The sequence below is a fragment of the Canis lupus genome, chromosome 21, assembly GCF_048164855.1.
Source record: "Canis lupus baileyi chromosome 21, mCanLup2.hap1, whole genome shotgun sequence".
In the NCBI taxonomy this organism is placed as follows: Eukaryota; Metazoa; Chordata; class Mammalia; order Carnivora; family Canidae; genus Canis; species Canis lupus.
In genome coordinates, this window is record NC_132858.1 from 7,371,719 (window position 1) to 7,443,185 (window position 71,467).

The window sequence follows — 71,467 nt, forward strand, 5'->3', positions numbered from 1 at the left end:
GGGTTGGAGGGGGAAGGGGTTTCCTCTGGGAAGTGGGGGTGTACAGCACTCTGATCCCTCCTCTCTCTGAGTGTATGGGCTGGGAGTTTGAGGGGGTGACAGGACGAGGGCAGCCAGAGGGGGTCAGACAGGGTCAGGACTTCGTCGTGCCAGCAGCCGGAAACCACGGGAAAGTGACTTGGTGGGGGGCTTGCAGGCTCAAGCTGTCAGGGCCCTTGAGCCGGCCCAGGGGAGGTGAGAGCTTTCCTAGCAGTTCCACAGCCCACACGAGGCATCTGGGGTTAATCCTGGATTTTGGCACCAGGCTGGGGAAGTGGGGTGGGGGAGCTGCCACATTTGTCTCTACCCAGGGTGACCCCTCAGGTGATCTGGCCCAGGGGCATCGAGAGGTTTGGCAAGGGGACCTGCAGTCATTTTGGGATCTTCTGGGTCTTAACAGCACAGACTTTGTTCACCAGATTCCAGCTGCTTGAACCCACACCCAGAGCACAGGAAGATCTCCCCACACTGGTGGTTTATCATGAGCGCCAGCTCCAGAGCCCCCACTGTGCTCACACCGTCATGCATATTTCTTTGTATTTGAAAAAGTGAGTTTTTTAAAAAAAGATTTATTAATTTATTTTAGAGAGAGAGAGAGCGTGCATGAGCAGGGAGAAGACAGAGGAGAGGGAGAGAGAGAATCTCAAGCAGACTCCCTGTTGAGCATGGAATCTGACAAAGGGCTTGATCCCAGGACCCTGAGATCATGACCTAAGCTGAAAATGAGAGTCAGTTGCTTAACTGACTGAGCTGCCCAGGCGCCCCCACAAAAGTGAGATTAAAAAATTTTTTTTTAAAAAATTTATGTATTCATGAGAGTCACAGAGAGAGGCAGAGACATAGGCAGAGGAAGAAGCAGGCTCCCTGCGGGGAGTCCCATGTGGGAATCCATCCCAGGACCTGGGGATTGTGACCTGAGCTGAAGGCAGATGCTCAACCACTGAGCCGCCCAGATGCCCCCAAAGTGAGATGTTTTAATGGCAGTAGGTACAGCTGCTGTGCCTTCTCTCTCTGACTTGCCCTTGTGTTGGGTCCAGGTGAGGGACAGTGGGTTTGGTGGGATGTATTTGTGTGCTTCCAGTCACTTTCCTAGACAGCCACTTTCCACTGGCTGCAGGCTCAGGTTGGCTTCCAGGGATCCACCTGTGCCCACTTGGGCGATCGCCTGGGATGGGGCCGACGCTGCACTGAGGTGTCAGCCCTTCTTATGGCCCCCGGCCCCGGGTACGTGCGTGGGCAGGAGAAATGAAGTTCGACATTCATGGAGCCAGAAACTAGTCTCCGAGAAATGTGTCCAATCATCATATCAGTCACGTTGTGAGTGGAGGATTCAGTTCCTATCAGATCCAGTAAAAACGAAAAGTTTCCCTTTTAAGAATTTATGTGGTAATGGAGGGCATATGATTACAAATAGACCACCATATATGTATTTTGTACTTCTTCTTCTTCTTTTTTGAATGGGAATCCTGGCAAAATAAAGCACAGCAGGATCCTAGATTTGCAGGGCACAGCAAACAAGCAGCTGAGCACCTCTGTGTGATTGAGACACACCTTATGCACCTCGAGGTTTCAGATTGCTTGTTAGAGCTCAAGAAACATCTTGTTCTGACAAAATCTGGTGCTTCTCGATAGTGGGGGACAGGAGGTGCCCAAGCACAGCACAGTGGCCTGAAGACACTGGGACATGTGGCCATTAATAACGCATCGTGCAGAGGAGTGAGTGGGTGTTGGAACTGTGTAGCTCAGTGCAATGTAGCAACAAGTGAAAAGTGCATTTGGACCATCAGGGAAATGTAAATCAAAACCCTCTGCCATTGGCTCAGGTTGCAGTCCCGGAGTCCTGGGATCGAGTCTCGCATCGTGGTCCCTGCAGGGAGCCTGCTTCTCCCTCTGCCTGTGTCTCTGCCTCTCTCTCTGTGTCTCTCACAAATAAATAAATAAATAAAATCTTAAAAAAAAAAAAAAAGAAAAAACCAACATCCATACCGGTTAGGAAGACCGCAGTCAAGAAAAGAGAAAATTGACAAGAATTGGCGAGGATGTGGCAGGAATGCAACTCAGCGCAGCTGCTATGGGAAACGGTACGGGGGTCCCTTGAAATTTTAAACAGAAGCACCATATGACCTAGCAATTCTACGTCTGGGTCTAGACCCAAAATAATTGAAAGCAGGTCTTGAAGAGCTATTTGCACACCCATGTTCACAGTAGCATTAGTCACAACAGCCAAGAGGTGGAAGCCACCTAAATGTCCACTGATGGGCGAACGGACAAGCAAAATGTGGTCCATCCACACAATGGAGTATTACCCAGCCTTCAAAAGGAAGGACGTTCTGACACCTGCTACAACATGGATGGACCTGGAGGACACAACGCTGAGCAAAATAAACCAGACACACAAGGATAAATGCTGTGGGATTGCTCGGTATTTATAGGAGGTACCGAAGTCATCAGACAAGACGGAAGGTAGAATGGTGGTGGGGGGCTGGGGGAAGGGACTGGGAAGCTGATGTTTCATAGGGATGGAGTTTCAGTTTTAGAAGCTGAGGAGGCTCTGGATGTGGATGGGGGTGGTGGCAGCACAGCAAGGTGAGTGGATTTAGCACCACTTGAACCGGACACGTGACAATGGTTCAGAGAGTAGATTTTATGTTCTGGGTATTTTACTGCAATAAAAAAAGGCATAAACATTCATTTGAATTCCTTTTGCATCCACCTTCATTTCACGTCATGTCTATTATTTTCGGAGTTATTGATTATTCTAAAATTAAGTGTGATGGGAGGGACGATCTTCGCAGAAGCCTAAAACAAGCTGGACGAGAGCAGGCTGGCAAAGACTGCAACCTACCCAACCCCCCTGCCTGCATCACAACAGAAACAAAAACTCTGATGGTTAGAATCACGAAAGAAACACACGAACTCCAATTCCCTGTGCTACGGCAGGACCTAGTCATCTTTCTAGTCTTTTTTTTCTTTCTTTTTTTTTTTTTTTTAAATTCTTTCTTTTTTTTTTATTTATTTATGATAGTCACACACACAGAGAGAGAGAGAGGCAGAGACACAGGCAGAGGGAGAAGCAGGCTCCATGCACCGGGAGCCTGATGTGGGATTCGATCCTGGGTCTCCAAGATCGCGCCCTGGGCCAAAGGCAGGTGCTAAACCGCTGCGCCACCCAGGGATCCCTTTCTAGTCTTTTTATAGAAAAAATAATAGGATTGCAGAAGCACAGTCGTGTTGAGGTGCGATGAAACTGGTGTGCAGCCCAAAATACAGAAAAACTGCATCACAGACGTGGGCCGGGCAGCTCAGAAGGAAAAGCGTGGGCACTCTGCTATGTGTTGTGGTGTTTACAATCTTTGTGAGCTTTGTGATGTTTGAATTGTGAGTTCCTTCCTCATCCTAATTCATAGTCGTGAGCAGATCGAGTTTTGCGTTTGCCGTTCTGTGGGAATTTTCTCCTTGGCGTCTGACTTCACCCCTCCTCTGTGTCCCCACCAGGTTGCTGCTTTATGGGAGGGGAGTGGTGGGAGGTGTTCCTATGTCCTCCCACGGGATGGGGTGGCATCCTCCTCGGCCCTCTGGGTCTCCCCCAGATAGGTCTGCCCCTCTCTCACACCCATTCTTGAAGTGCCAGGCATCACCCTTTGCACACACGCCCTCATTTTATCCCCTCATCAACCGGCTGGCTGGGGTGGTGGCCACGTTAGGTGAGGGATCTGAGGCAGGAGATGTGAAATCACTTGCCCAAGTTTCCCTGCCAGTAAGTGGTGGATCTGGGATTCAGACCCGGGGAACTGGACCAGAGACCCCATCGGCATGCCAAAGCTACGTTACTCTCCCTGTTTGTCCTAAGGATGTTAGCAACCCCATCAGTTGGAACAGGCACCATGTATTAATCTCCTCTTCTGTGCCTCGTATCAGCCCACATTTCAGCCTCGCGGACGTGCTGAAAGGTAAACTCACTCCATTTCACGGGTGTGGAGATTGAGGCTCAGAGTGGCCACTTAATACACTTAGGGCAGCACAGCTTGGAGGTAGGAAGAGCTGGGTTTTGATCTCAGAACTGCGGTCCCCTTTGGTGGCCCCTGGGCTAACTCCGGGCCCTGGCAGCGGCCCTCTGGGGCCACCAGCCTCCAGCTGACCTTCCTGAGCATGCCGCCTTACTAGCAGCGCTAGCCCTTTCTGTGTCCTGGATGTGACTTGGGGCAGGGCCACTGTCACAGATGTGCAGCCAGTGCACAGCTTGCAGTAGCACCCAGCCTGCTCCTGGGAGGGCCCCATGCTTGGCGTAATACTCTGTGGCTGTCATGAAATTCTCTAGTTTTTGAACAAGGGGTTCGACCATTTTTACTTTGTACCGGGCTCCGCAAATGACCATCTCCCCCTCCCCCCCACCTTGCTCAGCCATCTTCCTTGAATCTATTTGTAAAATGAATTACTACAATACAGGAGGAACGAGAAGGTTCTTTATCTCCACTTGGGCAAATCCATTAGGATTAGCGGCCCCTCTGAAGCCCCTCCGAGGGGGTGACGTAAGCCTGTCTTTGGTGATTTGTGGAGTGGCTGCGTGATAAGGAGTCCGGGCCCGTTTTAGTGACAGGGGCATCCTTCCCCTGCGGTGCCCGAGAATTAGTGGGCCTATCTCTCCATTTATCAAAGCCCTTTGGGGGCTGAGGCAATGGGGTGGAGAGGCACTGATGCCGTGCTGTCGCCCAGCCTGTGGGGGCCTGCTCCTCCTGCCGGCCCGCCTGGATGCCTGGGGTCTGAGCTATGTGGCCGGCCACCAGCTGGGCATGCTGAGGCTCTTGCCCTCAAGTAGTGTGGGGCTGAGAAGGACCCGACTGGGCTTGGGGAATAGTCTGGGATGGTGGGGAAGAAGGCATTTCCTGGAGGGGGAGCCAGCTGTGCCACCTGCCCTGGTGGTGCAGGCCAACACTGTCCCTTTGAGGGGGTGACCCCCTGCCCTGCCTGGCAGAGAGCTCTCCCTGAGATGCGGTGCTCAGGGACTCCCCAGCCTGGGTCAGAACAGGCAATGTGGCTCCGACGTGGCTCTCTGTCTTGGGCTGTCCCTGGGAACACACCCTATGTGATGCGAGGAAACCCAAACCACCCGGAGGGGCCCCCTGTGATTCTGGCCCACAGCCCCGCAAGCCCCCAGCTGACACAAGCCCCAACCGGCAGACATGGGAGGGAATGAACCTCAGATGATTGCACCTCCGGCTTCTGAGCTCCCAGTTGAGCCCCTGGCATCATGGAGCAGAGAGTGACCATCCCCACTGTGCCTGCCTGAACCCCTGGCCCACAGAAACCACGAGAAATAATAACTGGTGATTGCTGTTTTGAGCCAGTTTGTTATGCAAAAGAATAACCAGAACAGATGGAATTCACTAGTAAGAGGAAATGTCTGCATGAAGGGACATTAGAGTCGGTAGCTGGCCTCTGAAGCCCCTCACTCCTCTCCAGAGAGACCAAGAGACTTAGTTTTTGGAGACTTAGGGGCTCCAGGCCCTCTCTCTTGGGGAGCTGTCCACGGAGAGCATGTGTCTGCTCTTCTTTCTGCCTCGTGTCTGGTGGGCCTGCCCTGTGGGCAGCAGGGCTGGTTTCTCAGAATGACCTTGACTGGGTAGGCGGGCCCTCTTGAGATCTGGGACCTGGTCCCTCACATCTATGAGTTAGGGGATCTGAATCCAGCCTTTTCAGTGATGGAGGCGATAGTTCAGTTTTTGCTGGTGGAGGTCATCCATCTCTTAAAGGGTTCAGAACTCCAGCAGGGAAAATATTTGGCTCCCAGTGAATTGTGCCCCCAAAGATAGGTCCAACTCCTAAAGATATATCCAAGTCCCCACAGAAAATGGTCTTTATGGGTGTAATTAAGTGATGAGTCTTGAGATGAAATCATCCTTGACTCACTGGGTAGGCCCTAAATCTGGTGACAAGCGTCCTTGTCAGAAGACGAGAGACCCAGACAGAGGAGAGGGGCTGTGTGATCCTGAGGCAGAGGCTGGAGTGTTGCAGCCAAGAGCCAGAAGCACCCAGGGTCCCAGGAGCTGGAAGGGGTGGGGGGTCCCCCCTCAGAGCCTCTGGAGGAAGCACGGCCCTGCTGACACCTTGGTTTCAGACCCTGGCCCCCAGAACCAGAGAGAGCACGTTGCTGTTGTTTAAGCCCCTGCCTGTGGTCATTTGTTACGGCCGCACCATAGAGACCCTGAAACCCCAGCCAGGCCTCAGACGGGGTGAGCCTGTCACTCTTTACTGGGCTACATTTGCAAGTTTGTAAGTTAACAGTAGTTTGCAAATGTGAACAAAAATAATAATTAAAATTGATATAGAAACTGTTTGTTGGAGTCTTTTCCAGAACACTGTTTAAGGAAACAGACAGAAACTGGGCACTCCGGCTGAGCTGGGGGGGACCCGGGCCTCTTCCCGTGCACACAGTGGCTGGAACGAGGCTCTCGGCTGAGTCTCAACCCTGACCAGCCACGTGGCCCCGGGAGGGTGACACTATCCCTCTGTGTCTCAGTTTCTCCATCTGCAAAGAAAGAGGGGTGCAGCGCTCTCGGTTAGCCTCACGATGCTGCCCCGGGCGGGGTGCGGGGAACACCCGGAACCCCGGCTGTCAGGAGGGCTGGCTCCTCCAGGGAGCCTCCTGCCATCTCCCGTGTCCCTCTGGGTCTGCCCATGCCACCCCCGCAGGTCGGGATGTCTGGGGGTGCAGGACTCCTCCCTGCCGCCGCCTGTGCTGTGCTGGGCAACACGGAGCCCTCCGGCCGGGGGCAGGACGACTTCACGGCCGCATCTCTACCTCCTGTCTGTCTCCCCCCCCCCACCGCCCGGAAGGATTCGGGGCCCTGCAGCTGGGCAGAACCTGCATCGGACTGTGGGCACGACCGCTTTGTCGCTTCACGGCCGAGCCTCGGTCCTCCCATCTGTAAAACGGGCGTGGGCGTGCGTGGAGAGGCCGCGGCTGGCGTCGGTCATTCCTCCACAGAGCGGCTGGGGCAGCGCGGTGAGCGGGGGGGCTGGCTGGGGGCCACGTGCGGGCCGGTTGCGAGGCCAGCGAGGCATTCAGGGCGACTGGGGCGAGGGGCGCGTGAGACAGGGCTGGAGTGCCGTTGGGGGTTCGGGAGGCCGGGCTGGAGCACGGGAGGGCTTGTCGTGTAGCCACAGGAAATGAGACCCAGAAAGGGCAGGCTACTTGGCCAACGTCGCACAGCGCTTCAGTGGCCAAACGGGAGAACGGGCATCCCGTTTCTCTACCCAGGCGTCCCGCTGGCTCAGGTACCGAGGGGCCGGCCTGCCCGACGGCTTCCAGTCTGAGCTGTGGCCTCGGAGGTGACGTCCCAGGCCACCAGCCCCGCCGGCAGTGCCCTTGGCCTGTGCGTGGGTGGGGGCGCCGTTTCCGCGCTATCTTTAATTTGCCTTGAAATCGGGCACAAGTCCTTTGCAAAACAGGAAGCAGTCTCTTTGGGCCTGACATGAAATAGTATTGCTGTCACCTTGAATTAGAGGGTTAGACATGTCTCAAAGGGGTGGCACATTGAAATAGCTGGTGGGGTCGGCCCAGCCCCGCGAAGGCTTTGATAGCACAGCTGATAACAGACCCTCGGCTATAAATACCCAGAATCAATCAGCGCGCGCTGCTGACAGCCGCCGTGTTCACATATCACAGCAGATGGGAAGGAGGCAGGGATGGCGATTTGTCTTGCCTTTCAGATGGATTTCCTGTTTTTTAGGGAGCGGGAGAGGGCCCATCTGGTAATCAGATCGTGGGCCGAGATAGCCATCTCCGGGTCACGGCCCCCCACTCGACGTGTCCCCTCAGCCACGCGGCCCCAGCGTCGCGGCGGCTCCAGTGGCCTGGCCTCCACAAATGGGAGCCATCAGGAGGCCTCCCGCCCCACGGAAGCTTCCGGAAGGCGGGGTGGGGGGCTGCTCCTGCCTTTCATCTTCCCTCTGCTTCCTTTCCAGGCACCTGGCTTTGCTCTTTGTCATCCTATTACTTTGTTTCTTCAAAGGCTCTTCCCAGCTAGTACATGTATGTGCAAATGCACACAGACACTTGCACATGTGTGTACACACACATGTGCCCCCCTAGCCTTCTTCATCGGCCTGTCTGGGATGCTTCTCTGCCAGCTTGCTGCATCCAGACCCCTCTGGGCTGCTCAGCGGGTGCAGGCTGGAGGCTGGTGGGCTGATGGAGGGCCTGGGAGCCTCCTCTTCCCCTTCACACCCGGCCCCCCTCCTGCTAGCCTGTGTCCTTGATCAGTGGGCTCAGGTGCCCTGGACCTGTTTCCCCATCTGTGTTATGGCCTCTCCCCCTCCAGGTTTTGTGCAGCCACATAAAGCATCTAGAGCTCTGTGTACGGTGAGCTCGGCACAGTGTTGTCGTTCTGGTTGTGGCCTTACTCTTCTCACTCCTGAACTGGGGCTCCCAATGTCCCCCAAGGCAGGTCTTGGGAGCTCTCTCCCACATGCTCTCTGATCCCTCCATTGTGATGCTGTCCGTGACCCTCCTTTCCCCTCCCTTCCCCCAGCCTCCAGTTTCTGGCCCCAGCTCCTCAAGGACTGCGTGCTTCCAGGAGACCCTGTGCTGGGGCTGGGACACGTGGCTTCTCTTCCTTTCCGGGGATCTTGCGGGGGATGCTTCTGCTATGATCGCATCTCATGTGCACTCCCTCCCCTGCCTTATGAGATCTCCTGTCCCCCAAATTACATCCAGACAGCGGCAGTAGCAGGCATCTCCCCTCCTGCCCAGGGGCCCACCAGCCGGCCAAATGGGGCGTTTAATTGGCAAGAGAAGCTGGCGGTCTGCCCGGAAATCCTGAAGAAAGGCCCCAGAATGGACCTGTTTTTAAAACTGCGCCACACACCTTCACCATATACTTCTGTTTCAAATACTTGAAGGGGTTCTCGAGAGCATTTGAGAATGAAAACCCCAACCCGAAGCCATACAGGGCAGACTTCAGCCCCCTGGGGTGGGTGCGTGCTGTGCAGTGGTGGAACCTGACCACTTTGTTCAGGTGTGGAAACAGAGGCAGCCCAGAGGTGGGGAGAGAACGCAGATCGGTTTAGGACGGGTCTCCAGATGTTAACTGAGATCCGCTCCCCCAAATTCTGAAGCCACAGCCTCCTTCAGGACATCATCCAGAGTTCCCGCTGGGTGGCTCCTGAGTTGCAGAAGGTGGGCATCGGCTGTACGCGGTGGGATAGAAGCAAATGGGGGAATGATGGTTCATGGGGAGGCTCACTCTCAGAGGCCCCACAGGTTTATGTGTCCAGTGGGCAAGGGCCCTTCCTGCAGAGAGAAGTCAGGGTCCATCAGGGCTGGGGATAGACCATGGAATGCAGAGTCAGGGCCGTGTGTGCGTGGGACAGATTGAGGATGAGGGAAGGCCTGGGGTGTAGAAGGGTGGCCTGGGGCAGCTGGGCAGTGGGTTCGGGCTCTGAGCCCCAGGTGGTCAGCTGACTACTGTCTGTTGAAACCACGGGGTCCCAGATCTCATCACTGGGGGTGGCGGGGCCAATGGAAGTCATGCAACTTGATGACTGTGGGGAATCAACCAGACCTCCACTTGCGCCATTTTCTTCCTCTGTAGAATAGGCACCACTAGAGTTCTTTTGTCAGTTTCTGCAAGACAAAATGAAGCACGAGGGCATACGGCTGCCCTCACATCACCAGAGGCTGCTCCATAAACCCAGGGGCCTTCTCTGTCAGTTCAAGGCCATCCAGCTCTGTTCTTTGTGACTTGTCTGACTCTGGGCAAGCTTCTAAAGCCCTGTGCCTCAGTATATCCTCACCTGTGAAACGGGACAGTAACAGTCCTATTTCATAGGGCTGGGGGTGCAATGGGTTAACCCATGTAGAGCACATGCAAGTTTCTGGCTGACACTCAATGTAGGTTAACTGTTACTGGTACTATTATGGTGGTCGTGGTGATGATGATGGAGATGGTGGTGATGGTGATGATGATGGTGGTGATGGTGATGATGATGATGGTATTGATGGTAGTGGTGGTGATGATGGTGATGGTGATGATGGTGGTGATGATGGTGATGGTGATAATGGTGATGCACTGAGCACTTGTTATATGCTAAACTTTGTTTTAGGCACAGACATACTGCAGTGAGCAAGATAAACATGATCCCTGCTGTCCTAGGAATTAGCCCTGGTGAGGATGAAGCCAGTGAATAAGCAAATGGCTAACTATAAAAAATCATGCCACACAGGGAAGAGCTAGAGTGCCATGTGATGTGCAAGATACCCCAGGAGGCCCCTTGGAGGAGGTGACATTTGGAGAGATACGTGTTTAGGACAGCTCTCTCCCACTTTCTCCTCTATCACTCCTGACTGAGTCTTGAATTTCAGTTGGGAACGTGAATCCACGACATCCTTTGTGGCTTACTAAATTTGTGGTCTCACACTGGTTGAGTCCCCTCTCCGGGACCTGGTGCTCCCATCGGTGCAGAGTGTGTATAGGATGCAGTCAGACATTCCTTTGGCCCCTTCCATCACTGGGATCCCAAGCGTCTTGGGCCTGTGCTCACGGCCTTGATCCACCGTGGAGTAATTGGCAGTAAACGGTCGGCACGAGGGGCCCTCTCTGGGTCAGGGCCCTCGGGAGGGTTGAACAGTTCACTTCGCGGCAGTTCCCTGTGGCTTACCTGAGACGGAGCTGGCTCCAGGAGCAATTTCCCCTGGATGAAACAATCTCTAGAATCTACCGTATATCATTCGCCATGACGTCTTCTGTTTAAACAGCGGCAGCCGGTGGAGGGTGTGCTCTGAGGCTGAGTGTCTAGGGGGGCTCGCGTCCCAGCCCCCTGCCCCAACCCCCGTGGAAGGCCCCGCTTGGGGGGAAAGTCAGGCATATGGAACCCATTTGGGAAATTCTTTCTACATAAACCACTTTTTCCAGGTAAGACACACGTCCGTATTGACTATGAAAGATGAAATAGCTCTCTCGCTTTGCCGGTTACGTTTTTATGGATCTTAATTAAACACATGCCCTCCCCGGGTTGGGAAATTGAACCCTCTTTTAGTGGTGCTGGCCCAGGGGAGGGCCAATTATAACCTCCCGTCCTCGCCACCTCCCAGGACCTCCCAGGCCCTCCAAGCGCTTGGAAAATGTGTGCTCGACAGAGGGGCTTTGATTCCGCACGCCTGGAGAGCGTTAGGCCTGTTTCCAGGCCTAAGGCAAGTGGCGGTCAGAGTCCCAGGCCGTCGGCGGGAAGGCCTTGGGGACTGAGGCTTTCAAACTTCATTGAGCATCAGAGCTCCCCTTCACGCCCAATCACACGCAGACCCCCGATAGAAACCAGATGAAGCTGCTCTGGCGGTGGGAGCGGGGGGAGTGCCCATGCAGCCCCTTGCTCACCCCGTGGGCAGCCTTGGCGCTAGCCGTGGGGTGCCGCCAACAATTACAGCTGCTGCCCGGACGCTCAGGGAGCTTGAAATGTGTGCTGGTTTTGTTATGTTCCTTATCTCATTTACAGTCACAAAAACCACATGAAATAGGTGCCACTGCCATTTCATATGCGGGCGACCTAGGCACAGAGTAGCAGAGTGACCTGTCCAGGGGCACCCAGCCAGGCCAGGAGGAGTGGCGTCTGAGTCCCGGAAACTTGTGTGCTTGGCCACCTCTCTGGAAAGCTGCTGATGGGCCCAGGCTCTCTTTCGGTCATGCTCCTGGCCCGGCAGTGCATAGCCTTCTCGAGTTGTGGTCCCTGTCCATTGGGGGGTCTCCACAGCGTGGGCCCCCAGGTCCACTTCTTCCAGAGATACAGCCTCTGCGACCAGCAGCATCGGCTGGAGGGGTGGGGATGTCTTTCAGCCCACGGCTAGCATGCCAGTTCCGGGAGACCCCAAGATTTCCCAGGAGTGCCTTTGGGTTTCTGCTAACGGTTGATTTCAAGGAACAGATTCACTGGCCAAAAACAGTTTTCAGACCTCAGGGTTCATCCTTCACAAATGGGGAGAGGGCCTGGCTCTTTATAGAACTGTGCTAGTCCTGCCTCCAGGACCCCCAACCAGGCAAAGGGAGGCACTTTCCCCACTTTTGCTGTAAAGTCATTGCAGTCATGGTGCAATCTGCCTATAGAATTCCTTCTTTCTAAGATACAGTTCAGCATATTTTTGACTAACGTACATAGGGCTATAGCCACCACATTACCGAAATATAGAGTAAAGCCCCCGAGAGGTCCCTCCCACCCCAGTCCCTGCTCTCTCTGATCTGTTTCCTGTCTCTGTAATTTTGCCTTTCCCAGGATGTCATGTCAAAAAAAAAGCACACAATACGCAGTCTCCTGAGTCTGGCTTCTTTCACTTTGCATTATGTCTTTCTAATCCAGCCATTTACAGGGATATTATTTGTACCTTTGTCAGTTGGGTGGTTTCAGGGAAGACCGAGCTGGACTCCCCAGTGGGGATCCTGGAGCAGCTGAGTGCGCGCAGATGGAGAGCTTCTCCCAATCTTCGCGTCTGCGTGAGCGTGGGTGTGGTGCTGCTGTCTCTGTGGGGTGATGGGAGAAATGTCGTGTAGAGAGGTCGTGGCTGCAGGTACCAGAGACCTGACCAAGGGGAATTCAACGCGAATCTGCAGGAAGATGGCTCCAGGGCTGGCTAACCTGAGAGCTCCGCGATGTTGAGATCTGGTTGCCTCCCCTAGTTGCAGGATGGTGGTGGCTCTGGCTGGCAGCACGTCCCTACATGACAATGTCCGAAGTGGGGAAGGGGCACCTCCCCGTGGTGCTTTCCTCTGGGAGCACACCCCAGGCCCAAAAGCCTTCCCTGCGTCCCGTTGGGCAGGGCCATGTCACATGCCATGTCTCATGCCAGGCAGGTTGAGGCTGATGGGCTCTTCAGCTGGGGAGAGGCCCGTGGGATGCTGAGCAGCCAACACCTGGACAGATTGGGGCTTCTCTGGCAAGGAAGAGAGGGGGCACCTGTGGGGCAGGCTGCCGGCGGAGTCTGCTGGATGGGGTGGGTGAGGGCGCCAGGGCGGTGTGATTGTTCGGGAGTTCTTGCTACTAGAGGATCTGGGGAGGACCAGGCCATCGGGACAAGGGTCACCACCATGGCCAGCCGGCTGCTGCGGGCCCTTCCCAGAGCTTCAGATGCGCCAGGCTTCTCTTTGGATGTTCCTCAAAGGAGGGGGCACAAATGAGCAATGTGTGAGCTCTGCATGGTGCCATCCATCCCTCCAGCCTTCTTCCCTTTCCTCCCTCAACTGTCCATCCCTCATCCCTCCATCCCTCATCCCTGCATCCCTCTATCCCTCATTCCTCCATCCCTAATCCTTCCATCCCTCCATCCCTCCATCCCTCTATCCCTTATACCTCCATCCTTCATCCCTCCATCCCTCCATCCCTGCATCCTTCCATCTCTCCATCCTTCTATACCTCCAACCTTGCATCTCTGCATCTCTCCATTCCCACATTTCTCCTTTCCTCAACTTCTCCATCCCCTCTTGCAGGTAACAATGGGGCACTAAGAATGGCATGGATCTGGATCCTGGGGAGAATGCTGGATCCTGGGGAGAAGGGGAGGGGCTAGGCCCTGTTCCCGAAAACCCCACTGAGGGAACTTCACGGTCAGGATGTGGCAGTGTGGTCCCTCCAAGACCTTTCCCTGTAATCACGATGTAAATTTGCAGGTGAAGAGTTGCCTTTTATTCCTTAAGGTTCAAGGAGCACAGATTTCTCCTACAACCCTTGCGTCAACAAAGTCCTGTGTTCAATCAGCCAACTTTTGTATCTCCACTTGCTGTGTTTAATTAAGATCCATTTGAGTCGGATTTGGAGGAATAAAGCCATCTAGGCATCCCTGGCCTTTGTCCTGGGGCTTCTTTTCTCTAGTCTATGATGATGCAGGCCACAGAGGCCCACCTGGGAGGCGGGTAGGAAAACCCCATGTTGGCTTTTCTTGCTGGCAGACTTTTTGGATGGCTCTGAAACACCAGACTAGGTCTGTGGCCAAAAGCCTCAAGCCTTGGCCCACAGCTGTCTAGGCTGATATCATTTGAGGATTATGGAGGCTAAATTATATGCTTGATTGGCTAATCTCCTTGGTAGCAGCATTTGTGAAAAATGAATTTTTTTTTGGCTGCAGTGGAATTTTTAAGACTTATAGGGAAAAAACCTTTGCTGTTCCCATTATAGGACCTTTCAACCCAACAAGAGGTGTCGTCAGCAGCTGCGTCCCCATGGATGATTGGGAGAGGCAGGAAGTTGTCTGAACAGGATGCCATGTGAGGTCCTGTGTGGACACGTGGGCAAGTCTCCACGGTGTCTCTGTTCAAGCATATTTAGCTTTAGCAAGTTCCCGCTCAGAAGTCGGAACACTGTCAACAGGACCTGTGAAGGGCTTAGGAGATGTGGATTTTCATTTTCAAGTTTTAAAAAGGGACACGGTGTGGAGGGACCCAGAACTGCCATGTGCCGGGAAGCAGGGGTGCCGGTCTGCCCCTCTCACCGAGGCTTCCCGGCTGTGCTGGGGCAGTTCCCCTTTTCTTGGAGAATATTAGGGAGGCAGGAGTGTGGCAGATTGCCTCGGGACAATGGGCCCCTCTCCCGTCGGGTGGGCTGCTCAGCCCCAAACAATAGGCCTGGGCCAGCCCCTCTCCTGCTGCCCAGGGCCTGAGCCAGATGCCCAGGAGCCCCCTGCGAGCGCCCTGGAGGTGACCTCTGGGGCTGCCCTGTCACTCCGTGGAGGAGCCCCGGAGAGGGAGGAAGGCAAACAATGAGGGCCTCATGCCGGGCGCCCGGCCTCCGGCACGGGCCAGGGGCTCCCTGGGGAGAGCGTGGCCTGCCAGGTGCTGCTTTTGTCTCCGGGCACAGGGGCCTTCCACGGGGGTCTTCCAGCTCGGCGGCGGGAGAGGCTGGGGGCTGGAGGCCCTCTTGTTGTTCTCTGGGGAGGACCCACGGAGCTGATTTTGCTGGCCCCGTTCAGGTCTGACAGCCCAGCCCAGCCCTGCACTTGGCCTCTGAAAATGCCATTCAGGAGAACAAGTCACGTGGATTGGCCTCAACCACCACCAGGACTTTGCACGTCAGATTTTATGACCAGACCCGTCCTAGGAAATGCCCGACTTCGACACCACGTTCTTTCTTGAACTGGGGCACAGGAGGAGATTTCTGGAGAAATGTCAGCTTAGGGGGCTGAGGGCAAGCCTGGAGGGTTCTTTCTCTGCTGAAAGACTTGCCTGCGTGTGTGCATGAGTATGTGCTTGTATGTGTGCATGCATGTGTGTGCTTGCTTGCACGTGTGTGCATGTGCTTATATGTATGCATGCATGCATGTGTGCATGTGCATGCCTATATGTGTGCACGTGCATGTGTGCATGCACACGTGTATGTGTGTACATGCATACACACAGGCATGTGCACACACATCCATGTGTGGGCACACAGACTCTGCACCAAGCACACTCCTGGGGATTTTTGCCCCTACGAGGATTTGCAGATTTATTTGTAATAGCTCCAAACTGGAAACAACCAAAATGCCCCAGAGTAAGTGAGTGGGTACATAAAATGTGGCCCGCGCAGATCACAAAACACGGCTCAGCAACATGAAGGAATGAATGATTTGTGCACACCACCTGGGTGGATCTCGTATTAACCTGCTCAAGCTGCCAGCACAAAATACCACAGAGGGCAGCTAGACAATGGGAATTCATCTTCTCCCAGCCCTGGAGGCCAGACATCAGCAGGGTAGATGTCCTCTGAGGGTCTCTCTGGCCTGCTGGTGGCCGGCCCGCACCTCGTCCTAATGGTCTCTGCATGTGTGTCCTGGGGGCTCCGTGTGTGTCCAAATTCCCTTTACTTTCAATGATACAAGTCGGACTGGGCAAGGGCCCACTGGACAGCCTGTTGTAAACCAGTCACCTCCTTAAAGACCCTCTCTCCAAACACAGCCAGATGACGATGTACTGGGGGTTAGGACTCCATCGTGTGAACCCTGGAGGGGACACTGATTGGCCCATGACACATCTCAGAGGTGGTAGGCTGAGTGAGTAAAACCCATCTCAAAGGCTTCTACACTATAGGATTCCATTTATGGAACTTTCTGGAAGACAAAATTATAGAAATGGAAAGCAGAATGGTGTCCCAGGGAGGATGGATGGTGGGTGCAGGTGGGTGTGACTGGAAGGAGAAGAATCAGGCAGGTCCTAGTGGTGACGATTCTGTGTCTTGACTGTGACGGATACATTCAGTCGCGTGATCTGTACAGGAGCCTTCTGGAGAAAGGCACCATCCTGGGACTTTGTAGAAGCCTCTAGAAGGCACGTTACTTAGGCAAAATCCTCAAACCCCCAGTGAGATCCATCAGAATTCACAGTCATGTCCTCCCCTGTCAGCTAACCCAAAGGCCACGCCTTCCTCATCTGGCTGGCTCCATGATCCCAGTATGTGACTCAGCCCTGCAACTGTATACCGCCAGGGTCCCTACAGCTGGGTGGTCTGCGTGGAGGAGGCCCCACGGTCAGCACCTGTGACAAGGAATTGTGAATGTGGCCTCATTCACGTGGCAGCTCCCCTGGAGGGCACTGAGCATGGCTCTCCCTCATGTACCTCTGATGTTTGGCTTTGAGATGCCCTGTGCTGTTTTGGGCTGTGGGTCCAAGCCCCTTGCTGAGATCTCTAGGCCTTTTGAGGGAGACCAACCCAAGGACCTGGGGCACGATGGGGCTTACTCACAGAATAAGTTAGAGCAGAACTAGGTGGCCCCCCAAACCCATGAGCATGACCCTAGTCAGCAACAAGCAGCCTCTTTGGAGTCCTGGTAGGTTTGGATACTGGAAAATGGAATTTTAAAGCTGGAGATTCTGTTAGAAAGGGTCCCTGTGCACAGACACGGAGGCCCAGAGAGAAGGGGCTTGTCAGGGGGTCTGGGAGTGGGGGAGGGAGCTGCACCCAGAATGTGGATATGGACACTGGGCCTGGGGGTGGGGCGGGATGCAGGCCTTTGCTCTTGGGTGCTCTGGGGTCAGCTTCAGGGATGGACGGCACCTGGGAACACTTGATGATTTTCCAGAGACTTCGGTGCCCCACAGGGTGGGCAGCACAGGGCATTCAGCTGTTTTGCAGACAGTGACGCAGGAGCCTTGCTGCACATAGCCAGGGACGGAGCTGGAGCAGAGGGGCGTCTAGGACCTCTGCCCTTGGCTTGGGCTGGCTGGGCAGTGGATGGCCCTGAGAGGATCTCTGGTGGGAGCGTGGTGCTGGGCGACACCGCCCCGCAGAGGAGCCGGTCAGGAACTTGGATGTGCCCAGCCCCAGCTCTGCATTTGGCCCCGTAGGCGCCCCAGAGCTCAGTTTGCACAGGGCGAGCTCGTGCTGGGAAAGCTTTCCTGCCTGTGCCCGGTGCTGGCTCGGGACCCGTGTCAACTCTTCTCTGTGGAATGGTGTGACCGTGTTGCTGGGGATGCTGGGCCTGTCTGCTCGGGGAAGTTACCTTGAGTGGGTGGGAGAGGGTCCTGAGGTGGCAGTGGCAGCCTGGGGGTGCCGTGATGCACAGTGATGTCCTTGGGGAAGCGGTGGCGCGGGTCGGCTCCCCCCTCCCCCGGAGGAAGACACCCAATTTAGGCCTGGTGGACGGAGTGCTTGGTGAGGACGGGCTGGCTGGGGTGCCACTCCCCGCCACGCAGAAGGACGCCACCCCGAGCCTGGGTGCCGTGTGGCCCAGTGACAAAGATCCCTGCCGCTCCTGGCGCAGTTTCCTCCTGCTCAGCCGGGAGCCCCGATGTGACCTCCCCCAGCAACCTTCGGCTCTGGTCGCCGGGCCCGTGATGCAGCTCCATGACCCCCAGCTTCCAGTGGGGCTGGCCTCCCCGCGGGCCAAGGAAAGGCCTGGAAAGGGCGGCCAGATCGCCGAGTGGCCGAGGCCGGGTGGCGGGTCCGCACGCCTTCCAGTCTGTCCAAGCTGGCCGGGGCCCACAAGCAGGCCTTGGAGGAGCGGGCGCCTTGGCGGCAGTCCTCCTGCTCCGCTCCCGCCCCTGGCGGCCTATGACAAGCGGCTTTCAGTAGATATGACAGCCACGGGTGGGGGGTCCCTGGCCCCAGTCCACGTCTCCACACTTGACTTGCTCAGAGTTCACTGGCCCGAAATAATGTCCCCAATGCAAGTCGGCGGACGGAACGTTCGCGGTGGACGGTTTGGTGGGTTTTTTTTTTTCCCTCCTTTTTTTTAATACATTAAACATGCATTACTGGATTTCTACCCGGTTCCTCTGACAGCTGTGGAAAAATAAAGAAAATTCAGTTTGAACTTAAAAAGCTGGAGCTTAATTTATGTCCCGCACCTTTGTCTGCCTGGTTCTTTTTCCTCTTCCGATGGAAAGGCCCCAGGGAGCGGGAGACAGAGGCCCTGCCACCCCACGTGGCCCCGTGGTGCCCGGACCTTAATAGGGGCGCCCAGTGGCCAACACGGAGGGGAGTTTTCAGATGGAAATGCGACGAAACAATGCAATCATCTGTCTCCCAATCTGTTTTGAAGGGGGGAAGAGGGAGCCGCCGGGAGGAGAGAGTCGGTTTCTGCTGGGGAGCTTTCATTCAGAGCGTTTTATAGGGAAAGACAGATGTCATGAATACTGATGTGGACGGCCTGGCTCTGGTAGAGGTTTTTAATTTTCTGAGTTGTAAAGACAAAGTGTTTTAATAATACAGGGAAACACATGTTCATGGGAGGGCCTTTTAGCTCATTCTGGTTTCCTGAACTCTCTCCCTCTCTCCTTCCTTCCTTCCTTCTCTCCTCCCTTCTCCTTTTCTGCATCGCTCTCTTTGAAAGGGTCCTTTCTCTGTGCCGAGGAGAAGGGGAAGGAGGCCCGGTGACCACCAACCACGTTAGCATCTGGAAACGCAGCCCAAAGAGGGTGCCGTTCCCTTCTGGCCCTTTGCGGGCGCCGGGGGCACGCGAACCATTCCCTTTGTGCCCCTTCTCGGCTCACCCAGTGGAGGGAAGGGACGTGCTTCTCTGCAACGCTGGGCTTCCGCCTAAACTTCACGGCGTTTTTGGGTCAGGGGTGGAACAGTTCGGCCAAAAGGGGCATTTGTTGTGCAACCAGCATTTATTAAGTACCTACTGTATGCCAGGGACTGGGAAAACGGAGGTGAGTCAGACATGCTACCTGTTCTTAAGGAGCTGCTGGTCTGAGGGAAGAAGCAGAAGCTCAGCCCACAAATGTGAGGTCACAACCTGCTGGGCAAGGTCCCTGCCTTGAGTTGTCGTGGAATCGGGGGGCTGCACCCCCAAGGGAGGTGCTGGGCCTGGTCTTGGAGCTTTTCGATCAAAGGCAGCAGTGTGTCCGGTACCTCCCGACTCCCCTAGGAGTTGTGGGGACAGACGCTAGGTGTCCCGTGTGATGGACAAAGAGACTGAGGCCCAGAGACACAGAGCCACGGGTTGAGGGGGTGTGGTCAGGACTGCGCCTCGGCCCCCGGCGCCTAGACCCAGGGCATCTGGGCTGCAGGAGGTCCCCTGGAGCCATCAGATGAGACGCTCAGCATGTACCTGTTCAGGGGACGTCAGCGCCGCGGTCGTGCTCACACTAAGCACAGGACACGGGGATGTGGGGAAAGTCGTGCACGGCCGCCCAGCTCACACCTGGCAGAAGGAGGCCCGTTTGAGTCCACGCTGTTTCTGTTTATTTGCTTTTACACTGTGGCTAAATCCAACATGACCTAATGTTTCTCACTTTAGTTGTAAGTGTAAGCCCAGGGCCGTCAAAACCTGTGTGACCATCATCGGCATCTATACCAAACCTTTTTCACCACCCCCAGCAAAAACTCTGAACCCACAAAGCAAGGGCCGTCCCTGGCTCTGGGAGCCCCTGAGATGCTCCCTGTCTCTAGGGAATCTGGTGACCCTCAAGACAGAGTCATAGGGTTTATCCTTGGAGGCTGGCATCTTTCAGGCTGCATAGTGTCCTTGGGTTCCGGGTGATGCGGGCTGTGCAAGACTCGCCATCCTGGGTAATATCTCTTGCAAGGATGGACCGCAGTTAACTTATTCATCTGTTGATGGCAGAGTCCTCTTCCCTGGATGCGTGTCCAGGCGGGCAGTGTCCCAGCTGGACCCCGGGTGGAGCTGCGGGAGGGAGAGGTCCCTCCTGCACAGCCAAGCACTGAGATGCTGCAGAAGTAAGTCCCTGTGGGCCCCACTGTACGTCGGAGGCTCTGGCTGGACGTGGCTCCCTTCACAGGGACTCAGTGGGCAGGGCACAGCGTGGGCGCCTCCTGTTCACAGGCCCTGTGCGAGGTGCTGGCTGGGGATTCAGAGGCATGTAAACCACCATCCCTTTATGGTGGGGAAGGGAAGATGCACCCAACACTCTTATTCATTTGACAAGTAGGTATTGAGTGCCTTCTGCATACACCAGCACTAGCACCCAGGGCTGGTGCTGGTGGCCTGGGCTTTGGGTCTGACTTCCACCCCATGACCTGAGCCCATTTGCTCCTTGACCTCCTCTGTTGAGGGAGGGTCAGGGGGCAAGCCCCTTCTTTGAACTGCTGCCCTCAGTTTACCCATCTGTCCACCAGCGTGTTCCCTGTGGGATGTTCTCGGTGCACTCTCTGAGTTCATTGCTCCAGGCATGGGGCAACTCTGGGGTTGGCTGGGTGGGGCTGCTGCAGTGTCTGGGAAGGAGTCCGCTCTGGGGGAGGCTGTGTGGAGGAGCAGTTGCAGTGCTTGAGGGAAACCCCGGCCCCTTTCTGTTCATTTGCCCCCAGCGAGTAGGCTTATTGCTTCTGCAGGCAGGTCCTCACTGCCTGGGCTTGCTTCCTGACCTCCAGCTGGTTTGCTCCCTGTGGCTCCCACCCACTGCTTCCAGGACGCATCTTTGCAGCCGCAACACCAGCAGCGCACACTCCCTCCCAGACAGGCACACAGCCACGACTTCCTGAGGCCTGTGCTGAGGCTGGCGACCATGGGAGCAGCCGTTCTCGATCTGTGGGCACTTTAGATAAGGCTTAGTGCCTGGGCCCTTGGAGCCAACCCTCTGTGCCTGTCTTTGAATTCCTAGAAGTGAGTTGGATCAGAGAGCATGCCTGGGTCTGGGCTGGAGAGGCATTAGGTGCCACCGCTGTGCCTCTGCTCTCCAGATCTCACCAGCCTCTTCTGCATCTTTGCTAGTTTGGTCGTAGCAAAATGGTACTGTAGTTGTCTCTGCTGTAAGTTCCATCTCTCTGATTTTTGGTAAAATTCAGTGTTTTCTTACCTGTATTTATGGACCATATTTTCCTTTTATGAATTACTCAATTGTATCTTGAGCCCATTTTTCCATTATTGTGTTTTTCTTTCTTATTGATTTATAAAAGCTCTTTGTATATTATGGTTATGAAGATGATCAGACTTTACTCATGGATGACATTTCTCTTTCCTAGGGAGAGTAAATAGAATTATTACCTCTTTCTCAAAGTCAGCTGATGTTTGAAATTCTTATTGCCTTTTTTTCCCTCCTACTCAGCTTTCTACTTTTCTTTACATTTCACAGCTGTCTGGACACAGCTGCCCCTCCAGGAGCTACATAAAGCCTCAAGGAGAGCTTGATTTTGGAGCAAAAGGCCCCAGTGTAATAGCCTTTGTGGGTCCTAATGTGCAAGAAAGGATGTCTGAGTTTATGTTCTCTGGGTGCTTTCTCTGGCCAGCAGATGATAGGGAAAGGCCGAATCACAACCATCCCCTCCCTAACACGCACAGCCCCGGGCCCCGATGAAACACGCAGTCACTTCTTTGGGGACAAGCAGATTTTTCAAACAAAGTTTGCCAAATAAGCACATTTTGTTTTGTTTTGTTTTGTTTTTTTTCCTCCAGGGCAGATGCAAACGGTCTTTTCAAATCGGTTTGGAGGAAAATAAATGAGCCCACGCTGGGGCTTCAATAAATCTTTGCGTAGCTACAAGGGTGAGTTTTGGGCCCGATGAAGGGCCCAGTGTGTGGCTTATGAATGATGCCCAGTGATGGCTCCCCACCCCCGCCTTCCCTCTTCCCCTCCCCCGTCCCCCGACCCAATTTAAAATTGGACATTAATGTTTTAAGACAAAGGGAGCTTTGGGCATTTCTCCCCCTCCTGGAGGGTCTCCCGGTGAAATATTTGTCGTGGCTGTGCTCCGCGTGTGACTGGGATCCGTGTCTCTGAGCCAGGACCTGTCTCCAGGAGATGATCCATGTGCCCACCTTCTGCCCAGCGGCTCAAGGACCCCCACTCCGGCTGCAGACGACTCTGGTCCCCCAATGAGGACGATCTCTCCCCGCCTCCCTGATGGATACTGGACAGTGCTGGCAGCAACATGGCCTGGCTCATGCAGTGTTGCCTCCTGACGGGTCTCCCTGTGCCATTCACATCCACCCGCCAAGCAGTGGCCGGCCAACGGATGGCGTAAGCAACTCAGAATCTTCCAGCATCAGGCCCAAACCCTCTACCCTGTACCTGGCTGCTGTCCCCACTCTCGTCTCCCACCCTTTCCCTGACACACACACTGCATCCAGTGTGCCAGCCCCCAGCACGTTGCCCAGGTGGCTTGGCACCTGGAGTGACCTTTGCCCACCAGGCCCACCAGAGGAACCCTGTTCTTCCTTAGGGGTTGACCCCAAGGCTCCCCAACGCTGTGATGCTCACCTTGATTTTCCTTCGATGCCTGGCAGCGGAGCACCACTCCCACTAGGCAGAAGGTGCATAGCGGGCACTTGCCCCATCCTGCCATTTCCACCCTGGACCTCTCTGGTTCTTCCCTGTGTTTCTTCCCTCCGGGTCTGTCCGACTCCTTTCTTGGAGAGATGTTGGGAATAACAGGCCGTGGTGAGAGAGGCGCATGTGCATTCCATGGGCCATGGGGAACCATGGAGCTGGAGATGACGACGGCGGCCCGGGTGGGCCCGGAAGGGGGCTTCATCTCCCAGCAGGAGGGGAGGGTCCCTCCTTGGCTCCGTGACACACCCTGTGGACCACTGGTCCATCCCTGCCTGCCTCTCTGTACTGGGTTAGTTGTGTCCCCCCAGGTTCATATCGATCGTGCCTCACATTGTGAACTTACTTGGAAGTAGTCTTTGCAAATGTAATTAAAATAAAGATGTTGAGATGAGACCGTCCTGGATTAGTGAGGGTCCTAAATCCAATGAGGGCCTATTTAAAAGAAAGAGGAGAAGACAAATACACAAAGAGACCATGCGAAGTCAGGGCAGAGACGGGCGTGATGTGGCCACAGCCCAGGGATGTCTGGAGCACCCCCAGTGTCGGAAGATCCAGGAAGGACCCTCCCCAGGAGCCTCTGGAGGATGTGGCATCCTGCCCACACTCTATTTCTGACTTCTGGCTCCAGACTCAAAGACTCAATTTCCATTGTTTGAAGCTACCAAGTGTGTGGCTACTTGTTATAGCAGCCCCGGGACACTCATATGGTGTCCATTGCCAACCTTTTGGCCCGTTGGCAATCCTTTTTGAAGGAAACTGGTGGAAGTTCCCCCATCTGCAGGGCTCCCTCTTTGAGGGAGAAGGTCTGGCCTCTGGCCACTGCTGTCCAGAGCACTGTGCTGGCTGAGGCCTGGGAGCTGCAGGCTCCACCTCCTCCAACTCCACGGCCACTCTAAAGGCCTCTTCTACGGGCGGGGAAACTGAGGCTCACAGAGGCTGGAGATGAGCCACTGCTACAGAGCTTGACTACTGGGCTGGCTCCAGCTTGTGGCCTCTGCCCTCAGGACTTCCTCTAGGCCCTGGAGCGACACAGGATCCAGAGCCAACTACCCTACCATTTGGTTCCACGGCTCCGAACAGTGGTTGTGCCTGTGAGGCCCTCAGCTGGGAGCTCATGAACTTTCCCGCTACCAGAATATTTGCTCAGGGAGCAGTAAGGATTCACTGAATGAAGACACACCTGCCCGTAAAGACACGAACTGATGGGGCAAGCCAGCCTGGCACACCCCAGGAATAATAATCACTTGCAACACGGGCTCATTTTTTCTTGCGGTTTCTGCACATGGATATACTTTTGAAAAACAAGCACAAAATCGAGACCAAAGTGTGCACGGTGTATATAGTTCAATATGCTGCTGGTTTGTTGTTTTTTTTTTTTTTTTCCTGGTAAGAATGGCGTGATTACCACGTCCCCACTATCCTGACCTATTCCCTTAAATATGACTCTTGATGGATGTAGTTTGTTCTGTAAGAAGGACTTGGACACGTGGCGATAGAAAGGAGGACACCAGGGTTGGGGCAGCATGAGTGAGGTCTGACTGAGGAGTAGGGCTATAATAGGGGTGGCAGGTGAGGGGTTTGGGGGACTTGATTTTAGGAAGATTTGAATGTCTAAAGGAAGTACTTAGATTTTGTTTTGTGAACACAGTTGGGTCACTGAAGGTTTGAGTGAGACAGTGATGTGATTCAATCTGGCCCAGGGGAGGATGAACCTAAAGGCAGGATATTGGAAGTGGGACCTCAGGTAGGGATTTTTCATTGCCCAGGTGTTGGTGCAAAGGCTGCAAGCTTGTAATTCACTAAGTTACTGCTAATGGACCAACCAACCAATCAACCAGCCAACTCCTCCTTCTCTTCCCCACTCCCTCCCTCTCTACCAGGAGGCATGGATCTTATTCCCCCTGCTTACTCCTTTGGCATATTCCATTTGGGGAGTGGACAGTTCACCCCATTTTCTGAGAACACCCCTGGATTGTGGCCTTTGGTGATGTGGACACCTTCTATCCACAGGTGGTCAACATCTAGAAGTGTTTTCACAATACAGGGTGAGCCAAGTCTTGGATTAATTAGGCTTTGGGGTCCTCCTATAGAATCCCTGTGCGTCTTGGAGCAGATCGCATCGTATCAAGAGCCACAGCAGGGGCTCCCAATTCCACTGCCCTGCTCATTCTGTTGCCTAATCCACCACTATGATGAGAAGTTTCAGCCCTGGCTAGGAACTTGGAGAACTTTCTCCACTTGGGGGTTTCTTTATCCAAAGAAGGAGCTTCCAGTTTTACTACACGATGACACTATTGCGGCAGAAATGGCCAAGGGTGGGAACTCTGACTCTCATTTACATATAGGAAAGTCAAGACAAGAGGAATTCAGTGACTTGCACGAGGTCATTCAGCCCTAAAAGGAAGGGAGCCAGGATTCAAACATTGGCCCATGTACTCCAGAGCTGGGAGGCTTTCCTGCCAGGCCATCAGGAGACAGCTTGTGTCTCCTGGCTGGGAGCCATCTCCCACCTCCCACAGCCTCCCCAGTCCATCTGACACAAAGGCTTCTCTTAGGGTGTCTGGCTGGTTTTCTAGCTCTGAACTGGCTCGGGATCCCATCTTGTTTGTTGGACCCATTGCCAGTGCAGAGGTGGGTGGGCTATTAGCAGCAGAAGGAATCTGGGCTCCACCATCCACCCACCCATCCATCTATTAATTCACCCATTCATCTACCCACCTACCCACATGCCCATCCATCCATCCATCCATCCATCCATCCAACCACCCACATGCCCACCGTCCATCTGTCCGTCTATCTATCCATCCATCTCTCCATCCATCCATCCATCCATCCATCCAACCAACCACCCACATGCCCACTGTCCATCTGTCCATCTATCTATCCATCCATCTCTCCATCCATCCATCCATCCATCCATCCATCCATCCATCCAGTTTTTTGAGTATCTACATGTGTGGGGTCCACTCACCTTCAAAGCTAAGTGGGGAGTTTCCCTAGAGAAGATATAAGAATAAGTGCAGGGAACACTCATCCTTATGGTCTCCAAATCTGGTTGTGTAAATACTGATGGAATGAACAGATGCACAGATGGGCCTTCTCATATCCTGCCTCCCATCATCCCATCCCATCCTTTTTAGTACAGCCCTTTCTGTGACATCCGGCTGCACGCAGGTGGGCCCCGACAGCACCTCCCCTGTGGCTGCCCCAGCGTGGGTCCTTTCTGCTCTGGGCTTCTCTGTTGTGCTGTCTTTGCAGCTCAGCCACCTGACTCACCTGCAAACTGGGAAATGTGAAGACGTTAAGCCTCAATGGTCACCCTTGACCATGAGTGACAGGAGCCAGTGGATAAAGCTTCCCCTTCCCCATTCCTTGGCCAACGGGTGTGAGGCACACTTTCCGTGGCTTCTCAGAGGTCCCCAGTTGGAGATGGACCACCAATTGCTTCATCTTCTGGCCTCTTCTTACTCTTCCTGGTCCCTGTTTCTGGGCCTGATCCCCAAAATGTGCCACCTGCACACTTGCCTTTTCTCAGGCTCAGCCAGATCCCAAAGCAGTTGGAAGATTCTCCCCTCTTCGAGCAGCTAGGGTAACAAAGCAGGAAAATGCAAGCCATCGCTTTGCCTCAGAGACCCCATACTCCTTCATTTTCTCACCCGTTCGTCCAACCAGCCACATTGTGAGTTCTCTCTTTGGGACATGCTTGCCCTGCCCGTTCTTGTCACGGCTGTGCACGCAGCCACAGCTGAACATCTCTTGGTGACTTGAGCCAAGGAGGCAGAAGAGTAGTCCAGGGGATAGATGTTGGAGGCACACGGACTTGGCTTCAGCTCTGTGCCCCCACTTTGTGGAAGTGACATCTTGGCGGCCCATTTCACCTCTCTGTCTCTAGCCTCAGTGATCCCATATGCAAAACGGGCATAAGAACACCTACCCGAGGGGCCCTCGTGGGGAGACAAGGAGATCTCATATATCAGGTGCACAGCCTGGCAGGTGGTGGGCTGGTGGTTGGGGCGAGGCACCAGCTACTGCTAGCAGTGAGTGGTGGAAGTGACCTTGGGCAGTGGGGCTGGGTTTCTGGAAACTGGTACCCCCAATTCTGCTGGCCTGCTTCAGTCCCCAGGGCCACTCGGCACATCCTTTGTCCTTGCAATGGCTAAGAGAGCTAGCAGCCCACGGTTTGTTGGTAGGAACCTGGAGAAACAAACACCGTGGTCACTGGGAGGGGTTGGGGACCTTCCCTTGCCAGCGGGGCTGTGGGCAGCAGCCCAACGTGGTGATCGGAGGCGTTGGTGGGGCGATTAGCCTCGCCCTAGGTGTGTGAGATGCTTCCTTGGGAAAAGTGCCGCTCTTTTATGTGCATGTCAGCTGGTTATGAAATGAGAACTTTTTAGAGGCTTAAAGAAACCCACCCCGATCTTTGGAAACCTCTGGCTGCCCTCATTCAAGCCCCGACAGCATTTGCCTGCTGATGGCTCATGAGTCACGGAGGCCAAATTTGTGACTTTCATCCCCCCAGAGTAGGATTTAAAGATAAGGGAAACTTCCCAGTAGGAAATACATGGGATTCCGAGGACGCGCAAGCCCCGGTGAGGGGGCAATGCCTCCGGAGGCGGAGGTCAGGTAGGTGACTGCGGGTCCCCTCCACCGGCTCAGGGCAGGTCTCCTTCCGCAGGACCATGAGTCCCCACCAGGCATCCCTCCTGAGGGCCACGGCAGGTTGGAGGTGTGTGTGTGTGTGTGTGTTTTTAAGGATTTATTTGTTTATTCATGAGAGACACAGTGAAAAAGGCAGAGACATAGGCAGAAGACAAAGCAGGCTCCCTGCAGGGAGCCCAATGTGGGACTATATCCCAGGATCCCGGGATCCCAGGATCCCAGGATCATGCCTGAGTTGAAGGCAGATGCTCAACTGCTGAGCCACCCAGGCTTCCCCAGGTTACAGTTCTTAAAGGAACAGAACAGACCAGATCATTTATTTTCTCTTTTCTTGTCTTCAATTCATTTTGGTTGCCTTTCAGTGGGAGCTTCTTGCCTCTCTCTACCTTGTGTACTCCTACGTTGTCCCAGCAGCAAGATATTGCCATGCCCCCAGTTTAGAGATGGGGAATTTGAGGGTCGCTGGAGAAGGTGCCCCTGGGGCTTGAACCAGGTGGTCAGCCTGCACCGAGGCAGTCCTCGCCTCCACCTGTGCTCTGTCTCCTGCCCCTGGCCTACCAGGTCTGAGGAGGCCAGGCTGAGGATGGGGGTGAAGGGAGCCCTGTGAGGGTGCTGCGTTGTGGGTGGCCTACTGCCTCCACAGATCTGTACCTTCCCACCCACTTTCATGAGCTGCCAGCACCTCGCAGCCCTCGGGGGGGAATCACTCAGGGTCATGGGTCTCCTCATGGTGACAGTCTTATTCCCAAGGAGGGGAGGGGTGGAGGAGGCCTCTTGGGGTGGAGGCCCAGGCCCCAGAACACCCCATCCTGCAGACGGCTCCCCACTGCCCAGGTTGACCATGGGGCCATCCTGCCTGATGCCAGCCAGCCCAGCCACTTCTGGCCTGCTCATGCCAAGTGGCCTATTTGACTGTCCCCATCTGTTTGCCCACAGAGTCCAGCGGGTGTCCTCTGGCCCAGGGCCCAGCTGCAGCCTGGGAAGCTCCAACTTCCATTCATGGCTCTTTGTTTTAATGTTTCATCCAATCCATGAATGTTGGGTCAGTAAGGACCTCAGAGAAGATGGGGTCCAGACCTCCTGTCCTGCACAGATAGGGGGATCCGGGGCACAGAGAGAGAAAGGGCAGGTTGGTGGCAGAATGGGGATGAGTCCTGTGGTCTCCCCAAGCCCCTGTTTGCTAACCTGCTGTCCCCCAGAAGCCTTTGTTCACAGATGTCAGGGTTGGGGAGGGGTGAGGACCTCAGGCATCATTGAGGCCACTTTGGGGTCTGGGAGGGGTTTGTGTGCCAGCCAAGCCCAGGGGGCCATGAGCTGGGGGTAGCAAGAACAGAGGGCTCAGGGCCAGCCACCCACCTCACCTGGGGCAGCAGCCTCTCTGCCAGCTCTTTATACAGGGTTTCTACATTTGTACTGGACCTCTGTCCTCCACTCTAGCCCCCTATCTGGCTCACAGTAGGTGTCCAACAGGTGTGTGCAGTGTCTGCAGGAAATAGCCCACTCATTGGCCCATACCTTCATTCTGCATGGAGGGGAGGGGTCAGAGAGGGAAGGAGAACCCCAAGATCAGCAGCACATGAGTGGGCTAACACTGCACCTGTGTGTGTGCTGGGGGCATGAGAATTTCCCTTGGGTGAGCGATGGGGTTGGAGTGGCACTGGTGTGGGGTGGGGGGAATCACAAAGGTAGAAGGAGGTGTGGCCAGCAGACTCCACGGTGGCCTCCATGCTCTGGCCTTCTGGTGGATGCACCCTGAGCGTGGGCGGGACCCATGACCCATTCCTGACTAACAAAAGATGGCAAGGTTGATGGGACGTCACGTCCTTGACTGTTATGTGATGTGAGACTCTGGCCAGCTGTCAGACTCGCTCTAGAGACTCCCCTGATGGTTGGGGGAAGCTCGCCTGGCGGGGGATGTGGGCAGCCTCCAGCTGATGGCCACAGGAGGTCAGGACATCAGTCCAGCAACAGCAAGGAAAATGAATCCTGCCAACAACCTGAGTGAGTCTGGGAGCAGAGTCTTCCCCGGTCGAGCTCCAGATGAGACCATGGCCCAGCAGACACTCCGGTTGCAGCCCTGTGTGGTCCCGAGCAGAGGACCCAGCAGCCCTGCCTGGGTCCTGATGTGGCAGGAGGTAACATACAGGACAAGAGCTGTAGGATTTTGTTGCCTGGACGAGGCCCAGGAAGATTGTCCTAGATAAGCCATGATAACAACACCGAGAGAAGCAATAGCTAATATGTCCTGAGCCTCTGTGCTCGCACGATTCAGCATGTGTTAACTTATCCTCACGGGAGCCTTGTAAGGTGAGCAAGCACTACTGTTTCCTCCATTTTACAGATGAGGAAATTCAGGCTCAGACAGGTCGAGTCACTTGCCCACACTCACAGAGCCAGCAGGGCTAGTGCTGGGATCTGAATGCTTGAGCGTCACCCAACAGCTGTCTATAGAGAGGGGTGATGAGAGTGGACATGGGACACGTGGCAGCTGGACAGTGTGCTGGAGGGGATGTGGGGTGGCAGCCCAGCCCCACCCTCACCCTGCACCCTCACCTTGGGCTTTGCTCAGTCAAGAGAGCTCCTGCTTCCCATATGGTCGGGCTGAGGAGGAGGGACTCCAAGGGAGAGAAATGGGGGGTATGGCTTAGCCCTGTGCGGGGCCTGACCAAGAGCCACCAGCCTGCTGCATCTCAGGCTTCTTGTCTCAGGGGTGGGGCCTCCCCAGGCTGTCCTGAAGGTGGGTAAGATGTGGGTGGGAGCCCTAGGAGAGGCCCGCCGAGCAGCACGAGCCTGCCTCATACAGTGGGGGCCCTGGCAGTCCTCGAGGAGGTGTGGGGTCTGAGCCACACCACCCTCACTCTCCATACAGACCCCTATCTCCCCACCTGTCAGGCATGACTAGGGACGCTGTCTCTGTCAAAGGCCTCAGCATGCCTCAGTTGCCTTCCTGGGATCTCTCAGAGGTGCCAGAGGAGACAGCAGAAAGTCACATCCTGTCCCCAGCCCATCCCCACTGAGCAGCAGCCCCCAGCACCAGGTCTCATTTCTTCCCCTTTGGGTGAAGGCACTGCTGACAGGAACCCTCTTTTCCAGGGACTGACAACCTGTTATCACCAGAAATCAGATCACTACTCTGCAGAGGAGCAAGTTTTGACAGACAGGCACGATTCTGACCTCCTCATGGAAGAAACAGAGTGCCTGGAGTATGGGAGAATGAAGGCTTAAGAGGAGAAGAGAGGATGTCACAGGCTCCAGGGCAGCGCTGTCCAGCAGAAGCCCAGGTGACCACAAACGGGAGCCGCTGGTGTGATGTCGAGTTTTCCTGCAACCAGTCAAAAAAAAAAAAAAAAAGGAAGAACAAAACTAATAAAAGAATTTATTTTATTTTATTAAGATTTTATTTACTTATTCATGAGAGACACACAGAGGCAGAAACACAGGCAGAGGGAGAAGCAGGATCCCTGCGGGGAGCCCGATGAGGGACTCGATCCCAGGATTCTGGGATCACGACCTGAGCCCAAGGCAGATGCTCAACACTGAGCCCCGACGGTGTCCCTAAAAGAATTTATTTTAATAATACATTTCATTTAACTTAATATATCCAAAATGCCCTCATTTCAACATGAAATCAATGGAGAGCATTCTTAGCGAGATTTTACACTCTTTCTTGGTGTTCGGGATATTGGTATTATTTGGAAAGAGGTCTTGGAAATCCAGCACATCTCAGTTCGTGCCTGCCACATTCTAAGTGCTCAGTTCCAAGTGGGTGGCTGGTGGCTGCCCTGGTGGCCTAAACAGCTCTGGGGACAGAGACCTACTGGTGCTACCAGCTGGCTATGTGGCTTACACTCGTGGCGTGCCAGGCGCTATTCTAAGGGCTTTACATGCTTTAGCTCAAGCCAATCAACATTCCCATTTTCAAGCTGAAGAAATGGGGGCACAGAGAGGTTAAGTAAGTTGCCCAAGGTCACACAGCTACTGAGAGGTGGAGTTGGGATCTGAACCCTGAGTTTTATTTGTCAGGAGTGCTTTATAAACTATTGCACAAAGTCAGATCATTAATCTATCAGTGAGTCAATTCATAGAGTAGCTCCCCGGGAATGGGGCTGAGCCGTTGAATGTCTCCCTGCCCTAGAATTCACTGCAATTCTGCAGATATTTATTAGCTGCCTGCTCTGTGCCAGCCAAAGGGCAGCCTGGGGCAGACCTGGGTTTTTCACCAGGGACTGGCTTTTCCTCACCTTCCCACGGAACCCCCTCCCGCTGCTGGGTGTCCACCCCTGGCCCTAGTAAGCCAGGCAATCCACCCCCCACCCCAGCCTCCACCCTGCCTCAGCCTTGCCCCAAGAGCTCACAAGTTCAGGCCGAGACCCATGGCAGCCTGCAGGTGAGGGGGGCTGGGCCCACATCCACAGGGGAGTCTTGCCGCCTTGCCCGCTCTGACACTGGCAGGATTTTTGCCCGGGGCACCCTGGTTCCTGGAAACAGGTGCCAGTTTTAGCAGTCAAGTCAGTTCCTGGTCTGGGTTTGTTTCTCTGTACCCACAGATCTCCTTAGCCTCTCCTCTCCTCTCTCCCCGTGTCAACCACCGACAATCTTTTAAAAAAATTTTATATATGTACATAAAATAAATACAAGATATATATATTTTATTGGAGTTTGATTTGCCAACATATAGTATAACACCCAGTGCTCATCCTGTCAAGTGCCCTCCTCAGTGCCCATCACCCAGTCACCCCAACCCCCTGCCCACCTCCCCTTCCACTCCCCCTTGTTCGTTTCCCAGAGTTAGGAGTCTCTCATGTTGTCTCCCTCTCTGATATTTCTCACTCATTTTCTCTCCTTTCCTTTAATCCCTTTCACTATTTTTTATATTCTCTGAATGAATGAGACCATATAATGTTTGTCCTCCTCCGACTGACTTACTTCACTCAGCATAATACCCTCCGGTTCCATCCACGTCGAAGCAAATGGTGGGTATTTGTCGTTTCTAATGGCTGAGTGATGTCCCATCGTATACATAGACCACAGCTTCTTCATCCATTCATCTTTTGATGGACACCGAGGCTCCTTCCACAGTTTGGCTACTGTGGACATCGCTGCTATAAACATTGGGGTGCAGGGGTCTTGGCTTTTCACTTTTTTTAAAGTTGCGTTTTACCGCATAGATAAGTAATGTGCACACACCTCAGGTGGACCGCTCACTGGGTTTTTACTTACCTCTACTCCCAGGTAACAACCACGTGGGTCAAGGAAGTGAACGGTCCCAGCCCCTGCAAGGCTGCCCTGTGCCCTTTGCCAGCCAGCACCCCCATCCTGGGGGCCTCACATCAGCTCCCTGTCATCCTAGGTGAGCTCTGCCTGCTTTGAACTTGGGGAAAATGGAGCCCTTCAGTATGTGATCTCTTCCAGCAGCTTCTTTTTGATCGACCTAATCTTTTGGAGATTCATTCCTCTTGTTGCATACATCAATGATTTGTTCTCCATTTTTAGAAGATTGCTGAGAAGCATCCCTTTGTTGGAATTTGCCACAGCGTGTCCACTCCCCTGTTAGTGGGCATTTGTTTCCAGGCCTGGGCTGTTACCAATACCCCTGGGTGAACATTCCCGGGTGCGCTGTCGGTGGACACGTACATCATTTCTCTCGGGCTGGACATGCCAGGCCGGAGTGTCCTACTTGTGTGACTTTGGTATTTTCTGCCTCTGAGTCTCCCTCAAGGCACAAGGGTTTGGCTGCTCCACATTCTCACAAACATTTGATTCTTCAGTATCGCTAATGCTAGCCATTCCGCTGGATATGCAGTAAAGGAGGCTTTAATTGCATTTCCCTGGTGACTGAGGGGGCTGAACACCTTGTCATACTCCATTGGGAGAGTTGACCATTGGGAGAGTTCTTTGGTGCAGGGCAGGTTCAAGCATTTCCTCTGCTTGTAAGAATATTAGGTCATCTGTCTTTTTCTTATTGATCTTTAGGAGGTGAGGTGTCTGTGCATTCCAGTTGCAGGTCTTTTTTGGATCTATATTGTATCTTCTTCCATTCTGTGGCTTGCCTGTCCCCCATTTTAACTTTGTTTTTCGATTTCTTTTTTTCTTTTTTTAAGGTTTTATTTATTTGTTCATGACAGACACATAGAGAGAGGCAGAGACACAGGCAGAGGGAGAAGCAGGCTCCATGCAGGGCACCTGACATGGGACTCGATCCTGGGACTCCAGGATCACACCCTAGGCTGAAGGTGGCGCTAAACCGCTGAGCCACCTGAGCTGCCCGACGTTTTTACAATTTCTTAAGCTTCCCCCCCTTTAATAACCTCTTTATTTTAAGATAATTATGGATTCACATGCAGTTGTAAGGAATAACACAAAGAGATCCCCTGTTATGCTTTACCCAGCTTCTTCCAATGGCAACATCTTGTAAACCTATAGTACAATGTCACAACCAGATAATGACATTGATACAGTCATGATGCACAAGAGGATCCCCTATGTTGCCTTTTTATAGCCACCCCCAATTCTCTCCTGTCTTGCCTCCCTCCTTAACTCTTGGCAACCATTGTTGTCACAGTCTGAACCATGACAGAACCACAATCTGTTCTATATTTCTCTAGCTTTTCATTTCAAGAATGTCATATAAATGAAACAATGCTTTGGCTTTTTTTCCATTCAGCATACTTCTCTGGGGATTTCATCCACGTTGTCGTGTGTACCATTAGTTCATTCCTTTGTATTGCTAAGTAGTAGTCTGTGGGATGGACGGATCACAGCTTGTTTAATTGTGGACCTGTTGAAGGACATCTGGGCTGTTTCCAGTTTTTGGCTGTTACAAATAGAATAGCTGCTATAAACATTCATGTACAGGTTTTTGTGTGAACATTAAGTCTTCATTTCTCTGGGGTAAATACCCAGCAGTGTAGCTGCTGGATCCTATAGCCATTGCATGCTGAATTTTTAAAGAACACACCAAATTGTTGTCCTGTGTAGCTGTACTATTTCACATTCCAACTAGCAATGTACGATATGCACATCTTCTGTGCATCCTCAACACTTGGTGCTGTCACTATTTTTTTTTTTTATCTTAGCCATTCTGATAGGTGTGTAGCTAGTTGTGGTCTTAATGTGCATGATTAATGGCTAATGATGTTGATTATTTTTCATGTGCTTATTTGTCATCTGAATATCTTCTTCCATGAACTATCTTCACGTGTTTTGCCCATGTTCTAATTGGATTGTTGCTGCTTTACTGTTGAGTAAAGACTGTTTAGTTTTTACTAAACTGTTGAATTTTAGGAATTTTACTGTGGAATTTTAAGAATTATTTATATATCATAGATACTTGTCCTTCATCAGATAGGTAGATTGCAAATTTTTGTCTGTTATTTTTGTTTGTTTGTTGTTTTTACCAGTCTATAGCTTGCCTTTTCATCCTCTTAACAGGGTCTTTGGCAGAGCAAAGGTTTTATTTATTTATTTTAAAAATAAAGACCAGTTTATCAAACTTTCCTTTTATGGATTGTTCTTTGGATGCTAAGTCAAGAACTCTTTGACTCTGGATCCTAAAGGTCTCTCATGTTTTTTCTATAAGTTTTATAGTTTTACTTGTTGTACATGTCCATGATGCATTGTGAGTTGATTTTTGTAAAAATTTTTGAAACTTAGACCAGGGTTCATTTTATTGCCCATGGCTGACTAATTGGTTTATTATCATTTGTTATAAATACTGTCTTTCCTCCAATGACTTGCTTTTGCACTTTTGTAAAAAATTAGTGTATACTAGTATATATTTGTGTAGCTCTACTTCTGTGTCCTCTGTTCTGTTTCATTGATCTATGTATCTATCCCTCTACTTTCTCACATTCACTTATTTTGACCATATTCTCATTTTGATATCTTTATATTGGTTCTTCCAATCCATGAACATGGTATGTCTCTCATTTATTTAGATCTTCTTTGACATCTTTCATCAGAGTTGTAAAGTGTTCAGCCTGTAAGTCCTGTCCATGTTTTGTGAGATTTACAGCTAAATGTTTAATTTTTGAGCGACTGAAATGGCATTGTATTTTAAACTTTGATGTCTTTTTTTTTTGCTATATAAAAAAACAACCAATTTTTATGTTTCTCTCATTTCAATGATGTTGCTGAACTTGCTTATTAATCCTAAGACTGGCGCAAGTGTGCGCATGTATGCATGTGTGTGTGTTGTGTAGATTCCTTGGGATTTTCTATAATCATGCTATCTGCAAATAGAAACAGTTTTATTTCTCCTTCCTCATCTGTATGGGTTTTATTCTCTTTTCTCACCACAACTTCCGATACTATGTTAAGTAAAGGTGGTGAGAGAGGACTTTTTTTTCTCAATCTTCGGTGGAAAGCACTCATCTTTCACTATTAAGTATATATATGTTAGCTGTAGGCTTTTTGTAGATTTTTAAAATTAAATTGAGGAAGAGGAAGGTCCTCTCTACTCTTTTTTATCTCAGAGTTTTGAATCATGAATTCATGTTGATTGTTGTCAAATGCTTTTTATCTTATTATTATGGTGGATTGTACTGATTATTTCTGAGTATTGTACAAGCTTTCCTAAAATAACTCCATTTGGTTATGGTGTATAATTTACTTTATATATTGCTGAATTCTATCTGCTAATATCTTTTAAAGGTTTGTTTTGTATTCATGAGAGATATTGGTCTGTAATTTCCTTTCTTTCTTTTTCTTTCTTTTCTCGTACTGTCTTTGTTTTTGGTATCAGAGTAATACTAGTGTCATGTAATGAATTGGAAAGTGTTCCTTCTTCTATTTTCTGGTGACATTATGTTAAAATTGATGTTAATACTTCTGTAAATATTTTCCAAAATTTGCCAATGAAACTGTGTGGGCCTGGAAATTTTCAAAAGGAAGTTTTCTGTTTTTAAATGATGAGCTTAATTTGTTTAATACTGTTATTCAAGTGATCTATTTCATCTTAGTGAGTTGTGGTTTTTCAGAAACTGGTCGATTATACACTGTATAATTTCTATTCTTTTAAATGTGTTGAGGTTTGTTTTGTGGCCCAGGTTATGTTATATCTTGGTATATGTTCCATGAACACTTCAAAGGACTGTATTTTCTACTGGTGTTGGGTGGGATGTTCTATAAATATTGGCTAGATCTTGTGGGTTGATTGTGTAGTTTTGTTTCCTTGTTGACCTTCTGACTAGTTGTTCTGTCAGTTGTTGAGAGAGGGGTGTTGAAATCCCCAACTATCATTCTGCATTTGCCTGTTTATCTTTTCAGTTCCATCAGTTTTTCTTGGGCTACTTTCAAGATTTTTTATCACCTTTAGTTCTCAAAAGTTTAAGTACTACATGTCTTAATGTGGATTTCTTTGGTTCATCCTATTTAAAGTTTGCTCAGCTTCTTGAATCTCTAAGTCCATGTCTTTTCACAAATTTGGGAAGTTTTCAGCCATTATTTCTTTGAGTACTTTTTCAGCTCTTTTCTATTCCTTTTTTCCTTCTGGGACTCTGATAAGGTAATGCTAGGTCTTTTGTTATAGTTCCACAGATTCCCGAAGCTCTGTTCATTTTTCTTAGTTTATTTTCTTTCTTTTGTTCAGATTTGGTCATTTCTATTATTCCATCTTTCAGTTTTTTCCTTTGTCCCTCCCATTTCTACTTTTGAATTTTTTATTTCAGTTAGTGTATGTTTCTTGGTTCCAAAATTTCCATTTCGTTCTTCTTTATATTCTATTTGCTGAAGATATCTATTTTTTCATTTGTTTCAAGTGTATTCATAATTGCTTATTGAAGTATTTTATCATGACTGCTTTAAAATCATTGTTAGATAATTCTAACATCTCTGTCATCTCTGTGTCATCACTTTTCATTGAATTTGAGATATTTCTGATTCTTGATATGATGAATGATTTTTCAGTTGCAATCTGGACATTTTTGTATTATGCTCTGAGACTCTGGATCATATTTAGATCCTCTGTGTTAGCTGTGGGTTTTGACACTGCTTTGGTAGGATGATGAAGGATTCTGCTTCATTCATGCCAGGTGGAGGTAAAATTAATCTTTGTGGATGATGAGAGTTAGAAGCAAAAATTCCTTTTCCTTGCACTGGCTATCTGGTCAACCTGGCACCACTTATTGAAAAGGTCATCCTTTCTTCCCCTGGATTGCAGTAGTCCTTGGATCTTAAGCCAGATAACTATGTGGGTGTGGTCAGTTCTATACTCACTGCTTCAGTGACAAAGTGTGAACTATATACCAGTATCCAGGCTAGGAACTAAGAGGCTCATGGGCTTACTGCCTTATAAGGAGGTGATCTTGAGAAAGGGGGGGTGAGGGCAATGGTGAAGAGTTTGATAATTGTATCATAGGGACATGGAAGGGGGTCTCCCAATTAACCTGGAGTGGGTGATCAGGGAAGGTGTTCTGGAGGCAATGGCCTCAGAGCAGTGTGTGGAGGGATGGGCAGGACTTGTCCAAGAGAAGACTGTGGCAGCAGAAGGATGCTTTGGATCAGAGAAAGGGACTACTCATGCAGAGGCAAGAGTCAAGAAACATCCTGGCACCCAAGGGGTGTCACTAGCAGTTTAGCATGATAGGAATGGAAAGTTCAAGGATGAGAGAGCATCCAGAGATGAGGCTAGAGACCTTGGTGGGGATGGATCCCTGGGGCATGACTGATTATGTTGTACAGCTTGGGCTTTACCCTGAGGGCAATGGGGAGCCAGGCGCAGGGCTGACAGCAAAGGAAGGACATGGTCAGAAGATTCTTGGTGACAGAGGGGAGGATGCCTTGGAGAGGCCAGGCCACAGGCTGGAAGACCCATAGGGTGAACAATGCAATGATCTTCAGGGGGTAATGAAGGGCCAGCCACTCTGTGGCCTGGGGCTGGGGGAGTGGTATCTGTTCCTTCTTGTCTGGGCTCTAATGTGGGTCTCCAGTCATCCTGGTTGCAGAGCCAGGGTGGATCTCCTGACTAAATTAAGCATGTGGAGACAGAGGCTGATCACAGTGTGTGGGGGAAAGGGGCCACCTGATGTGGGAGGACAGTTGAGGTAGAAAGTAGTTCCTCCAGCGAAAGGTTGTTATCTCCAAGGGCCTGCAGCATCCGGGCAAAGCAGACAGAACACAATTCGGGTCAAGCGGGAATGTGCAAGAATGATCAGAAGAGCAAGGTGGGTGATGAGCATCCATGGATGGAGGATTTGTAAACAGAGACCTCCCTGGTGCTTGGAGGCATGAGGAAATACAGCTGCATTACTACTTTCTAAATGTGGATGCTGCACTCTTGCTCTGGCTACAGACAGACTGGTCCTTTGAGAGAAAGAATGTGCTAAGTGCATATACCTAGTGGGGTGTCTTTCTAGCACCCTTTTCTTAGAACTGGCACCTCTTTTGGAATCTCACTGGGGTACCCCCGCTCCTGATCTGTTCTCTGTCCTTCTCCACCACCAAAGGAGATGGAGCCAGGATGAACATCTAACTCTACTTTGTCAATTATATCATGTCTGGGCTGGTCTCTTGACCAGACAAATTGAAATAGGTCATGTTGGAAGAGAGGCCCTTTTCCACAAGAGCCCCAAGAAGCAGAGAACAGGAGAATGAAGAGCAAGCAGAGAGCAGAAATCTTTGGGTAAGAAGCCACTCTTGTGTCTTTGTAAAGAAACCGCCATCTTGTTTAAACCAGACAGATAAATATTCTCTGTCTGCAGCCCTCCAGTGCTAGCTATTGCACTGAGCCATGGTTAACATCACTGCATTGTTGAAATGACCCCGTATTCCAAATGGCTGCATGTGAGTCCAAAGGAATTGTGCCAATTATCTATTTCTGTGCCACAGATCATCCCCAGTCACAGCAACGATAAACATTTACCATCTCATACAGTTTCTCAGAATCAGGAATCAGGAGTAGTTTAACTGGGTGGTTTTTGCTTAAGGTCTCCCAAGATCAAGAGTCTACCTGGGGTTGCATCATCTGAAGGCTCGGCTGAGGCCAGAGAAGACACTTCTAGGCTCACTCACGTGGGTGTTGGTATGCTTCATTCATTCGGGTCCTCACTGGCTGTTGGCCAGGCACTTCAGTTCCTTATGCTGAGCATCTCTATAGCCTGCAGCTGGCTTCCCTCAGACAGAGAGGGAGGGAGGGAGGAGGACTGCAGGATGAGTGGAGTTGGCTGGGTGACAGGGAGGAGGGTGGGAATGAGCATTCTTCAGATCAGAGAAAGCTTCCAATATTCTGGAATGTTGCTTAAGGTCCTAGTGATGAGAGATGAAGCTGGAGAGGAAGGCGAGGCCATGAAGGGCCTTGGAGCTCTGCTAAGGGAAAGGAGGTAGGAGCATATCTTGGGAGCAGTGGGGGGCTCTGAAGTTTTAAGCAGGGGAATGGTACTTACTGATACCTCTAGCATCAGTGTGTGGAGAATGGAGTTGCAGAAGCAAGATGAGGGCAGGGAGATACTTTTGCTAGTTTGCTGTTCACAGAAATGGAAACTGAGGTTTGGAAGGTAGAGCTGCTCACAGGAGGTCGTGGGGCCAGGAGGTGTGCAGCTGGCCTTTGGGCTTAGGCAGTCTGCCCCAATCTTATGACCTCTACCTGACTACTCTCAGTGTCTGTGGTGGGTTGGACGTGTCACCACCAAAGACATATCCAAGCCCTTTCTTCTCCTGGTACCTGAGAATGTGGCCTTATTTGGAAAGAGCATCTTTGCAGCTGTAATCAAGTTAAGGATCTCAAGATGAAGTCATCGTGGATTTAGGGTGGGCTCTAAATCGAAGGAGTTGTCCTTATAAGAGAAAGGAGAGAGAGATTTGAGACACTAAGACAGGAGCGGAGAGGCCTGAGTGAAGAGGGAGGCAGAGATTGGAGTGAAGTATCTATAAGCCAAGGAACACTCAGGACTGCCAGCAGCCCCCAGGAGCTGGGAGAGAGGCAGGGAGTGGAGCCTACAGAGGGAGTGTGGCCCTGCCAACACCTTGATTTAGGGCTTCTGGCTTTCAGAACTGGGAGAGAATAGATTTCTATTTTAAGTCACCCTGTTTGTGGTCATTTGTTACAGCAGCCCTAGGATATTAATACACCCCCCAAAGCCCCTTCCAGGGACAGCCAGCCCCCTGGCCTGCTAGAGCACTCCATTTTTTTCAGCCATTCACTGAGCCCAGGAAGACCCCAAGCACCCAGACTTGAGTAGGAGGGTGAAAAGACCCCTCCTTCTTCTGCCCGTTCTTCCCAGGAAACTTCCATAAAGTCACTTGCTCCTCTAGGGGCTGACCTGAGCTCCTACTGATGGGTTCCTACCAAGCAGGGTGGGACCCAGGCAGAGTGGGAAGGGCCTCTCAGACTTTGGTGTTCCTAAGAATTATCTGGAGAGCCTGAAAAACATTCCTGGGCCCCACACCTAAGCCATTCTGATTTGGTCGGGTAAGGTGGGCCTGGGGATGTGCCTGTCTCCCAAGTTCCCAGCCACTGCTGATGCTGCTGGTCTGGGGACCACATTGAGTAGCACCAATCCAGGGAGAGGGGATAGCTCAGATAGAGGCTGGGTGACAGGGGGGTGCAACAGAGGCATGGGCCAGGAAAACACCAGCTCTCATGGAGCATGGAGGCCGAAACTGCAAGAGCTTGATGACGGGGTGACAGGTGGAGTGGCTCATTTCCAGTGGGGCCACGGGCCCATTCAAGGCCAGGAAGCCAGCTCCAAGGTCTGCTGGAGGGAAGGGAAGGCATGTGAGGGTCAGGCATGTGCAGGAGAGCACAGGGCAGGGTGCAGTGGGGGGCAGGTGGGCAAGCTAGGGCCTTGGGTCAAAGGTCTGGAGTAACAGGCTGGCACCTGCCACCATGGAGATTTAGGGAGGGCCCTCGACCTTCTGGCCAGGAAACCAGTTCACAGACTTCGGTCCAATCAACACCGTCACCATCAAAAAAGCTGGGTGTCCACGAGTTTCTTCAAGTCTCCAGTCTGTCATTGCTGGCATTCAGGCTCACGGCCGACTCAGCTGAAAAGGGCTCAGGGTCGGATTGTCTTAAGGAGACAAAACGGAGACAAGCCATACTGCAACCATCCAGAGCGCCTCAGAGGAAGCCATCTTTCCCCTCTGATTGTTCGAGAAAGGCAGGACCCTTCCATCTGCAATGCTAGGCCTCTGGCTTTGCAAATGCCGCCGCCCACCCCCCATGGAGCTCACTGAGGCCCAGACACTTAATGCAGCTCGGTAGGGCCCTCATAAACAGACCTTCCCCAGCTGGTAGGAGCTGTTTTCTTTTCCCCTCTAAGAGGTTTGTTCCTGGTCATAAATTCTGCAGGCCCAGGCAGCCAGGCTAGGATGTACACGTTGGTAAACACTGTAGTTAAAAACGTGCTTCCCGGCTGAAAAAGGAGGCCCTGACAATGGAGCCTTGTCCCCGGCAGCAAATCTGACGGCCACCTTCTTTGATTCCTTAACCTTGCTGCAGGCCTGTATGAAATTGGCCCCATTCTCCGGGGTCCATCAAACGTGCATTTAAACTACTTCATTAGCATCTTCCTCTGATCCATAACCGCTCGGCAAATCCAACAGTCACTTCGGTGAGGGCAGCCGCGGTTTTCTATCTGGTGAACATCTAAAAACTCCTTGACAAAGTTCCTTTTAAAATTTACTTCCTTTGTCCTGTCTTCGTCTTCTGTTGAGATCTTTAGTGGCCAATGTACTCCGAGATGACTTGGGGACAAACATCCCGTCTGGCCCAGACAGTAAATCTAGCCTCCATTCAGACGGGTTAAATGCGTGCTTTATGCCTATTGTCGCAGGCTCTCCAAAGCTCCTGCGCCTTTAAGGGCTTCCTACAATAAATTAAGCCCAGCGCACCGTGGTCGTGGGCGAGGGAGGAAGCGGCGCCGCGCCTGGCTGCGGGGGGGGGGGGCGCCAGTGTCCACCAGGCCACCAGGCGCGGCCCCCCCCCGCCCCGCCCCCAGTCCCCCGGACTTTGGGCCTGGGCTCCCGGATTACCTCGAGTCTAGTCTGCAAGAGGCAGGAAGTCCTGGGCCGGGGGAGCGGCTGGGCCTCGGCCCCCAGACCGCCCGCGCTCCCTCTCCTGCGGGACACACCCTCCTGCCGGCGACACGACCCCGACCCCGACCCCGGGGGCGGCACCTGTCGAACCGCATCCCTTCCCCTTCCGGTTCCGGTTCCAAGCCCAGCCGCACTGAGCGCAGGCCTCTTCCCAGCATTCCCCAGCGACAGTCTCATTGGCTGCGCTTGGGCCACGTGACCACCCGCTGACCAATCACAGACCTGGGTGGCCTACCTGGCCGCTGGAAGGGGAAGTAAAGCCGCGCTGGGTGGGGGTGGGGGTGCCCTCCCCGGCGACAGTTGTGGTCTGGTCCTGGGCGGAGGGGTGGGTGAGGGGTGCTGGGTGGCCAGAGCAGCAGGCCCCAGCTGCTGCCTCCAGCCAAGGCACAGGATGGGCAGCGGCAGGTGACGGCCTGGAGGCTGCAAGCCCGGGGGCACCTGCACGCTCCGCCCGAGGTTCCTTTGCTCCAGCCTGTGGCCGTCGCGCTGCCTCCGCTGGGCTCCCGATGCCTCTCTGGGGTTCCTCCGAGGGAGGCCGTGGGCCAGTGGGCGTCAGGAAGGGGAATTAGTGCTCTGGGCGCTGGGCTCTGGGAACCGCCGGCCTGCGGGAACGGTGGCTCCGGCGAGGTCGGGACCAGGGGCAGAAGGGTCAGTGACGGGGCAGATGCCTTTGAACCCTGGGTGTCTGGTCATGGACCAGCCCAAGAGGGACACTGCCCTGGACCCAATGTGGCAATGTGGCAGAGACCCAATACTGCCATGTGTCTTACTGTCAAAAACTGCGAATAGGGGCGCTCGGGTGTAGCAGCGGTTGAGCGCCCGCCTGCGGCCCAGGGCGTGACCCTGGAGACCCGGGGTCGAGTCCCGCGTCGGGCTCCCTGCGCGGAGCCTGCTTCTCCCTCTGCCTGTGTCTCCGCCTGCCTCTCCCTGTGTCTCGCATGAATAAATAAATAAATAATCTTAAAAAAAAAAAAAAACAAAACCCGCGGATTAGGCAATCATTGATCTAGCTCAAGAACCATGTTTTCCAGCCTTTTCTACTGAGGTGATGGCAACATGAGACAGTTGTGGCCACTGACACGGGGCGGGGTTTATTGGATGGGGCTTCTGCGGAAGTTCTTTCACAGCCCGAAACTCCTTGTGCGCTTTCCCTGTTCTTGCCCCAAACACAGATGTGATGGGATCCCGTCCCCCATTGTGGCCCACGTTTGCACTATCAGACTTCTCTTTTTTTTGCTAGTCTGATGGATACAATATGGCATCACTAACTGCTTTCATTTTCATTCCCTTGATTACCAGGGGGGGTTGTGGTGCCTATTTCAGTTTCTTTCTTTTTATTTTGACTTTTTTGCGTATGTTTTGCTCATTGTTTTTTTTCAGTTACTGGTTTTTAGAAGTTCTTTATATATTCTGGATGCAAATCTTTGTCAAATATGAGCATTGAATATATCTTGTCCCATTTTGTGGATTTTCATTTCTCCTGTGGTATTTTTTTTTATTGTCATATTAAAGTTTTCCACTTCTAATATAATTAAATTTATATAATCTTGTCAATTAAGTGTGCTTTTTATGTTGTTTTAATACATCTTATCTCAGAGTCATAAAGACATTCTCCTAAGTTGTATTTTATTTTTAAGATTTTTTTTTTTTTTTTTTTTTTGCTTATTTATTCATGATAGACCTAGAGAGAGAGAGAGGCAGAGACACAGGCAGAAGGAGAAGCAGGCTCCATGCCAGGAGCCCGATGCAGGACTCAATCCCGGGACTCCACAATGGCGCCCTGGGCCAAAGGCAGGCGCCAAACCGCTGAGCCACCCAGGGATCCCTGTGGGTTGTATTTTAAAGTTATATCAATTGTCTTTGCAAATTTGGATCTCTTATTAACTGGAATTTATTATTTTTGTAGGTGTAAGGAAAGGATCTAATTTTATCTTGTTTTCCTTTGTAAAGCCAATTGTCCCAACTCCACATATTGAACATTTTTTTGTTCTATTTTTTTACAGATTTATTTTTATAGGTATCTTTTGTGCCCCTCTTCTGTCTCATCAGTTTGTTTACTCCTGCACCAATACCACAAAGTTTTTATTATAATTACTTTACTGTAAACCCTCATCTCAGAAAGCAGTCTTTTGTGCTTTTCTTTCCTCTCTTAATCTCTTTCTCCTTCTCTTTCTTGTCTTTCCTTTGACTGTCTTCCTGCTTTTAGCACTTTACTCTTTCATATAAGTTCTTAAGTCACTTTGTCAAGTTTTATGAAATAGCTCATTGGGATTTTGATTAAATTTGCCTTGAATTCACAATTGATGTGAGTAGAATTGTCATCAGTTGAGTCCTCCTGTCTATGAACATGGCATATCTCTTAATTTGTTTAGTGCTTCCTTTGTCTCAAGCTGAGCTGAAAAGAAAAATCAGATACTTAACCAACTGAGCCACCCAAGCATTCCCCCCACCATGGATTTTTTTTCTTTTAAAGAAATAGAACAAATAATTCTAAAATTTGTTGGGATCACAAATAGTGATAGTCCACAGATAGCCAAAACAATCTTGGGGAAGAAGAACAATGCTGGAAGCATCATGCTGCCTGATTTCAAACTATATTACAAACCTATAGTAACTAAAACAGTATGGTATTGGACTAAAAACAGACACATGGATCAGTGGCACAGAATAGAGAGCCCAACACATATACAGTCAATTAAATAATGATAAAGGGTCCAGGAGTATATATAGCAGTGGAAAGGAGAGTCTCTTTAATAAATGGTGTTGGGAAAACTGACAGCCACATGCAAAAGAATGAAACAGGACCACTATCTTACACCATACATAAAAATTAACTCAAAATGAATTAAAGACTTGAGTGTAAAGCCTGAAACCATAAAACTCCTAGAAGAAAACACAGGCATGAAGCCCTTTGACATAGTTCTTGGCAATGGTTTTTTGAATCTGACACCAAAAGTAAAAGCAACATAAGGAAAAATAAATAAGTGGAGGTATATCAAACTGAAAAGCTTCTGCACAGCAAAGAAAAACAAAATGAAAGACAACCTACTGAATGGAAGAAAATATTTGCAAGCCATATATCTGATAAGGGCTTAGTATCCAAAATATATAAATAACCCAATAGCAAAGAAGCAAACAATCCAATTAAAAAATGAGCAGAGGATCTTAATAGACATTTTTTGAAAGAAGACATACAGATGGCCAACAGGTACACGAAAAGATCCTCAACATCATTCATCATCAGGGAAATGCAAATTAAAACCAAAATGAGATACCACTTCACATCTGTAAGAATGACTATTATCAAAGGGATAAGAAAATGAAAAGTGTTGGTAAAGCTGTGAAGAAAAAGAACCCCGTGCACTGTTAGTGGGAATGTAACTTGGTGCTGCCACTATGGAAAACCGTACGGAGATTCCTTTAAAAGTTAAAAATAGAACTACCCTATGATCCAACAATTCCTCTTCTGGGTACTTATCTGAAGAAAACAAAAACAGTAATTTGAAAATATGCAACCCCACGTTCATTGCGACATTATTTGCAATAGCCAAGATATGGAAACAACTTATATTTCCATTGATGGATGAATTGATAATTGGATAAAGAGATTGCGATATAAATGAATATTATTCAACCATAAAAATGATTGAAATCTTACCATTTGTGGCAACATGAATGGACCTCAGGGGCATTATGCTAGGTGAAATAAGTCAGACAGGGAAAGACCAACACTCTTTGATCTCTCTTAAGCTCATAAATATAGAAAGTAGATTAGTGGTTGCCAGGGGTAGGAGTGGGAGAACCAAATAAAGGGGGTTAAAAATATTTATGTATTTATGTATATATTATATTTATATATTTTATATCTATATATGTTTTTCTATATCTAATGAAATAACAAAAGCAAGATGTTACTCAGTTGCATGCAGTGGGAGAAAAAGACCCCTAAGAGACATGGAAAATTTGAACAATACTATATATAGATCACCTTGATTGAAGTGATATTTTTAGAAGTTTACACCCCAAAAGACAGAATACACACTTCTTTCAAATTTTCATCAAGATATACTATATGCTGGATCGTAATGAAAAATGTTCACATCTTTGTTCCCCTGTATGCAGTGTCTCTTCTTCACTAGATGCCTTTAAGATTTTCTCCTTGTCACCAGTTTGCTTATAATGTGTCATGGTGAAATGTCTTCACATTTATCCTGCTTGGGGTTCACTAAGATTCTTGGGCCTATCCTGGGTTTACAGTGTACATCATATTTGGAACATTTTTGGCCATTCTTTCTTTAAATACTTTTATTAATCTTTTTGCTGCATAAATATATATCCCCAAACGAATGGCTTAAACCAATAAGTATATTATCTCACAGAGTTTTTGTGGGTCAGGAATGTGGGAACAGTTCATCTGGGTGCCTCTGGGTCAAGGTCCTTCGTAAGAAGGCTGCAGTCGAGGTGTTGGCTGGAGCTGTGGTCACATGCTGGTTTCACTGAATTTTCCACCACGGGGGCCTCTTCCTATGGCGGCTTGAGTGCTTTCAAATGTGGCAGCCAGCTTCCCCCAGAGTGAGTGGTCCAAGAAAGAATACATCTGAAGCCACAGAGTCTCATGTGACCAGTCCTCATAAGTCACACCACATCATTTCTGCAGTGCTTACATGATGACCAGATCAATCCTACTCGGGGTGGGAAGGGCCTGCCAAGGTCATGGATCCCCAAAAAATGGGGACCACTGGAGGCCATCTTGGCAAGTGGCTACCACACTCCTCGCTTTCTCTCCTCAACCCCTGGTCTCCAATTATATGTATACTAGACCACTTGATATTGTCCTGCATGTCACTGACACTGTCTGTTTTATCTCCTTTTTTTCCTTTGTACTTCATTTTGGAGAGTTTCTCTTGGTATGTTTTCAAGTTCTCCAATCTTTTCTTCTGGAGTGTCGAATGAGTTGTTTATTCCATTCAGTGAATATGTTATTTCAGATATTGTATTTTTCATCCCTACAAGTTTAATTTGGTCAAGTTGGCAGACAGTGTTGTTTAAGTCATCTGTATTCCTCTTGATTGTCAACTTGTTTCATCAATTAATGAGAGAAGTGTTGAAATCTACAACCATAATCTTCAATGGTGTGTCCCCCCCCCTTTTTTTTTCTTCTTTCAGTTCTGTCCATTTTTGCTTAGTGTATTTCGAACCTTTCTTACTTGGTAGATGCACATTTAAAATGGTCACATCTTGGTTAATTGACCTTTCTAGCGTTGTGAAATGTCCTTCTTTATATATTTTTCCATTTTTCTACTTTAAATTTATTTGTGTGTTTATACATAAAGTGGTTTTTGTGTTTTTTTTTTTTTTTTTTTTTTTTGTATAACACACGGAGTCAGGGACTGAGGTCTTGGATAGTCTGATGACAGCCAGGCGGAACTTGAGTATGACTTAATACTTCAGTCTGAGCCAAAATTGCCACCTATGTCCCATGTCACATTTTTTCAAGGCCTCAGAGCGTGTCTCCCTTTCATTCATGATCTTAAATTGATCCTCTCTGGGCCTCTGGAGAATGACTTCCATTTTGCAGATGAGGCTCCAGGTTGGGTAGTGGTGTACTTGAGCCCACTCCCATGACCACCAGAGGCAGAAGCCCAACCTTCTGGCTTGGACCCAGCTCTCCTGTCCCACTGCAGCTGTGAAGGAGGCCCCAGCTTCCTATGGGGAGCTCCTCCCTTGTCACACACATAAAAAAACTGATTGATACAGGCCATTCTGCATTCAAATTGGATTGATCAGAAACTACTTAACCAACCACATCAGAGGGCACATTGAAGTGAATTTTCCAGAAACTATAGGAGGTAGGATTGCCCTAGAATTAGTTGGCAGCTTGTACCTATTGTTAAAAAAGAAAAAAAAAAAGTCTTGACACCCTCTTCAATGCTAGGAGAATGAGCATAATTGAAAGAGGTTCAGGATTTTTTTTTTTTTTAAAGAAAGCCCTCATAGCCTTCTGCCTGGTATACAGCTGAAATGGGGCAAAAGGGGAAACTGAGCTTGCCTGAGCAGGGGATCAGATATCAAAGGCAGTGTGTCCCGCCTGAGTGTGGTATTCGTTGGGCCCCATCTGGACTCCTGCCCCCATGCCATAGTCTGGAGGTGGGTGGGTAGGGAGCGTCTCCTTTCACAGACCACTCCATCTGCTCCTGCCACCCCTCCTGCCCACCCTCTGCTGGCTCAGGTTAGCCCTAGAAGCCACCCACATGTCTGTGAATGGTCCGCATCATCTGTCCCGATAAACCAGGAGGGTATGGACACCTCCAGTGGGTTTCCTAGTCAAACATCAAAGGGCATTTTAATTCACAAGTATCTCCTAACCAGCACAGCAAACCCCTGCCTGGGACCACGGGGAGACAAAGGCAAGCCAGTCCGGGTGACCCACTGCTAAGTGGTGGAGACACACATGAATGTGTGGAATGCCCAAGGCTCACACATGAGAAACACTCCAGGACACCACTAATTGTTAAGTGATAAGGGACAATGGAGGCTCCAAGGCCAGAGAAGGGATTCAGAGGCAAGTTGACAAATGTGGACAGTCACCTACTATGTGCCCCTATAAGAGATAGGTTTGTTCCAGGATGAGCTGGCAGCTTGTATTTACTATTAAAGAAAAAAGTATCTTGCCAGCATCTTGCCACCTCTTGTATGTTGGGGTGCTGTGAGCCCAGTTCTTCCGCACACACAGTGTTTTTTGCTCTTCTGGAGTCATGCCATCGGGATCTTATTACCTCATTTTACAGGAAGGAAACTGAGGTTGGGGGTGACTTCAGGCACAGTTTCAAAGACAGGCCTCTCAAGGAGAGGATCTTGTCTCAAAGGCCAGGTGGGGCAGGGGTGAGGCTGGGGTTTTTTTCCTGTGGCCTGGAGAGCAAGCTGGCCCAAGACCTGTCCAGGACACAGCCAGGGTCCTAGTGTGAACTGACCAAAGGGTTTGGGCAGGTATACGACTGGATAAGGATGAGGCTGTGCTGGAATCAGACAGGAATCCCAGACATGCCCATGGTTCCTGACACGGGTAGTCCCGAGTGTGTCCTTGCTGAGATCACCTTTGTCATGGCTCTGTGGGCCTGGATGGAGTCAGAACTATTGCCTTCCTGAGTGCTTATTTTATAGATGAAGGAACCAAAACATAGGGGAGGAGGAACTTTTTGGAAGCACGGGTGAGTAAATGGTCACACAAGGAGACCACCAGGTCTTCCCATATGGTGGTCTCCATTCTTGGTTTGCATGCCCCCATGAGCACCATCCTTTCTTTGGGAGTCACACTGCACCTTAGCTTGGCCCTGGAGTCTGGATTTTTCCCATGGTGGTAGTTTGTGTGTGGGGGGTGTGTGTGGTGGGCAGAATGGGAAGCTGATGTGGAGGTTCAGGGTTGGGCAGCTTCGCCCATAAAACTGAGACTTTATGATTCCCAATAGAGACAATCACCTTCCTTGTGCTCAGCAAAGGTTGTTGGGGAGTTGGGGGCTGTCCCTTGACCTCTATCCACCCATTCCCTTAGAGACCCAGAGGAGACCTGGCAGTGAGGTCTTTGTCCCTAGCCATGGGACTGGATGCCTCCCTATGGGGTTGTCTGGAATTGCAGATTCTGAAAGCCTGGATTAGGGCAATGAATGACAGCTCTTCAAATCCCAGGGCCTCTGGGTAAGGCCATATCCTTCGTTGGGCTGTCTTTCCATCTGTCCCCTCCCTGTCCTCCCTCTAACAGAATATGCAGGCAACTTCTTTGGGTGTGAGGCACAGCCTAACTCCCAGATCTGCCTGTAGGCCTGGCTGTGGTGAGGGGAATGTTGGAGATGCCTTGGGGGGCTGCGGCCCTGGGCGTTTGCAGGAGGTACCACCAGATGACCGACGGAAATAGTGATGCTTGCGCAGGTGCCCTACCTGCATGGGTTCATCCTAGGGTTCTGCATGGGCTGCTCCGTCCCAGCCTATAAGTCACTCCTGCCCCTGAGCCTTGTTTCTGGGGCCAAGGGCTGGCCCCCATGACATCTTGCCCCAGTGGACCTCATGGAGCTTCCTACTTGGAACCACAATGACCAGGATTCAAGGCCATCTGTTCCCTTGAAGACTGGAGGTGACAAAGACCTGACTGAGCTGGCCTGAGGGCTCCCCTGTGGTTATCAGGGGCTGGAATCCGCTGGACAGATGCTCCTCCCAACGAGAAACTGGAAGATATTTCAAATGTAGCCTGAATAATAAATCTCAGTTAAACATGGTGAGGACAGACTGACGTGTCTCATTCTTGGAGTAGAAAATCCTATTACAGAATCATTGTCATCTGAAGACTATGAAGCCCACGCGGTGCTAGAGAAAAAGTGGTGCAGAGGAGGCCCGGGTGGTTAATTAACAGTGGGATCATATGCTGCCTTTCTACATTTGGTGATGTCTATGGTTTGGTCAATTTTTAAAAATATGTCATTTGCTAGGATTTTCTTTTCATTCTAATGATTATTTTTGGACTTCATTTGTATTTGTAATGTGGTGTTCTTGTTTTCAGACCCCCTGATTGCATGTGCTTCAGCCCACCCTCCTCCTGTCCAGCCTGCCCCCAGCCCCCAGCCCCCAGGGCTGCCTGTTCTTTCTACTGGGGCCTCAAGGAAGGCCCAGGTGCTGTCCTATGATCACACTTCCCATGAGGAGATTCCTTTAGAAGAGTGTTTCCCATTTTTCTAAAAGGAACAAAAACTGTTGCAGGCGTTCACTTCCCTGATCTCAGTGCCTGTTGGGATCTTGGGTCCCCATAGAGGCCCCTGGTGAAAAAGGAAGTGAGGGAGGCAGAGGGGTGGGGGCAGGGTTCTGTGGGATCTAGGTCAGACCAGATGGCAGGAGCAGGTGAGCAGGTGAACAGGTGTGCAGGGCTCAAGGATACCCTCCCATCTCCTCCCTACCCCCCCTTCCATGTCCAGACTCCCCTCCTTGTTGAGGCCAGGGCAGATGCCAGAGGAAGCTGGCTTTGTGGGGCCTTGCTAGCCCCAGGGAGAGCTGACCAGTCCCTGCTGAGCATAATATGCACTGCTTTATGAGGCACATGCCTTGCTGTCTGGGTCCTGAGGGTGTACCTCGGTGGGCACCTTCCCATGTGCCCACGTTCATGTGTGCCCATGTGCAACAAGGGAGGGCACATCATGATGGGGAGAGGCATTGCTACCAAGAGGCAGATAATATCAAGAGCAAGGAACTCTTCTTGTCAGCCCCTGAAATCTAGACTTTGTTCCATACAGCTCTTTGGCCTTGCTGGCACTGGGGATGTATCTGCAGATGAATTTTAAGATTCTTCTCAGTTTGGGATTTCTGAGAATCTCAGGAAGCTACTTTATAAGAGAACTAGAGGAAAAATTATCCATTTATCCATCCACATAATCATCCACATGCATCCCTGTATTCATTCATCCACCCACCCACGCATTTACCCATTTACCAATCTACCCATTGTCCATTTATCCATCTATCCACCCATTCACCTACTCATCCATCCATCATGCATCTGTGCATCCATGCTTCTATCCATTCTATCCATCATCCATCATCCATCCATCCATCCATCCATCCATCCATCCATCCATCCATCTATACATACATACAGTCAATGCTCATTGAACCTCAAATACTGCTGGGACAAACTATGGCTGCTGGGTGCTGGAGACACAGGAGAGTCAGACATGGTCTTTGCCCTGAGGAGTACTCAGCCTCATTCTGCAGAAAGATCAGGAGAGAAACATTGCAACACAACAGGATCCATGCTCTAACCAAGGCTGACGCAGCGGGTACCCCAAGGAGCCTTTAATTCAGTCATAGGTAGACCAAGGAAGGCTTCAAGGAGAACAGGCCTCAGAGTTGCCTCCTGGAGGAGAATAAGAAATTCATGTGGTGGAAGGTGGAGAAGGACATTCCAGGACAAGGGACACATCTCTACCTCAGTGTCTAGTGACAGGTGCAGGAGTGTGGTAACTGGCTGTCAAGGTAATGCCCATGTCTCTTACCTCCTGGCTTTCATACCCTGGTATAGGGTCCTCCTGTGCAGAATCAAGCCTGGTCTATGTGATGAGTAGAGTGCGGCAAAGATGGTGGTGTGGCTAGGTCGTAAAGGGCGTAGCAGCTTCCACTCTGGTCCATGAATCCCTCTGAGGGAAGCCAGCTACCATATATGAGGATATTTTAAAGGTCCCATGGAGGGGAACTGAGGTCTCTTGCTAGCATCCAGTATGACTTACCAGCCTTGGAGGCAGATCCCCCTTCCAGGTCAGACTTCCAGAGGACAGTCCCCCAAACTGACCTCTGCCTGCTACCTCAGGAGAGACTCCCAGCCACCCCTTTCCACATTCCTGACCCACAGAAACTTCCAGGATAACAAACAAATGCTTATGGATGCTTTGACTTGTCATGTTTGGGGTAGTTTGTTATGCAGCAATAGATAGCAAATACATGGGCACGGAGAGAAGCCTGCTCAGCCCTCAGAGCTGGCCCTCCCTTCTCTGTGGCAGCCCCTCGGATAAGAAAGTGGCTGCCATGAATGGTTCTCACTAGAGCCAGTGCCCAGGTGGAAGGAATTCCCCGAAACCATTCCCCTACTCATGCATCCCATAAGTATTTATTGAGTGCCCACTCTCCTGCAGCTTACCTTCTGGTAGGGGAAGACAAACACTGAAGAAATAAAGAAGTGAGTTTTATAAAGGAAAATTGAACAGGATGGGGATGAGGGAATGTCTGGGTGTGAATGCTTGTTTAGTTAGAAAGGTCAGGGAAGGCTACTCTGAGCAGAGACTTGAAAAAAGTCTGAGAGTGAGCCCTGTGGATATCGGGAGAAGTAGTCCTCCAGACTGAGGCAACCACAGTGTGTGCAAAGGCCCTGAAGTAGGAGTTTGCTTGGCATGTTAGGGGAATGGCTAGGGGGCTAGTGAGGCTGGATCACAGTGAGGAAGCTGCAGAGTGGGAGTTGATGAGGCCAGGGAGGTGGGCAGCAGGCCAGTAGGGCCTCGTAAGCCACAGGGATGTGTCCGGAGAATGTAAGGTGCTTGCTTGTTCCAGGCTTGGAAGCTACTCTAATACTTCCCGCACTCCCAACTCTTTGATATTGGCCCACAGAAGCTGAAGAATGGTTGCTCTGGGACATGCATCAGCCTGGGGACTACAGTGAGAACCCCAACCTGAGTTACGGCCAGCAGGAACATGCTCCACATGCCATGCAGCCATCCTTGGCAGTTGCTCTAGGATGCAGAGAGGGAGATACCATTTCTGCCTCTTGTCCACCATGTTGCTGCATCTCACTCCTTCTAGAGTAAAATTCAACTTCCTCAGCCTAAAGTTGGAGGCTCTTCTGAGTATGCCTCCAGTTCATGTTTCTAGCTCATCTCCTACCTGAGCCCATCTTGCAGGCTGAACTCTCCTTCCCCTCTCCCCTGTGTAGCTGCCCAACATCCTTCTCCTTCTTTGAGGTTGGGCACCTTCCGTGTGATGCTTCCCAGCAGCCTCCAGCCCCAGCAGAGGCTCTGCTCCTTCCCTGACTCCCACCACACACCACATGGGATCTCTTGGTCATTCTCATCCTTGTCTCCCTATAAGGAATGTGTGTTTTTTTCTTTGGATACTTTATTGAGGTATAATCTATACACTGTTTTGTTTATCCTTTTTGGTTCTGATGTTTTGTGAATTCTGACAAACATGTACAGTGTGTAATTACTACTACAGTCAGGATACAGAATATTTCTACTACCCTTCCAGGAGTCCTTGGTGCCCCTTTGCAGACAAGCTGTTCCTCTACCTCAGCTCCTTGAAACCACTGTCAGTCTGCTGCGGTTGTTGGACACCGTAGACCAGATGGCTCAAGCAATGGATATATTTTTTTTCTCACAGTTCTGGAGGTTAGAAATCCAAGACCAAGGTGTCAACAGGGTTGACTTCTGGCGGGATTCCTTTTCCTGGCTTGTAGGTGCCCACATTCTCATTGTGTCCTCACATGGCCTTCTCCCCGTGTGCACACACACACACAGAGCACACTCTGGTGTCTCTTCCTCTTCTTATAAGACATAGATTTATCTGTTCAGGACCCCACTGTTATGAGCCTCACCTAAACTTTATCACACCCTGAAGGTCTCATTTCCAAATACAGCCACATTGGGAGTCAGGGCTCCAACATGTGAATTTTGGGAGGATGCAATTCAGTGCATGACACCGCTGATCTCTTCTTTGCCCCTGTCATTTGCCTTTTCCAGAATGTCATATAAATTGAATTATATATGGCCTTTTGATTCTGACTTATGGGCATAATAGGTATTAATATTTCTTTTTCTAAAGATTTTTATTTATTTATTCATGAGAGACAGAGAGAGAGAGAGGCAGAGACACAGGCAGAGGGAGAAGCAGGTTCCATGCAGGGAGCCTGATGTGACACTTGATCTTGGGACTCCAGGACCACGCCCTGGGCTGAAGGCAGGTGCTAAACTGCTGAGCCACCCAGGGATCCCCCTATTTCTTTTTTTTTAAAGTAGGCTCTACACCCAGCATGGAGCCCACTCACAATGCTGAAATCAAGAACTGAGTTGAGATAAAAAATTGAATGCTCAACTGACTGAACCACCCAGGCAACCCAGGTATTCACATTTCAATGTGTGTATCAGTAGTCCACTAATTTTCATTGCTGAGTAGTATTCCAGGGTGTAGATAGACCATAGTCTGCTTATCCATTGATCAATTGAATGACATTTGAGTTGTTTCCAATTTTAGCAGTTTTGAAGAAAGCCACAAAAAACACAAACACATACAGGTGTTTGTGCGAACATTAAGTGTTAATTTTTTGGGTAGATACCTAGGAGTGGGATTTTGGGGTTCTATGAAAAGTGTATAATTTTATAAGAAACATGCCAAACTGTTTTCCAAAGTGGCTGCACTGTTTTGTATTCCCATCACCAATGTATGAGAACTCAAATTCTTCTGCATCCTTAAAGCTCTTGGTATTATCAGGTTTTTTTTTTAAACATTCTTAAAAATTTTTATTTATTTATGATAGTCACACAGAGAGAGAGAGAGAGGCAGAGACATAGGCAGAAGGAGAAGCAGGCTCCATGCACCAGGAGCCTGACGTGGGATTCGATCCCAGGTCTCCAGGATCACGCCCTGGGCCAAAGGCAGGCGCTAAACCACTGCGCCACCCAGGGATCCCGGTATTATCAGGTTTTTACAAAATAAATAAATAATTTGTGACTGTTGGGTCATTTCAGGGGATAAGAGATATTTCAATAAAGTTTCAGTATGTTTTTCCTGATGACCGATGATGTTGAACATATTTTCACGTTATTTTTTCATTTTTCATTTTCATTTATTTTTTTGTGCAATGTTTATTCAACCTTTTGGCTCATTTTTTATTGTGTAGTTTATTTTCTTATTATTCAGTTTTGAAAGTTCTTTAAATATTTTGGATACACGTTCTTTATCAGATATGTGGTTTGCAAATATTTTCTCCCAATCTGTGGCTTGTCCTTTCATTTTTAAAAGAGTGTCTTTCAATGAGCAGAAGTTTTTAGCTTTTATAAAAACTAATTTATCAATTTCTTCTTTTATAGATATTCTATATAAATCTTTTTATTGATTGTACTGTTAGTGTCATATCAAAGAAATCTTTGCCTAACCCAAGGTTATAAAGATTTAGCTCCTGTGTTTTCTTCTAGAAGTTTTATAGCTTTAGATTTTGCATTTCAGTCTATGATTCATTTTAAGCTTCTTGTATATGTGTATTTATAATTTTCACCAAATTTGGAAAATCTCCAGCCACTATTTCCTCAAAAATTTTTTACTGTCTTTCCTTTCCTTTCTGTCTAGGGCTTCATCAGTATGAATGTTAGACCTCTTGATGTGGTTCTTTAGGTCATAAGTTGCCATTTATGTTTTTTTTAGTATTTTTCCTTTCTATAGTTCAGTTTGGATGGCGTTAACATTGCTATGTCTTTGAGCTCCCCGATCTACAGTATTTAATCTGTTAAGTCTGTGTGGTGAATTTTTTCACTACAGACATTGTATTTATAATTTGTAGAAGTTTCACTAGAACATATGTACCTTTCATTTCTTTCTCATTATGTTCACATTTTCTGTTCTTTTTTTTTTTTAATTTTTTATTTATTTATGATAGTCACAGAGAGAGAGAGAGAGGCAGAGACACAGGCAGAGGGAGAAGCAGGCTCCATGCACCGGGAGCCCGACGTGGGATTCGATCCCGGGTCTCCAGGATCGCGCCCTGGGCCAAAGGCAGGCGCCAAACCGCTGCGCCACCCAGGGATCCCCTCATTTTCTGTTCAATTCTTAAACATATTTATAATAGCTGCTTTAAAGTCATTGTATGCTAATCCCATCATCTAAATCATATCTGGGTTTGTTTCCTTTGACTAATTTTTCTCCTGATCATGGGTCATGGTTTACTGCCTGGTGGCATGTCTAGTAATTTTTTATTATATGCTGGGCATTATGTGTGTCACAATGTTCTGAGTTTGGATGCAGTTGTCCTCTTTTACAGTGGATTGAAATTTGTTTTGACAGGCATCAAGGTTTCTTGTAGATCAGTTTCATCCTTGTTTTTAAGTTTTTATTTATTTATTCATCAGAGACAGAGAGAGAGAGGCAGAGACACGGGCAGAGGGAGAAGCAGGTCCATGCAGGGAGCCCGATGTGGGACTCAATCCCGGGTCTCCAGGATCATGCCCTGGGCCAAAAGCAGGCACTAAACCGCTGAGCCACCCAGGGATCCCAGTTTAGTCCTTTTGAAGCTTGTTTTCAAGCTCTGTTTGGGCAGTTCTAGAGTAGCCTTTACTGTATGACTAGTTTATCTCTATGATTAAGGCATGGTCATTCTGCATTTCCACTGAATGTCCCAGGTATTCAATGAGGTCTTTCCATTCTACCTGGTAGGAACTTGCATATGTCTCGGGTGAACTCTGGGAATGGTTCAGTTCACGTCCTCCAGTTGAACTTTGCCTACCCTTGTTAAGTTTTCCCTCACATATGTGCAACTTAGTTTTCAACCAAATACTTGAGGGGGCCCTGTGAATGTTTCTGGAGTTCTTTCTCTATTAGTTCCTTCCTCTTTAATACTCTGCGTCACAATTTCTAGTTGTCCCGACCTCACCAACCTCTATCTGTGTTTCCTCAACTCAGAGAGCTCCCTAAACACCCCTTCCCTACATTTTGGGCTGGGAATTGCCCCCAGGCAGAACACCAAGGTGACCAGAGGGTCAACTTTGTTTTCTCCTTCTCTAGGAAATAATGGTTTTGAGCTGCTTCTTGCCCAAAATCTGAAAAGAGATGTTTCATATATTTTGTCTAGTTTTCCTTTTTAATGAAAGAGGATAAGTCCCATGCCAATTATGTCTTCATGGGTGGGGGTGAAAAACCTACCTTTACATTTCTCTACCTGAGAAATAGGGATGACAGTACCTATCTCTTAGGGCTACTGTGGGTGCACAGTGAAACACACAGGTGTGTTGGACCCAATCCGTATACCTTTTCAGGTTCCTTCTATTGCTTAAAAAAAAATCTCTTTATTTGACACCTTATCCTTGTTGGGCCACTGCTCTGCTTTCAGACTTGAATGAAAAACACTCCACAGAGAATGGGGGTATAACTTCCTGAGCATTTTCTCTTGAGATGAAACAATCTTTGGGTTGGATTTTGACCCAAGGGACATGAGACATGGGAAGGACCAGGCTGTTAAATCCTCCCTTCTGTCTCCCTTTTTGTGGACCCCCTTTAAATGTGATGGTATAGAAAGTCTTCCGAAGGAACCCCTCCTTGTCTCTTGAAAGTTTGTTTAAAGCTGCAGTTGGTACATGGTAATACACAGCACCTCCTTGCATCACATTTTCCTTTTCCTTTCTCCCAATTTCATGAACCTGGGCTTGCTCACATAAATGGTCAACATCTTGATCTTTCATCAGGCTTCAATTTCTAGAGGACCTTATCTGAGGGAGCAGGTGACGTGCTTGGTGTCGGGCCTGTACATCTGTGCATCATGAGTAAATTGTAGCTTCTGCTTCTAAGAAATGCACTGGAGCTGGAGCACTTCTCAGGCTGTATTCTAGCTGGTAGTGCATGTCTGTCTTCCTTTGCTGGACTGAGCTCCTTGATGTGAGATGGTGCACACACACATGCAGTTCCAGGCATGTAGTTGTGCTGGGTAAATGTGATTGACCACAATCTATTGATTGATCTGAAGTTGAACACAATAATTGCTATTAATGTTTTTCTCCCTTAAGCTTGTAAGTGTTTAGGTGAAAAATGGGGAGTGGCTCTCCACATATAAAACATCCAAGGAAGTCAGAGTTCTAGATATGAAGATCAAGGAAATGGCTTCTATTTTACCTTCTACTTTAAACAGGACACAGTGGAGATCACTGAATCTGAAGGATGTAGTGAGTACTAATGCGTGGTCCAGGGACAGGTTAGAGAACCCCTTTCTACCCACGTCCCAGACTGGCAGAGGGGGCACTGAGAAGGACCTCAACCTATTTATTTTATTGACAAGAAGACTGAGGGCCAAGGTGGAACACGGTGGGCTTGGGCTCACACCTCTGGATTCCTCATTCCAATCATTCCTCCTACACCACAGCTCTGTGCTTAGCTATGTGAAATTCAATTTTTTTTTTAAAAAAAAGGACTTTATTTGTTTATTTATTTATTTAAGAGAGAGGGGAGAGGGGCAGAGGGAGAGAGACTCTCAAGTAGACCCTGTGCTGAGCCTGACGCAGGGCTTGATCTCACGATCCTGAGATCATGACTTGAGCCCAAATCAAGAATCAGATGCTTAATTGACTGAGCTACCCAGGAGCCCCCAAAACTCAATTTTTCAAATAGGTTTGTGATTGAAAAACAGCATCCTAATAGTCACATTTCTGGCCGTTGATTCTGCATGTCTTCTTGTGTGCCCAGCTGCCTGTAGCAGCCCTTATAACTCAGTCCACAGTTTACATTAAGGTCCATGCCTCGTGCTGTACATTCTGTGGGTGTTGGAAAATGTACCATGTCTGTATCCACCATTATAATACCACACAGTGGTTTCACTGCCCTAAAAATCCTCTGTGCTCTACTGTTTACCTCTCTCTCTCCTGAGTCTCTGGCAGCCCCTGACCTTTCCATGGTCTCTGTAGTTTTGACTTTTCCAGAATATCACGCAGTTGGATTGTATAGAATGTGGCCTTTTCAGATCGCTTCCTTTCACTTAGCAAAATGCATTTGAGGTTCCTCCATGTCCCTTTGTGGTTTGCTAGCTCATTTCTTTTTTTTTCCACTTAAAAAAATGAATGCATTTACTTCTTGACTATAATACATTCATAGGGTTCAAAATTCTAAGGGTACTAAAGTTCCCCTGCTACTCCTAATCCCCATCCATCTGGTTTCTTTCTCTGGAGGCTATTGATGTTAGCACTTTCTTGAAAGAACATCTTTCTGAAGGCCATTTTATACATATAGAAGCATTTTTCTTTTCTTCCCCTCTTTTTGATTGTGTTAAAATACACACACCATAACATTTACCATCTTAGCTGTTTATGAGCATGCCATTCAGTGGTACTAAGCACATTCACTCTGTTGTACAACTATCCCCACCATCCATCTCTGGAACCTTTGCATTTTCCCAAACTGAATCTTGTCCCTGTAAACACTAGCCCCCCACTCTCTCCTCCCCCAGCCCCTGGGCCCACCATCCTTTTTTCTGTCTTTATGATTTTGACAACTCTAAGTACCTAGCTCATTTTATCACTGAATAATGTGGGAATCTTTTTAGAGTCTCTAGGCAATTTGACTGGGGAGCTGAGTTGCCCTGAGATCTCAAGACAGTGGGTCCCCAGAATGGTGCTTTTGGGAGCACCTCCCTGAACATATAAACATATACTGGATTCCCTTTTCTTTCCTTCGTATGTTGATGCAACCCAGCCTTTGTTCCTTTATTTCCTGGCCTCGGATGCACTTCCCACTCTATTACTGTGCAATATGCTGCCTCTGTCCTATGAGCGTGGGCATCCCTGCTCTGCTTCTTGCCGGCCTTGGGGCTGTGTGTGCAGCCGTGTGCCCACCTGCACAGTGGATCGCAGTGCAGATCTGTCACGCAGACTTCTGTGGGCTCCATGGGATTCTGCTTTGGTAGCCTCTGCGTGTTGCAGGCACACAGTCCCATTCCCACCGTGTTTTCTCTGGCTCCCGTGTGGGGTCCCGCGCGGGTGGTTTGTGCCTTCGTGGGGCAGCGGGGCGCCAGGGTCTGGGTCTGCCTGTGCGGAGTGTGTGAATCAAAGGAGCCGGCCGCAGCTGGAGCAACCTCGCCTGGATTCTTAATGCGGCCTCTTGACAGACCGATTGTGCAACGGCATTCCTCCCAAGGAAACACGTCTGCCCCTCAGAGAAGGTGCGAGAGCTTCCCAGACACTGAAGGGGCCCTGCTGGGTAAATTAATTCTTCATTATTCCATTCCCGGGGCTCTGGCGTTGGCCCAGTGCCCGGCACACAGACGCCTGCCCGCACGGGGTCGCCCAGACGCTGCAGACGCTGGGCGGCAGGTAGTCCCCGGGACCCCCTGGAATCGGAGGGCCCGCTCAGAAATGCGGATGCCAGCCCATCCTCAGCCGCTCTGCCCGGGACAGAGGGCTGTTGTTGGCATGCGAGCTTGCTCCCCGGTATCTAAATATCTTGTTGCCGAGGACACGCAGGTTCACGTCTGTCTGTGCTGGCGGCCGTGTGCGGGCCTGGGAATTTGGCGTGGGGGCTCACTGTTCCCCTCCCTCTGTGGGTTGCTGTTTTCCCCTTAGCAACTCCTACCCTTGCCTCAGGACTCGAAACCCCACCTGCAGATTTTGAGGTCAGGTCATTCAAAACCCAAAGTGGCCGGACACTGGGGTATTGAGAGCACTGGGATGAGCCTTGACCCCTAGATGTGGGGCTGAGCCCACTGCAGCACCTGCCAGGTCCCTTTACCACCACCTACAGCCATCGACCGTGTGCTACAGGTGACACCTCCTTCCGGCACCCAGCGCCCTCTTATTTCTTCCTGTCCAACCCCCCGCCCCTATCCTTGAGCCTAGAGGCCCCCATCTGGCAGCCTTGTTTGTTTCTTTTTTAAAGATTTATTTATGGATTCATGAGACATACAGAGAGAGGCAGAGACATAGGCAGAGGGAGAAGCAGGCTCCCTATGAGGAGCCTGCTGCAGGACTAGATCTCAGGGCTCTGGGATCATGCCCTGAGCCAAAGGCAGATGCTCAACCACTGAACCACCACTGGTACCCCAGAAGTGCAAGGTTTGAAACCCACCACACCTCTTACCTGGCTTCCTCATCAGTAAAATGGGCGGCAGGGTGGGGAGTGATCCTCTTCCTTGTGTTGAGAGGAAGGGACAATGAAGCTGTGCATGGAAGTGTTTGGGACATGCTTGGCCTGGAGAGATGCTCAGGAAGGGAAGTCTGTTACCCCCTGCTCCCCCACCACCCCGTGCTTTCTTACTGAATCAACAAGTAGTGTCCTGGCCTGGGCATCAGACACAGCACTGAGTGTGAGCTGGTCCCTGCCCCAGGGAGGTACATGAGAGGTATATTTGGGGATCTCTCCCAGGCATCACCAAAGGGCCCTGAGTTTGGAGGTGACAACCAGAGCACTGAGGCAGCCACAGTCATGGGCTCAGATGCGAGACACCCAGCTTTCCATCCAGGGCTTCCTCTAACTGGCTGCTAGGCTCAGTTTCCCCAGCTACTCATAGGGTGCCTGGGCAAATTAGATGAGTGAGCCACCCTAGGGCCTGGCAGACGCATCCCAGAGCTCTCTATCACACAGCAGTGTCTGCATTGCAGCGTAAGTGAGAGGCCAAGATGCGGAACGGGGAGGTTGGTGGGGATTTTGTTCCTGCTGGGCCCGACGTCAGTGTTTCTGAGAAATGGACCAGCAAGGGAGCTGATCCATGCAGGTGCCCTCTGGGAAGTGCGTGGTCCTGAAGGCCGGGGCAGGAGGAAGCTCAGGACATCTAGTGGAGTGGGGGCCAGCCCTGCCGCCCGCCAGCCGCTGTCTGTCTGGGCTCCTGGTCCGTCCATCCTGCTGCGGCTTTCCCAGGGGAGCCGGCCGGGAAACCAGAGCTGCGGGCAGGAGGCGCGGGCCGTTTCATCCACCTTGGGATGGCAGTGAGTTACAGGTGAGGCCATTGTTCCTGCGCACAGGTGGGGATAATGCGTCCTGACAGCCCCAAGGATGGGCCCCTGGCAGGCCCGCCGGCCTGGCCCGAGCCCCAGGCTGGCACTCGTGGGCACCCGCATTACGGAACGTCCTGTGAGCGCTCCCCACGGCCTGGCCTCTTCATGTGCTTCCAGCGCCCGCGGCTTGGACACACCTGGGAGCAGCGTGGCCCATTCACTGAGCGCTTTGGCGAAGGTCACCATCAGCCAGGGACAGAGTGAGTATTGTCAAGGGCGCCAGCCCAGCCTTTGTGCCCTGCGGGCTGCCCCTGACCACAGGAATTCCTCGTGCTCACCCTCATTCACACCAGGAGGGCGCCCACTGCTGTGGGGGCAGCCTCCCGCCCCCCTCCCTGCGATGCTGCCTTTGGGCTGGAGGCTGAGGCCTGGCCAAACAAGCCTCACCCACCTTTTTCCAAAACCTAATTGCCACGCTGTGTCTGTGATGGGCACAGACCCAGGGCCAGGCCTGCCAAGAATTTCCCCGTGTGAATACCTGCACAGGGCATCTCCTGTGGGAACCAGGAGTCACACAGGGCCTGCTGTTTGTCCCCAGCCTGTCTTGTGACATTAGGCAGATCAAAGCCCCATTGTAAAAAGTCATGTTCGCTCTGTTTGTCCGCCTGGAGACCGTGTCCCAGGACGGCCCTTCCCTCCTCTCGGATTCGGGGAGGGAGCTGACCCCTGAGACGCGGGCCCCAGCGTTCCTTCTGGAAGGAGCCCCACTGAAAGTGAAATTGTCTTTCCTGGGTCTGAGGCTGGGGCACGCCCTGAGAAAGAATGAGACAGCGTGGGGCAGCCCAACTCCCTGGTGTCTCCAGAGGAGCAAGCTCCAACTTGGCTCTACATGTAGCAGCTGAAAGGGAGAGAAAAACGTCACGGACGCTGCAATCACCAGGGCTTCCTGAGCCAGCGATGAGGGAAGGGCCGCTGGAGGGGGCCGGGGGCGGCGGCCTCTGCCCGGCACCCGTTGGAGGGCAGGCAGAGAGGAAGGCAGGCTTGGACAAGCCTCCACAGTGAGCAGTAGGAAGGCGTTAAGTTCTCCCAAGGGGCAGGTTCCTTCACTCCCAAGTCCTGCTCCTGGGTATCCAGTGAGGAGAAGCCAATCAGCCACCCGCATGGCTGTGCATGAGCTAGAAGGATCCCGACATATCCTACAGTTGGCAGATCTGCCTGGAGCACGTGCTGCATGCCGGGACGGTCAGTGACGGCGGTCTCAGGGAGGGCATGCGTGCCATCTCCAGTGTGTTAGTCAGGGTATGCTAAGTTTTGCTGCAGTAACAAGTTCACCTCCAAATTCCAATGGCTTAACGCCGCAAAACTGTATTTTCCTCTCACACAGAGCTCAGAGTGAAGGGGCGGTTTCCCAGGGCAGCTATTGTCCATGTGGTGACCCTGGCCGAGACCCAGGCTTTCTTGGTCTCCTGGTTCTGCTGGAGGAGGCGTGCATGGGGCTTGGCGCCGCTGTGCCTGGAAGTGACACGTCACTTTTATTCACTTCTCATGTCCATAACTTCTGTGTGCTCTCCGCTTTCCCCCTCTTCGGAAGGGTACTGAGGGCTCTGGAAGGGAAGATTGGGAAATGGGATCCAATGAGTGTACAAGATTCTGTCTGCCAAGCACAGTGAGACCTACTCCCCTGTTGTAGAGGCCAGGGAAGTGGTCCCTGGACAGAGGGTGACATGAACCAGGCCAACAAAGGGAGTCGGCAGTGGTCACAGTAGGATCCAGCCTAATTCCTGTGCTGGCATTTTTTTGGTGGGCCACAGTGCCACATTATCCAGATCCCCCTTGCCATCCATTTCTCATGTGTTGTGTGAATTTTGTTATCTCTTACTGGATGTATGATGTTCCTTCTCTTACTGGGAAGCCTCGTGGAGGGATCATTCTGCCACTGGGTGCTCCCCTCAGAGGTGCCGTGTCCTCTCCTTTGGGGTCAAGGGACTCACCAGTAGTGCTGCGCACATCGATGAAGGCAAACCAGAGGCTCCTGGAAATGTGAGGCTGCCCCTTAGCTAAGTGACTTTGCTGGCTTTCTGAAGAGCAGGGCAAAGTCTTATACTCATGCTTTATTTCTGTATTGGACAGAAATGTTTTTTAGGTGCAAGTGGCTTATTCATCTGTATCATTGAAAAGCCCAGGGATTTTGGCGTTCTGAATGGCTGGATCCAGAGGCTCAAATGCTATCCTCAGAACTCAATCTCACCTCCTCCACTTCTCATGTCCTCCTTCCTCTGAAAAAGTTCTCATCTCCTCCTTCCTCTGAAAAAGTTCTCATCTCCAGATTGGCTCTGATTGATTAGACTGGGGTCACACGCCCACTTCTGAATCAACTACTATAGCCAGAGGGATCAAGAAACACTAAAGGGCCCTCCTGGGTCTGGGGAACATCTTTGCCTCTCTGAGCCTCAGGGATGGGGAGGGAGGACCAGTGTGCGAGACACAGTATGCCACACACGACGTTCCTGTCTACTAATAGTAGCACGTGTCCCAGGGTCTTCCATGCTGGAAATGTAAAATAATCTAAGGGAGCCCAGGGGAAGGAGATGCTTGCTCTGTTCAGGGTGTGGATGGTTAGGGAAGGCTTCCTGGGGGAGGTGTGTTTGTAGACAGTCAAAGGGGACATAGGGAGCATGTGGCAGGCAGAGGGAACTGCATGGCCCAGGACCAAAGAACATGTCTCACTTGAAGACACCTGATTGCTCAGTGAGGCTAGGGAGTAGGGCGGGGGATATGACCTGTGGCAGATGGTGCTGTCTGGGGCCGGTCTGACCATCCCTCAAGATTGAGGTGAGATGAGAAGGACCCTGAATAACCTGCAAACTTTAACTCCCAAGGAAGGAGAATGCACTGCGGTGGGGGGCAGGTCGGACCTCAGATGCCTAGAATGAGCAGAGTATATGCCATGGGCACCCAGGGCAGGGTTGGGCATGGCTGCCCAAAAGGTGCTGTTCAGAATTGGGGTCTTGGTGTGATATTGTGATTTATAATAAGAGATATCTATTTGGTCTTTGTCGCCTCTCCTGGCACAAAGCTCCTAAAAACCCTTGGAATTTCCTGCGATGAGAGCATAAAGGTATCTTTTGTTATGTTAATGAGGCAACTTTTGGAAAACACCTAAGGAGCAGAGGTGGTTGCCAAGGGAGCCAACCAAGTGGTTAGAGGGTTAGAGTTTTTAGTTCCCGGTCCAGAGAGTAGCTGGAGGTTGAATCAATTGCCCACGGCCAGTGATTCAATCAGGCCCCTGTAATGAAGCCTCCATGAAACCCAGAGGCCTGGGTTTGGAGAGCTTCTGGGTTGGTGGAGATTTGGGGAGAATGGTGCCCAGAAAGGGCCTGGAAGCTCCATGCCAACTTCCCCGCACCTTGCCCTATGCATCTCTTCCACGAGGCTGGTCCCGATGGTATCCTTTCCTGATAAAGCAGTGCTGTAATAAGTAAAATGCTTCTCTGAGTACAGTGATTAAGGTAAAATTAGATCATTAGGTGGGGCCCTAATCTCATCTGACAGGTGTCCTTGTCTGTAAGAGGAGATCGGGACACAGACACATGGGAGAGAGGACGGCCATCCACACACCTCCCAGGGAGGTAAGAGCCCTGTCCCTGCCTACACCTGGGGCTTCCAGCCTCCAGGACTGGGGGGCAATACATTCGGTCATCTAAGCTGCCCTGTCTGCGGGACGTTGTACAGCTGATCTGGTTGACTCTACAGATGCCTGGTTGCAAAGCAGTGGTCTGTGAGAAGACCCCACCTGGGGTGCTGGAGACACAGGGGTGAAGCAGGAGGGACACTAGGAGACTAAGTGTCAGAACAGGGTGTGCGCCATGGGCTCCGTGGTGGGCCGGGTCCGGCCCTGGGTCAGAGCAAGGTCACAAGCAAGGTCAAAGCCACACTGAAGGTTCAAGGGCTGCTTCAAGGGCTGACAGTGGCTGTGGGTGTGCAGGGCTCTCCACAAATCTGAGCAATACCTCTTCTGTACTTCCGAGAGCTGCCTTGGTGCAGCTCCCGCATTGGGTGCTAGGACCCCAAGACTGCAATAGCAGTGGTGGCATCTTCAGCTCATGTGCTGTAGGCCTTGCAACCACGGAGAGGAGTGCTTCCTCACCACCTCTGACCCTCACCACAGCCTGGGACAGGTGTCCTCACTCCACCTAGCAGAACCTGGGGAGGCCAGGAAGCCCAGTTGGGATTTGAACCCAGGTCTATGGGACCTTGGAGCAGAGGCCCCTGGCCACTCAAGCCTCAGCCTTGCTGCACATGGGCATCTACCAAAGGGTAGTTTTTGGCCACTTTTGAAAGACTTTAGTGCTGACATAGGGCTCTTGGCAGCTCCAGATTGGGCCTATACATTTTACCTGGTCCCCCCTATCCCCAGAGTTGGGGTCTGGGTCCAGGGTTCCTCTTGGGCTCTAGGGCACCAGAGCTCCAATGCAGGGAGAGAGTTAGGGACATGGGGTCTTCAGGACTGCCCCTCTGTTGGGCACAAGGCTCAAGCTGTGGCCTCTGCTTGTCTTTTAGCTCTGGGGACAATAGGGCAGTGTCTGGGGTCTATGGGAACAGCTCTGGCCCTCTGTATGTGCTGACCAGAGACCTCAATCTCAATGGCAATCTAAGTGGCAGTGTTCCTGCATCCTGGAGACACAGCCACTCCTTCCTCTTGGGGTCCCTGTTTCCCCAGATCAGGCTGTCAATCGACCCCTGTGAGGAATCTGAGGGATGGTGTCCTGTTCCCAGGGCCCCTGAAGAACTGGGGAGAAGATGCTGTCAGGGCTCCCAGAGGAGAATAAAGTCACCTTTCCAGGATTACCCACACTGTCAGCCAGAGAGGTGTGCCCCAGCTATGTCCTGTGGGCTGCAACTCAGATGACTGAGCTCCCCTGCACCTGTCCTGAGCAGATCTGAGCTCTGTATGGGCTGGTTCCACTCTGTATGAGCTCTGGTCCAGTGAGTCTGGGATCAGGGTCACAGGTAGGCAGCAGGGGGGCACTCTGAGTGCCACCTGCATGATCTAATGGAGGCTTGCCATCTGCCTCTGAGCCTCATCCATGCTGTTCCTTCTACCTTCCCTAGATGACTCTCATCTTGTTCTCCATGGTGAGAAGAAAGTGGAGGTCTCCTGTGTGCCAGCTCTCCATCCACAATGTCATGTTTTGTTCTCAAAGGATTCCTGTGTCTGCTCAGCCCTTCCTGGGGCCACCCAATGGGACTCACCTTGGGGTAAGCCAGGGACCACCACCATGGCCTGCTGGGGAAGGGCAGAGCCTTAGTTTCAGACCTGGAACTGATTTTTCTGAGATTTCCTGAGAAGGTATTTATTGGGAAAGGAAGTTGTAAGAGGTGAGAAATTCATCCAGAAAGTTGAGGAATTGGATACTTAGAGATAAAACCTTTTCTCACAAGGGGCTGTGTCTCCTTGAACCTACACACCTGCAGATTCCTAGCACTCACTGTTTATCTGCCAGAGATTAAAAATCTGAAAAAGTCAGCTGCTAGCATGCAAATCTCAGGAGAACTGGCCTACTGTGATTTGCATGGGAATAAAAGCTCCTTCTGATATCCTGGGGCCCAGTCCAGGAGGTTTCTAGTCTTCAGAATAACCCCAACTTCCAAACCCAGTGGGCCCTCCTGCCCAGGGCCTAGGGCAGCCATTCTCAAGGTGGGGTTGCTTGGGTACAGGGTAGCTCAGACTTGCTGAATCAGAAACTCTAGGAGTATGTGGAGAGATAGTCCATCTTCATGGATTGGGAAACCCAGTATTGTTTGATCCATAGTTTCAACATGAACCTAGCCAAAGTCCCAGCAAGCTGTTTTGAAGTGTTGAGGAACTGACTCTAAAATCCATGTGGAAAGGCATAAAGGCATGGATAAGAGAGTAGGCATGCAATTCTGAAAAAGATGAGACTTTTTCAGAACACAGGATCAACAACCTGTGTTGTAACAAGCCCTCAGGTGAGTCTGGGGCACAGTCTGAGGTACTCTAGGAAAGCACAGAAGCTGGGGTGGGAGAGTGGAGGGACCACATCTGGAGGCCAAAGTGTTCAAGGGCTTCCTTGTAGCCAGCCTCACCTGGTGAGTAGGCATCTCCATTCGTCCTCAAACACATCCCAGGAATGCTTTTGGGGCAGGGGAAGGAGCAAGTCTGATTGGGCCAAGTTGGAGGTCTCTCGGGCATCAAGGATTGGCTGGGGGAAAAGGTGAGGTACATCCATACATTAATAAAACCTATTTTTATCATAGGTGTTTTAAACTCTAACATAATCCTGGGTTTTTTGCAAGCCCTGCCTGGCCACTATTCTGGTTCAATCCTGATACCTCCAAAAAGACCATGATCACTTTCTTCCCCTTGGACTCCTACTAACCTCCTGGCTGGCATCTTCCACCAATGCTTCTCCCATACCTCCCACCAGAGTGGCTTTCCTAAAGCAGAATGCTTTAAGAGATTTTTTTGTGTTCTGTGTACTCAATTTTAATTTTTTTTCCCTTAATGGGTTTCCTGTCTTGCTTAGGAAAACTTTCTGCACTGTGAGGTTATAAGGTTCTTTATCTTACTATTTTCCATACACTTGTAGCTTAAAAAGAAAAAACACAAAATCACTTTACCTTTAACTTGTTTGGAAATTATTCTTGTGTATGGTGTGAGGTAGGGATTTAACTTTGTTTCTAAGCGGTTGGTCGGTTGTCCCAGCTCATTTAAACAAAGAATTTGTCCTTTGTTTTAAGTTCCTATATATACTGGGAGGAAGCTCTGAACTCTGTCTCTCCCACTGATCAGTTTGTTCTCATACCAGGGGCATACTATTTAGTTACCATAATTTCAGAGTAAGTTTTAATATTCTGATCAGTCATATCCTCTCATGGTTTACCTTTCTTTTTTCTTTTTAAAGATATATTTATTTATTTTAGAGAGAGAGAGAGTACAATCAGGAGGGGCAGAGGGAGAGAGAAAGAGAGAATCCCAAGCAGACTCCATGATGAGCATTGGAGCCTGATACCAGGCTTCATCCCATGACCCTGAGATCACGACTTTAGCCAAAACCACGAGTTGGATGCTTAACCAACTGCACACTGAGATGCCTCTAATCGCCCTTTCCAAAGCCATCCTGACAATTTTTGTGGGTTGATTCCCCTCCCCCCATATCAGATTCACATGGTTCAATTTTAAAAAAAAAAAGAAGATTTGGTCTCATTTTTAAAGAAATGACACAAACCCAAACTCAGACCCTTGCTGTGATTCTGAGGGGAATAGAAGAAGTACATTAATCCCTGAAGATTTGGCCAATTGTGATAATAGATCTTTCTTGGATCACATCTCTCTTCACTTATACAACACTTGGTTTAAGGTCTTTAAGTGGCATTTCATCATTTTGTCATAGAAATCTTTTACGCTTCTGATTAGATGTGTTTCTAAGTATTTCATGGCTAGCTGAGTGAGATTAGGGCATCAGGATGTGGCAGGCCTGGGAGAAGCAGAGCAAAATCTGCTACGTGGTGATGAGGCATGTGTCTAGCAAGTGCTTATGCTATGGGGTCCCACCAGCCAATAAGCCCAGCTGATGAGGATTCCCAGGGCCACATTCAGCTTTGATGCTGGACCTCTTTAAGCTCAAACTTGCTGGCATTCTACGCTTGGGTTATCAGGGTTCATCTGGAATTTACCAGAGTGGTCGTGGCATGAAAGGGCAGTCTCCTCTCCTGTGCTTCCAAAGTACTACCTTCTTGCTGCAACTGGTAGCATGGTTAAAACTCCTGGGATCCTTTAAGACTCAAAGGGCCAGACAACAATTTTGATGCAACGGTATAAAGGGTTTGGAGGGGTCTGAGCCTTAAGCCAGCGTCCTGCTTGCACACACAGGACTCACATTTGTCCCTCACACTCACATAGTGCCCGTGAGCCAGCCCCAAGTTTAAATGAGAGAGCAGTCCCGAGCTGGGAGAGTGGGGCCTGAGGGTTTTCTGCTTCCTGGGCTGGAGCCCTTGGCCTTGTGTCAGTGCCTGCTTGTCACCCTAAGCCTGTTCGGGAAGCAGGGAAACCCCAATCTCGGCAGATGGTGGGCTGGTGGCAGTTCTTCACACCCTGCAGGGTCCCCTCCTCTGAAATTACTCTGCTGCTGGGGGCAGGCATCACCAGTGGTCTTCTCTGCTCCCACCTCTATCCTTCAGACCCTCTTATGGGTCTTCCCCTGCAGCAGGTCGAGCAGACCCGTAGCTCTCCTTAGCAGCATGGAGAGTGAAAGAAGCTGGTCACCAACAGCCACTTGGTATGTGAGTCCATTTCTGTGAACTGTCCAGAACAGGCAAATCTGTGCAGACAGAGCGGATCAGTGGTTACCTGGGGCTGGGGCCAGGGAGGCTGGCAGTAAAGGTGGAGTGACAAGCTTCCTTTTTGGTGTGATTACAATGTTCTGGAAAAAAACTGGGGTGGCAGGTACACAATTAAAGTGTTTAATATACTAAAAACACTTTAAGTTGATGAAGTGTGTGGCTCATGAGTTAGGTCTCAGTTAAGTTATTACCAGAAAGAATAGCCGGCCCTGACCTGCCTTTCTGGAATACAGTGACGAGCGCCAGGAGGGCCCTCCTGAGCAGGCCACCTGTCTGCCAGCGTATGCTCCTCTAAACAGGCCCCTCCCTGGCTCCTTCCTTCCCACTCACTGTGACTAGGGCCCCACCTGCCTGGCGATGGTCCCCCCATCTCCTTACTTCCCATGGCTCTGATCCCCAGAGTTGGGGCACAAAGTCTGCCCTTGCTGCCCCTTGTAGCTTCCCCCATAGTCACCCAGGCCCCAGAGCCCTGGGTGGGCTCTCCACCAGGCGCCT

At 50.5% G+C, this 71,467-nt stretch overlaps 1 long non-coding RNA gene across 1 annotated transcript; it reads left to right on the forward strand.

The window, feature by feature from the left end:
• Positions 1 to 7,179: 7,179 nt before the first annotated feature.
• LOC140612583 (uncharacterized) lies at positions 7,180 to 30,686 on the forward strand. The gene is made up of 4 exons (XR_012013738.1): positions 7,180 to 7,314; positions 21,845 to 21,934; positions 22,175 to 22,409; positions 30,474 to 30,686. It is a non-coding gene; the product is annotated as an uncharacterized lncRNA (long non-coding RNA).
• The last annotated feature ends 40,781 nt before the right edge of the window (positions 30,687 to 71,467 follow it).